Here is a 72,089-nt window from a genome sequence, read left to right as displayed (position 1 = left end):
TCCTTTCCATTAAAAGAAATCAGCTTCCAACCAGTTTTTATTAATACAGTGGAAATAACATGTAAGGAGCATATGCATTTTAATACTGCTTGCTTTCTTTCATTTGTGTTAAACAAACAAAGTAGTATAAAATAAGGTGGTACTGTACAGATATTTACAGTATATGAGATTACACTGTAATTTCCTCTATGAATTCAGAGTTTTTTGATGTGAAGAACCTCTGGAACTAAATTCCTGCACTTTACCAAATAAATGCAAATTGAAAAGCTTTGAACTAAAAAGAAATATCACTGGAGCTGTGAGTGGGAAAGTCATTAATCACATGTTTGAAATTCTGTATGCATTAGAATGGAGATACAAAACAAACCTAAGTTTTAAGTCTACTGAGAAGAGTTTCATTTTAAGGAACATCCTGTTATTCCTGAATTACATTTTCAGCATTGTGAATGTGGGACTTGCAAATGATTGGGGTGAAGTGGATCTCCCATGGCAGTGTAAATATGCATTAACGAGTCACCAGCCTAGTTTAAACAGTGCCATTTCGATTTACAAATGGAATTTCTTGATCAGATTTTGTATTGTTGTTGCACTTTTAATACGTTAATGATTGATCATACCACCAGTCACATAAAAATATTAGAAACTGCTTTTTTTTTAAATAACTGCCTTTTTAAGGCTTTTTTTTATCACAAAGTAAAGTCTTCATCAGTCAAATTTTAGGATTCTGGAAATATTATTTCCTGTTTTTCTAAGGGGAATTGTTTCCATGGACCATGTTTTGGTTGCTAATTTTTACTAGTGTATTTTCTTATAATCTGAAATTCAATATACTCAGTCTGGTCACTGGGAGCCAAGGTGGTACCTGAAGAAAAAAACAAAATACTGTAGTTAATATAAACACAAGAGATTCTGCAAATCTAGAAATTCAGAGTAACACACACAAACTGCTGGAGGAAATCAGTAGGTCAGGCAGCATCTATGAAGATAAATAAATGGCCGATGTTTCAGGCTGAGTCCCTTCTTCAGGACTGGAAAGAAAGGGGGAAGAAGCCAGATTAAAAAGGTGGGGCCAAAAAAAGCAGGTCAAGCCAGAAGGTGATAGATGAAACCAGGTAGGTGGGAAATGTGCAAAGGACGGGAAAAGAATGAATCAGATAAGGAGCACAGAATGGACCATGGGAGAAAGGGAAGAAGGAGGGATACCAGGGGAAAGAGATAGGCAGTTGAAGAGAAGAAGTAAAAATCTAAAGTGAGGAATAAAAGAAGAGGGAAAGAAAGAGAAGAGAAAAAATACCAGAAGGAGAAGTTGATGTTCATGCCATCAGGTGGGAGGCTGCCTAGATGGAATACCCAAAATCAGCAAGTTGTTTTTGTTATATCGCCCCTCTCACTGTGAAAAGTGACACCTCTCTTTCCCTTTGTTGGGTAAAGAGAGAGCCTCTGTTATGTTGAATTGTCGGGTGAATGATTAGTTTTTGTTGTTCTGCCAATCGTGGTATTTCCTGGGGGGCTTTGCTATTGCTTGCTTGGTGAGTGAAGGGTGCAGGTGCTTCTTTTGTGGAGTGGATGGAGGAGGGTCGTTGCTTTGCTGTTGCTTGTGCATGGGAGAGGGGGAGTGATGTTTGTGGATATAACATTTTTACTGTCATTTATTCTTTCTGTCAGTCTTCTGTTCTCATAGATGTTGGCAAAGAATAAAAATTTCAGCATGTATATTGTATACATTAAATGGAACTATTGATCTATCGAATATGAGGTGTTGCTTCTGCGCCCTGAGAATAGCCTCATCTTGGCAGAAGAGGAGGCCATGGACTGACATGTTGAAATGGGAATGGGGATAGGAAGTAAAATGGTTGGCCACTGGGAATTTCCACTATTGGCCGATGGAGCAGAGGTGCTCGACAAAGTGATTCCTCGACTTATGTCAGGTCTCACCAATGTAGAGGAGGGTGCATGGGAGCAGTGAATGCAATTGACGACCCAAAAGATTTGCAGGTAAAGTATTGCCTCAGCTGGAAAGACTGAATGGAGATATGAGAGGAGGTGAATGGGCAGGAGTAGGATTTCTGTTGCTTACAGAGACATGTGCCAGGAGGGAGATTAGTGGGGAGGGATGAATGGACAAGTAAATCATGGAGGGAGTGATTCCCACGTAAAGCTAAGAGAGCAGGAATAAATAGTTATTGAAAATATGAAATAAAAACAGAGCTGCTGACACCATTTAGCAGATCAGGGTAGAAAAAAGAGTTAATGCTTACAGTTAGTGACATTTTTTCAACATTAAAATTAAACTCTGTTTATCTTTTCATAAATACTAATTGAGCCGTTGAATATTTCCAGAGTTGTATGATTCTGTTCTAGAGGCATTTATTGGAGAGTAGCCTTTCAATAGTTTAGTTTGTGGTAGTTTGTAGCTTCATTCCTACTTGCTATTTGCTAATTTGTAAGTTCACTCCTCGATCTCTCGAAGAGAGATCTGGACAGAGAAATTAGCAGTAAGGAGTTCTTGGATAGTAAGCATATGCACTAATAGTCCAAACCTCTCAAATTTCTCGCATGTATTCTGCAAACAGCTCTAATTATATGGAAGGTGCACATTGTTCAATATATCGCTGCTGCACTTAGAAATTACTCCATGATATTTTGGCATCAATGGGCCAGATTTTGTCGTACAGCTAATGGTAATGCTAACAGTATTTAACATTTATTATATGTAAATTTATCTGCACTTTTTGAAAAACACACTCATTCAATTAATTTCAAAGCTTAGTATGTAACTGTTTAACTTGTGCATCTCGTCTGGTCATCTGCTCAAATGATTACTTATCCTTGCATAATGCATACAGAATAGGCTTAGTTTGGAAAATAGGACTTGTTTATTCCAGTCCATGTAAACTTATAACAACATAGTAAGTCTTAATTATTGCCTGCCAATCTTCCTGCCATTGAAAATACGTCTTTTCTTCACTTGTGTTATGAATGGGGTGGTTCATTCTTTTCTGATGGTATTGAGTTCTCTGTTTGCAAAGATCTAAACTCAAAAGCAGATTTTTAAACCCTATCCAATATAGATATCTCTGAGTACCTTCACTGTAGGGAGATAATACTGTATCCACTACTCTTCGGAAACTAAGTTACTTCCCTATCCAATCTCTATGGTGAGTTCTAGGTGCCAACATCCTTTGTTTGAGTGATGGCTCCACTCCCTACCAAAGAGGAGATATTTCCAGCTCATAAACAAACTTAAATGTAGGTTATTTTATTTTTTATGATACATGTTTAAATTTAGACAAATAGTTCTTAACACACATTTAAAACTCTCAGATGGTTTCTGATTTATAAAAAGATTTTCAAATTACAGAAGATTTATAAACTACAAAGGATTTCCAAATACAGGTGCAATTCTTACAACAGAAACATGCCAACAAATTGCAGACAAATGAGTCATTTGTCGCAGAAAGCAAAGGTTGAAGAATGAATTCTAGTTCTTTTCAATCACCCCATCTTTCTATCATTCTTCTTGTTAATCCTAACAATCCCTATGGCCTTCTGATATTTAAAGCAACACACACAAGATGCTGGATGAACTCAGCAGGCAGCATCTAGGAAGAGAATATACAGTCGAGGAAATGTTGACTGTTTACTCTTTTACATGGATGCTGCTTGACCTGCTACTAGATGACATTATCAGCATGCAGTGTTTTCCAAATATCTTTGCTGGGACAAAGTAATTCTCATAGATGGTCTAAAGCTCCTGGGGTCAGGGATTTCAGACACCTTAAATTAATGCTGTGAAGGATGACTGTTTGAGTATACAGATATCCCTACCATTGATACCAGTGACCATGTTTGTGTTAAGTTACATAAACCAATTTCTTGTGTTAGGCTAATGCAGACATGAAGTTCCATGGTCACTTTGTAAACCTCTTAGCAACCAACTCAGATGTCCTTCTAACTTCAAGCTGATTACTGCTTGCAATTTAATTTAAGAACTGAAGACTGGTTCTTGTTTACAAAAAGATACTGAGCAAGGAATATTTGTTAGAAGTTGAAATTTGTCACAAACAACTCTGTCATGCTGCCTCAGTAGAAAGCTAAGGTTAGTAGTAAGCCACTTGGGCCCTGGAAAGTAAATATTTTAATACTAGTTGACCAACAGCACATTTAAGAAATGTTTTTCCTTTTTGGTTCTTTCTCCAGATATTCTTTCCATCATTCTACGTTACTTTCAATACCGATCTGACGTTCAATTAAAAGGAAATTTCTTTGTTGACGTGCTATGTTCTTTGTTAATAATCCTTTCATTTGTTTGAATAAGTAGAATTGTATTTGCTAGCTCTGTTAACAAATGACATTCAGAGCCATTGTGCCATCCAAAGCCTTTCTAGCAGTCACTTATAAAGCAAAGTCCTGCTAAATTGCACGGGTGTTTTGAAATTGACCAAGTGGTGGTGCTATTTGTTTACCAGTTAAAGCAAAAAAAAACTGACCTATTGTGATTTATATTGCTGAAAAACATGGATGGAAAATTTCCTGTTTTCTGAAATATGATGGGCTGAATGACATTGTCAATTATTAAAGTGAAAGGAGAAGATGCTAACATTGAAGCTGAGTGCAGCAGTTTATTTCATTGCTGTAAGTAATATGAATCCTTGTTGAATAATATGTCTCAAGTGATGATTTGCCACTCAGATCAAATACACCCAGGAATGGACAGTGGACTCGAGGGCTAGTGCCAGACTTTAAAAAAATATTAATCAATACCAAAATAAAATACATACACTGTATATGTATCTATACTTATTTCCATTTAGTTTTATTTACAATACATTCCCTGAGAAATAATAAAAAGCAGCTGAGGAAATCAGAGAGAAAAAAAATGATCAAAAAAAAAAAGACTCAGGAGACCAGTGCTGATAAAGTCATCGTGAAAGTCATGGATTTGTTCCATTGTCAGCTCCAAAGGAAATTAAGCCTATTTCTGGGCCTAGAGAACATACTTACTGAAGAAAATGGCCCCAAAACAGAAAGATCAGCAAGAGGTATATGTTGTTATTCAGGAAAGTGAGTCAAAACAGGAAGACAGAAAGATGCCACGGGGAGAAAAAAAGAACAAAAAATAAACACAAAAGCCTTAATGTGTACTTGTTGACCCCAATTCAATCTTCTTTTATTTGTGTTTAATTTTTGGGAAAATTAAGTAAATGATGAAGATGTGCCTATAACTAAAATAGGGAAGTAAAATAAAGTATATTTCTTTGCTCGACTATGTTTAAAAATATGTTGAAAATTAATCTGTACTTAAAATATGCATGTAAATAAATCATAGAAAAATAAATTGGCATTTAATTCATAGCTTTCATTTGGGCAGTTGTGCTTTAAATGCTGGAGCCAATCTTTAGCACTGTTCTGTCATAGAAAATACTTGTAACAGCTAACCAAAGGATGAAGCAGTGGCTGAGTGCAGTAGCCTGCTATACAGAATTACAATGGACCTGGGACTCAACAGTGGAATGAGGTACTAGATGCCTAAATCAAGAGGCAATGGTAAATATTTAAGAAATAAATCAATTAAATTGAAAGAATTTTCTTTGAAGAAACTGATGGAATGTCGAAAACAAGACAACTATTTCTATGAAATTTCAGGGACTCCCAAGCTGGCTGATGGTGTAGTGGCATCAGCCTGGACTTCGGAGCGAAGGCTCCCGTGTTTGAATCCAGCCGGTTCTCTTGCATGCTTTCCATCCGTGCTGGGTTGAGTGTCGAGCTAGTAACTCGGCCTTGTAAAAAGAAGAAAGCCTGCTAAAAAAAAAAAATGCTGTCATGACAGCGTCCCGATGACTCCACTTGGAGTTAAGGGCTTTCTTCTTCTTGTTCAAGATGCTTCAGGTACCCTGGTGCCATCACAACTTTTGTAATTCTCCAAACTCAGTTCATGGCCCAGGGTCTCTAAGCTTGAGGAGGAATTGAAATTACTAAGGGCGCAAGAAAATCTGAGGGCATGATATAGGGTGTTATAGCAGTGCAGCCGTATAAAATTCATTAAGTTAGTAAGATGGAAGTCATAGGATAAGATAAGAAGAATTAATGCTCAGATGAAAAAGGTGAAGGTAGTTTTTAGAAGTGTGCCTTTCAGTGCTGAAGAGCTGAGCGGGTAACAACACCTTGAGGAGAAAGTAGAGTGAAGTACAAACACAACACTGTTGTAAATGAATACACAAGTGAACACAATGAAGTGGAGACACACAATGTTCATAAGGAGTTCACTAATCAGGATAGGCAGGAGTTTCTGCAACTGCTGTACTCCAATCTAATGGACACCTTTGACCAGGAAGAAGTTGTGCTTCTTGACTGTTAGTTGCACTCACCCAAGCAAGTGCATTCCACCCCATTCATGACTTATGCCTCATGCATGGTGGAAATACATTAGAGCGTTACGAGATGAGTTACTCAGTAGCTTCAGACCTCTTCATATGACTGTCATTTTTACATGACTGGTCCAGTTAAGCTATTGATGAATAGTGATCCCTTCTTTTGAGCGCTCCTCTTTGCAACATTCTAACCTAATTAATCTTAACCTTAATACATCTACCACATTCTCGCACTGTGTTTCTGTTGTCCTCGAGACCAGTCCTCTATCCTGTGCTGTCTACATAGCCTTTTTCTATAACCCTGTCAGCACTTTATGAAACTATCTACTACAAGAATTTTCACCCAAAGCTATTTTGTCGTCTTTTTATAGATGCACCATCTTGCATAACTTTTAGCTTAGAGTCACCTTAGAAAAGGGGCCCCAACCTGGGGTCCATGGACCCCTGGCTTAAAGGTATTGGTCCATGGCATAAAAAAAGCTTGGGACCTCCTGCTGTAGAACAATCTTTCTGTCAATTCCCATTCTGTCTGTTCAGTTATTGAGTTCCTCTAACACAGATGGCATCGTGGGGTTTGGTTCTTGGATCCTAAACATTTGCAATGTAAATCAAGATGTGACTGAGGGGACAAAATGTCACTTTTCCAGCTCTGATGAAACTAAACGTGGGATTATGAGTACTGTGTCCGAGCTAGAAACACCTCACACACCAGAGGGCACATCAGAAGTGATCCATTGGTGGCTTATATTTTAGCAATTATTTGGTTGCTATTGAGCAGTTATTATCCACTCCTTGTTGCCTTAGATATGGTTGTGGTGAACCATTTTTAATCATAGCTTTTCCTGGTGATGGCAGACTCATGCTATTTCGAGTCAGATTTGGTCATAAAAGAACAGCAATGCATTAACAAGTCAAAATGGTAGTGTGTTTGAACTGATAGCATTCCAATGTCCCTATTGCCTTTGTCCTTCTTTGTGTTAAGGTTTGTAGGTTTGAGAGGTGGTACTATAAATTCTAGGCAAGTAGCTACAGTGCATTTTGCCAATGGTACACAATATAGTCCTAGTGCTCTGAAGGCAGAGAGAATAAATGTTTATATCAGTGGATAAAGAACTCATTTTCATTCCAGAGCTATTCAGTTACTTGAATTTAAGTTTCCTAGTTGCTGTAGTGTAATCCAAACTCTATCACTGCTGCGAAATGCATCATAGCATGAGGAGTTTATCCCATCACTTTCGGATTTCTGCCTTGCAGTTTGTGGAAAGACTTTGGAGAATTGATGGGAGGTGAGTCATTTGATTCAAAGTTCTGAGCTTCTGTCCTGCTGTTCGTAACAGAGTATTTATGTGATATGTCTAGTTAAGCTTATGGTCAATGTTTTTCCCCACCCCCCACTCTATACAGTTTAATAGATTGCTGAGGAGTTGGTGCAGGGAAAAGGGCTTCAGATCATGTCGACTTTGGAGGACTTGGGGAAGGTACTGTTGTTAAGCATCAGGGGTATTCTGGTTGGACATGGTCGTTGCCTGACACTTGATCTTCCCATGAAACCAGATAACATTTTCTTTTCTGAGTACTTGAAATGTCAAATCACATCAAATTATCTTTCAGTTCCTTTCCCAGGAGAAAGGGAAGACAAGGTTTACATTCGAGTCAGAAGACCTTGCAATTATCTCAAGAGTTACATGTGCATAGTTGTGTTGAAAGGTAAAATAATAACCAAATTAGAACGGAATTATAAAACCAACTGCACACTCATCAATAATATGATGATCAATTACCATGCACATTCAGCTCAACAACAGAAAACAACTTCATGAAAATTGGGCTACAGATGGATTTCAGAAGTTGGGTGAGAATGAGGTGACCTCAAGACACCATCTGTTTTCCATGGGATCAATATTTTTCTAAAATTAATGTCAGTGGGGATCATGGGGATAACCTCCAGTGGTTGGAATTACATCTACAATCATGAGTATTGGATATCAGTCATCTCAGTCCCAGGAAGGTCCTGAGGATAGTGCCCTGGCTCAGTCGGAAGACCATAATGCCTTAAGACATAGGAGGAGAATTAGGCAATTTGGCCCATAGAGTCTGCTCCATCATTCAATCATGGCTGGTCATATTTCCCCTCCTCAGCGCCACTCCCCACCTTCTCCTCATAACCTTTGGTACCTTGTCCAATCAAAAACCTATTACTCTTGCCTTAACTACACCCAATGACCTGGCCTGCACAACTGTCTTTGGTAACAATTTCCAAAAATTCACCAGCCACTGGCTGAATAAATTTATCTGCATTTCTATTTTAATTTCCTCTCAAAGAATTCCAACTGGTTTGTCAGGCAATTGTTTTCCTTAAGGAAACCATGCTGACTTTGGCCTGTCTTTTCCCATGTCACTAAGTACCTCACCCTCAACAATTGACTCCAGTATCTTCCCAACTACTGAGATCAGGTTAACTAGTCTATAATTTCATTTCTGATGCCTTCCTCCTTTCTTAAAGAGTGGAGCGACATCTGCAATTTCCCAGTCCTCTGGCACCATGCCAGAGTCCAATCATACAACATTCATTAATTTATATTTCAGGTTCCTGGCATTTGCATTGTTATCATTTCCAAACACCTTCTGCTGCTTCATCAACAAGCCTTCACTAAATTGATTAAGTTTATTGGTAACTCTTCCATTTATAGCAACAAAAATAATGGAGCTGGCATTTGTCTTTCCACAATCATAACATTGTTGCCTGGCATGTCCCACACTCTCCCAATTCAGGGGACCAACCTTGGTTTAATGAGGAATGTAAGCAGACAAATCCATTGCTGGCAAATCCAAATTCTTCCACTGTTCAACCTCTGCCAATTGCAGAGCTGCCACGTATATAGGGCTTTGGTTATGGTGCCTAACTGATGTGTTTAGTGAAGGAAGGCATGATTTAGACAAGTTGTTCTCGAACTTGTACCTTGAAAATCAAAGGTAAGTAAAATTGCTGAGAGATCAAAATTCTGCAGTCCTGGAAAAGAAAATGGCTGACATGTCACAATAATTCAATAAGCTTACAGGTTTAATTCAGTCAGCAGTAGTCAAAAAGGCACCAGTGTCAGTTGTGTGGTAGGTTTCAGAGAGTCAGAGACTGACTGATAGCAGGAGAATTAAGGAACTGCAATATATATATAGTTCAGAGAATCCTTCCCTTCACCAGCATCATTAGTTGGGAAACAGGATAAAATTTCAGCCCAAGTCAGGCATAAAGACTGTCAAGAAGTTTGTAATCAACTGAGATATTTCTCAGTGCAAATAATATACTAGACGTTGAGACACATGTTGAACATGTATAAGCATAGGACACGACCATAATAGAATGCAAGAAGAAAATTCTATTAGCAGAGATTGGATGTGGAACAAATTGTACTCTTTTTCATCTGTTAGCTCAGGTAAAAGCCAAAGATGTTTCATTGACTAAAGGAACAATTTGAAATAATAATGAGTTACATTTGCAGCATAAGAACTAAAGAGCAGGATTCATTGAATATATTGTTGTGTTAAAGTATTTATCAAGGCAATACAGCTTCGCTGCATATTAAACTGCACACTTTAGGAAATGTTATCCAGTGGCTTAACTGACAGGCCCATTTTACCAAGCTTGCAAGGTTACTAATTTTATTAAAATAGGATAGAAACATGCCAAGGAATTTGACCCAAGACCAGGCATAATCATGACTGGAGTCAGAAAGCAGCAGCACGTGTAATTCTCCACCCAAAGATTGCATCATGCAGGCATACATGTGGAGAAATCTAGCTGCAGATACAATAACTGTACCAAACTCATATAGTAAACTTAGAATAAATGATGTTGAATTTGATAAGGTATCTGAAACAGAATTTTTAGGAGTGGTAATAGATAGTAAATTAAGCTGGAAACCACAAATAAATTATGTCAAAGCAAAAATGACAAAATCTATTGCAATACTGTATAAAGCACAAGATTTCTTAAAATAGGAATCTTTGTATAGATTATACTGTTCACTTATAGTCCCATACATGACTTACTGTGTAGAGGTATGGGGAAATACATACAAAATAAATACAGATTCAATTTTTCTACTCCAAAAGAAAGTTATAAGAATTGTAAATCAGACAAGTTATTATGAGCCAACCAATCCACTACTTATTCAACTAAACACTTAAAAATTCATAGATTTTGTAGATTTTAAAATAATACAAATTATGTATAAAGTAAAAATTTGGCAGCTACCACAAAGTATCCAAAGGATGTTTAAAATGAGAGAAAGTCAACATGATTTGAGAGGAACGTGTATATTTCAAAAACAAAGGATAAGAACAAAGGTAAAGAATCATTGTATTTCAGTCAGAGGGGTGAATCTTTGGACGCAAATCACCCAGTCTGGCACCAAAAATCATTCCATGGTCAAATTCATTTTGATCACCTTGCTTTCCCATTCTGATGTTTGGTTTGTACAACAACTGAACCTCTGGACCATGTTTGAAGGTTTTATGCACTGAGATGCTGCCACATGATTGGACAAATATGCACATATTTGCATTAATGAGCAGGTGTACAAGAATAACTAATAAAGCAGCCACTGAGTATATGTATATATAAATCCAAGACAATGAGTCAGCACAGCAATGCCTGCATAAGTGCTTCACAGTGGGGAAAATACAAAGAGGGAATCTGTGTAACATTAAATCAAAGCCAAAGTAAAGCTGGGTTTGTGTGACATCTGTGGCACACATAGAAGTGGTGGAAGCAGTAAGATTTAAAGATATACTGCAGAACAGCAACCAGTCAGTGGAGATAGAGCAGAACTGAGATACCACATAAAAAGGTCAGTCACTTGCCTTCAATGAAAATACAGTTAGTCTCAAAGTATAGTCGGGCGAGCTAGTACAGGTATTGAGTTTAGTGAAAAGTTAAGGCTGTTACCATAAGCAACAGTGAAATGGAAAATAGTCATGACTAATTAAACATAACAATTGATATTGCAAGATAAGGATTGGCTATGGATATATGATTACATCATCATAATGGAAACTCCCATGAAGTAAATACATTTTTATCTAACTAAAAGTTGTCTCAGTGGATTAAGGATGAATGTCAATGATTTTCAACTTGTCAAGAATAAGTGTGGGGCATGGTGGGATAGCAGTTAGCATAACACAATTATAGTGCCAGTCACCCGTGTTCAATTCTGCCACGACCACATGGATTTTGTCTGCCTACTCTGGTTTCCTTCTGTGACCCAAAGTTGAATGAGGTAGGTTAATTGGTTAAATTGCTGTAATTGGGCAGTGCAGGCTCATTGGCCTGGAAGTGTCTGCTACTGCTCTGCATCTCTAAATAATTCGATAAAATCAAAGCTACTGTTAAAGTTAAAAAGCCAGAAAAGGAACAACATAGAACATAGAATAGTACAGCAAAGTACAGGCCCTTCAGCCCACAATGTTGTGCTGACCCTTAAACCCTGCCTCCCATATAACCCCCAACCTTAAATTCCTCCTTATACCTGTCTAGTAGTCTCTTAAACTTCACTAGTGTATCTGCCTCCAGCACTGACTCAGGCAGAGCATTCCACACACCAACCACTCTCTGAATGAAAAGCCTTCCTCTAGTATCCCCCTTGAACTTCCCTCCCTTCACCTTAAAGCCATGTCCTCTTGTATTGAGCAGTGGTGCCCTGGCGAAGAGGCGCTGGCTGTCCACTCTATCTATTCCTCTTAATATCTTGTATACCTCTATCATGTCTCCTCTCATCCTCCTTCTCTCCAAAGAGTAAAGCCCTAGCTCCCTTAATCTCTGATCATAATCCATACTCTCTAAACCAGGCAACATCCTGGTAAAATTCCTCTGTACCCTTTCCAGTGCTTCGACTCCTTCCTACAGTGACGTGACAAGAACTGGACATAGTACTCCAAGTGTGGCCTAACCAGAGTTTTATAGAGCTGCATCATTACCCCGTGACACTTAAAGTCTATCCCTTGACTTATGAAAGCTAATGCTTCTTAAACCTTCTTAACTACCCTATCTAACTGTGAGGCAACTTTCAGGGACCTGTGGACATGTACCCTCAGATCCCTCTGCTCCTCCACACTATCAAGTATCCTGCCATTTACTTTGTACTCTGCCTTGCAGATTGTCCTTCCAAAGTGTACCACCTCACACTTCTCTGGGTTGAACACCATCTGCCACCTCTCAGCCCAACTCTGCATCCTATCAATGTCTCTCTGCAATCTTCAACAATCCTCTACACTATCCACAACACCACCAACCTATGTGTTGACTGAAAACATGCCAACCCTTCCTTCTACCCCCACATCCAGGTCGTTAATAAAAGTCACGAAAAGTAGAGGTCACAGAACAGATCCTTGTGGGACACCACTAATCACAACCCTCCAATCAGAATGTACTCCCTCCACCATGACCCTCTGCTTTCTGCAGGCAAGCCAATTCTGAATCCACCTGGCCAAACTTCCCTGGATCTCATGCCTTTTGACTTTCTGATTAAGCCTACCATGTGGAACCTTGTCAAATGCCTTACTAAAATCCATGTAGTTCACATCCACTTCAATACCCTCATCTATATGCCTGGTCACATCCTCAAAGAACTCTATCAGGTTTGTTAGACACAATCTGCCCTTCACAAAGCCATGCTGACTGTCCCTGATCAGACCATGATTCTCTAAATGCCCATAGATCCTATCTCCAAGAATCTTTTCCAACAGCTTTCCCACCACAGACGCAAGGCTCACTGGTCTATAATTACCCGGACTATCCCGACTACCTTTTTTGAACAAGGGGACAACATTTGCTTCCCTCCAATCCACCGGTACCATTCCCGTGGACAACAAGGACATAAGTATCCTAGCCAGAGGCTCAGCAATCTCTTCCGTCACCTCGTGGAGCAGCCTGGGGAATATTCCATCAGGCCCTGGGGACTTATCCATCCTAATGTATTTTAACAACTCCAACACCTCCTCTCCCTTAATATCAACATGCTCTAGAACATCAACCTCACTCATACTGTCCTCACCATCATCAAGCTCCCTCTCATTGGTGAATACCGAAGAGAAGTATTCATTGAGGACTTCACTCACTTCCACAGCCTCCAGGCACATCTTCCCACCTTTATCTCTAATCGGTCCTACCTTCACTCCTGTCATCCTTTTGTTCTTCACATAACTGAAGAATGCCTTGGGGTTTTCCTTTACCCTACTCGCCAAGGCCTTCTCATGCCCCCTTCATGCCCCCTGAGCTCCTTCTTAAGCTCCTTTTTTGCTATTCCTCAATAGACCTATCCGATCCTTGCTTCTTAAACCTCATGTATGCTGCCTTCTTCCACCTGACTAGATTTTCCACTTCACTTGTCACCCATGGTTCCTTCACCCTACCAATCTTTATCTTCCTCACCAGGACAAATTTATCCCTAACATCCCATAAGAGAGCCCTAAACATCGACCACATGTCCATTGTACATTTCCCTACAAAAACAGCATCCCAATTCTCACCCGCAAGTTCTAGCCTTGTAGCCTCATAATTTGCCCTTAACCAATTAAAAATGTTCCTGTCCTCTCTGATTCTTTCCTTTTCCATGATAATGCTAAAGGCCAGGGAGCAGTGATCACTGTCCCCCAGATGCTCACCCACTGAGAGATCTGTGACCTGACCCAGTTCATTACCTAATACTGGAGCTAGTATTGCATTTCCCCAAGTCGGTCTGTCAACATACTGTGACAGGAATTCATCCTGGACACACATAACAAACTCTGCCCCATCTAAACCATTGGAACTTATTAGGTGCTAATCAATATTAGGGAAGTTAAAGTCACCCATGATAACAACCCTTTTATTTTTGTACCTTTCCAAAATCTGCCTCCCAATCTGCTCCTCGGTATCCTTGCTGCTACAGGCGGCCTATAGAATGCTCCCAATAGAGTAACTGCTCCCTTCCTGTTCCTGACTTCCACCCATACTGACTCAAAAGGGGATCCTGCTACATTACCCACCCTTTCTGTAGCTGTAATAGTATCCCTGACCAGTAATGCCACCCCTCCTCCCCTTCCCCCCCCTCTCTATCCTTTTTAAAACACTGAAATCCAGGAATATTGAAAATCCATTCCTGCGCTGATGCCAGCTAAGTCTCTGTAATGGCCGTTGCATCATAGTTCCATGTATGTATCCAAGCTCTCAGTTCATCACCTTTGTTCCTGATGAGTCTTGCATTGAAGTACACACACTTTAGCCCTTCTACCTTACCACCTTTACACACTTTATTCTGCTTCTCTTTCTTTAAAGCCTCTGAGGCTTTGAAAAGGAAGTGCTTTCATTTTTCTTGTCCAGATTATTTTTGGATTTCAGCTATTTATTCAGAATTTTTAAAAAGTGGAATAAAGATTTACAACTTATACAAAAGGAGTTTAACCAACACATGTTTAAAAGAAAAAGCACAGTTTTGGCCCGAAAAACGTCGACTGCACTTTTTCCATAGATGCTGCCTGGCCTGTTGAGTTCCTCCAGCACTTTGTGTGTGTTGCACAATTAGTCATTTTCGGAATTAAGTTTTGTCCATATTTATCAAGACAATTTTTATTCTCAGTGTTGATTACAAACTCCTATTATCTATTTTAGGTTCAAAATGGATCATTTTGACCATTATACCTTCTAAAGCAAAGTGAATGATTTAATTATTCAAATATGTGATTCTGCCATGCAAGTCTTCTGAACATAAAGAAGCAATTGCAGATTCTTCATCCAATTGGCTGCACAGAAGTTCTGAAGTTTGTAGCATTCATTATAACTAGTGATGTTACAGCCTTTATAGTTATTTCTGTAGCACTCCAGCTATAGAAACTACTGAGAATCGCAAATGGGTGTTATTCTGAAATAAGTCTATGAGTACAGTTTTTAAATTTGAACTGATTAAAGTAAGTTTTCAGATACAATAGAGATATCAGACTGGCTCACTGGATAGGCAGTTTGTAGGATGGTCTACAAACACAGGACATCTGCATGCTGCTGATGCTTCCACTCATGGATTTTAATGACATCCTAACAGCTTCTCCATTCGACTGGTCACTGGTTAGGAATTCCTAGGAATCAGTGCGCGTGTAATTCTTTCAGCTAGGCTTTGAGCACATATTTGAATACTTTACACTTTCAGCTTGGTAATCTCTTTCCATGACCCAGCTTGAGGCAGAGTATCAATTTTCAGAATCTAATGTCTGGCATGTGACTCGTGTGGTCGGCCCAGTGGAGCTGGCTGAGTATAATCAGGGACTTGATGGTGGGATGAGGGCACAGGTATTGGTTGGCTTATACTTTCCATGAATTTGAAGGACTTTGAAGACCCATTATTGGTGCAGTAGGTACACAGACACATTCAAGAGGCAAGGATTAATATTGTTGAGCAGATCAAAGTTAAATTTATTATTAGAGTACATACATGTCACCCATATACAACCATGAGATTCTTTTTCCTATGGGCATACTCAGCAAATGTATAGAATAGTAACTGTAAACATGGTCAATGGAAGTGAAAGGGCATAGAAGACAGCAAACTGTGCAAACGCAAATATAAATGAGTGCATGAAATAATAAGATAAAGAGTCCTTAAAGTGTGGGACATTAGTTGTGGGAACATCTCAATAGATGAGTGCATTTATCCTCTTTTGTTCGAGAGTGTGCTGGTTGAGGGGTAGTGACTGTTCTTGAACCTGGCGCTGTGAGTCCTGAGGCACCTGTACCTTCCACCTGGTGGCAGCAGCGAGAGAAGAGCATGACCTGGGTGGTGGGGATCTTTTGATGATGGATGCACTTTTCCTAGGACAGTGCTTCATGTAGATGTGCTCAATGATTGTGAGAGCTTTACCAGTGATATATCGGTCTGAATCCACTATCTGTAGCAGGATTTTCCGTTTAAGGGCATTGGTATTTCCATACCAGACCATGATATAGCCAATGACTATACTCTCCACCACACATATATAAAAGTTTGTCAAAGTTTTAGATGTCGTGCCAAATCTCCCCAGGCTCCTAAGGAAGTAGAGCTTTCGTTGCAATTACATTTATATGATGTGTCCAGGATAGATCTTCTGAGATAGTGACACCCAGGAATTTAAAGTTACTGACCCTTTCCACCTCTGATCCTTTGATGGTTATTGGCTCATGGACCTCTGGTTTGCTCTCTTGTAGTCTGCAATCAGTTCCCTGGTCTTGCTGATATTGAGTGAGATGTTATTGTTATGACACCACTCAGCCAAATTTTAAATCTCCCTCCGGTATGCTGATTCATCACTGTCTTTGATACAGCCCACAACAGTGGTGTTATCAATGAAATGAATATGGTTTTGGAGCTGTACTTAGCCACACAGTTAAAGGTGTAAAGTGAGTAGAGCAGGGGGCTAAGTTCATAGCCATGTGGTGCACCTGTGATGATGGAAATTATGGAGGAGATGTTTTTCCAATTCTGAACTGACAGGAATCTACAAGAGAGGAAATCCAGAATCCAACTACACAAGGGGCAATTGAGGCTCAGGTCCTGGGGTTTATTGATTAGTTTTGAGGGAATGATGGTATTGAATGCTGAGCTGTAATCGATAAAGAGCATCCTGATGTATGCAACTTTGCTGCCCAGATGTTCCATTATTGAGTGAAGAGCCAATGAGATGGCATCTACCGTGGACCTGTTGCTCTGGTAGGCAAATTGGAGCAGATCCAATTCTCCAATCAGACAGGAGCTGATATGTTTCAACACCAGCCTCTCAAAACACTTCATCAATGTGCCACTGGCTGATAGTCATTTAGACAGGTTACAATGTTCTCTTTGGGCACTGGTAAGACAGAATCCTACTTGAAGCAGGCAGGTACCACATACTGTCAAAGCTAGAGGTTTAAGGTACCTGTGAAAACACCAACCAGTTGGTCAGCACAGGTCTTCTGTACTTGGCTAGGTACTCCATCAGGACTGGATGCTTTCCTTTGATTCACTCTTTTGAAGGCAGCCAGAAGTCATCTTCAGATACTGAGACTAAAGGATTATGGGGAACGCGGATGCGTATGATGGTCCCTCCCTGTTCTGGTGGTCAAAGTGAGCATAGAAGGTATTGATCTCATCTGGAAGCAAAGCTTCGCTGTTCCCCCATGTCGCTCGATTTAACTTTTTAGCAGGTTATGGCATTCAAACTCTGCCCACAGCTGTCAAGCAATCCTGTTGATTCCAGTCAAGTCTGAAATCTCCACATGGCCTGTGAGATGACTTTCCAGAGATCATACCTGGAGCTCTTGTAGCATTTTTGATCTCTGGACTTGAATTTCTCTGATCTGGCCATCATCAAATTCTGGATTTCATGGTTCACCCAGACCTTCTGATAGGGGTTGTCCCTGAAAGAATGTACTTATCTACAGTTGTTTTAAAAAAGTCTGTTACAACCCTCGTATAGTCATTTGGATCCTCAGAAGAGTGCTTGAACATGGCCCAGTCCACTGAATCATGGCAATGCTGTAAACATTCCTCTTCCTCCCATGACACCTGTCAGTTGTCTTAATCCCTGTAGTCTTGCTTTTTAGGCTCTGTTTGTATGCAGGTAACAGGAGTACAGTGTAGCAGTGGTTTAATGTGTGTTGGGACCTCTGGTGCAACAGGTTACATGCTAGCGATTATTCGGCAGGTTTTTCTTCAAACAGGCCTGGTTGAAGATCATGAATTTTGTGAGACTCAGTCTTCAAATACCAGCCAAAAGCTGAGAATCAACCTTCAAATACCAGCCAAAGACCATGGTGGTGCACTCAAGGCAATTTCATTCCTGATATCTGTCTTCACTCAGTGAGGCATTCCAAGATATGGGAAGTGGTTGACATTTTCCACGGTCTCAAAATGAACTTTTATCATTGAGGTTGGCATTGTACACCAGTGATATCTTGCAGTTCAATCTCTGCATGTGCGTGCAGGTGCAAATTTACTGCAGCTCATCTGCTGAGGCCTGGGCAACATTGGGTTCTGAGGTGTGGTTGCTATTGGTTTCCCATTAGTTCCAAAGATTATTGCAGTCCATTGGAAGCAAGGTTCAAAATGGGGATGACAAAAACTGAGAAACATTTTGGGGAAATGATGCAGTCTTATTTAACACAATTCGTCACTGAGATTAGTTATGTAGACCCAATTGTTTGCCACCTCATTGCATGAGTGCAGGGTTAACATTATTGCTGATACCCTCATTATTTAAAGTAGCTAACCCTACACTTTGGCCTTGATAACATCATAGAGTCATTTCACAGTAAGAATAACCGGCTACAAAAGTGGATTGGAAAATTATTTGACTATTTTATTTTGCATTGAAAACACTTATTTTAGAATATTTGAAACACTATCAGCCTTGAATATCTACTGCTATTAAGATACACTGTGAGATTTGTGTGGGCGTGTTGAAATGTATGATAGATGGAAGATTGTTTTATGTTGTTTCTACCTACCCTGACACATTTTTGGAGTACTGAGTGTTTGTAGCTCTAGGCTAGATCCTCTGGGTACCATTAGGTGTATTAATTGCCTTACCCACCTTTTCCCACGACCATTTCATTAATGTCTTGGTGACTCCTTGGACCACTGAGTGAGCAGTACTCCAACACAAGTGTCAATTTCCCCAAGATCTTAAGTTCAATATTAATGAAACTGGATGCTTACACCAGAGCCTGTGCTGCTATTCTTATCAATCCTTCACAGTGCTGTCTGATTATTTCCATCAGTGGCTTGATGCCATATAGCACTGGGTTGTTTCGGTAGATACCTGGGACTTTCAAAATCCCTCATGCTAAAAATGCTTTAGTGAGGAAAACATCACCATTGATGGCTCCTAAACATACAAGTCCTTCAGTTAATTGTATGCATGAAGAATGAGTGCACAGAAATGGAATCCAAGAACAAACTGAGTTGGGTCCTCTGAACGGTCGGTACTAATTTTGCAGATTTTTGATGCACAAATGATCTTCTGTGTATTTATTAGGAAAGACTCAAGAGGTTGGGTATGCTTTCTCTGGAAGGGGTTAAACGGGGACATGATTAAGATATGAAAGATTACAAGAGGTATAGATAGGATAGACTACAGGAAACTATTCTGCATATCAGAGGTAGATAAAAGCAGAAGACATACAGTCGTTTTTTGCAAAAAGATAGAAGTGATCGGACAGAATTATTTTCATCTAGAAAATGGAGAATATTTCGAGAACACTACCTAAGAAAGTGGTTCATAGCATTTAATGAGTGCCTAGCCCAAACACCTGAATCACTCGGGGATAAGAGAGCTACAGACCAACTGCTGGAAGACGGGATTAATACAGATTGGTGACAAAAGGTCGATATGGATGGATAGGGCCAGTTGAATGGCATGACTCTCTAATGCTCTCACCTTCTGTTTTATTACTGGGTTAATTAACATACGTTTTCACCAGTTTTTAAAAATGAAACTTATGCAGATTGTGATGTCATTGATAGATGATTAACTACTCAAACGGGAAAATGTTCACCAAATACTCTGAGAACTTTAGATTGAAGAGATTCTTGAGTCATGGTAAACTACAACACAGAAACAGGCCCTTTGGCCCATCTACCCCATGCCAAACCATTTAAACTGCCTACACCCATTGAGCTGTACCTGGAACATGACCCTCTATACCTCTCCCATCCACCTATCTATCCGAACTTCTCTTAAAAGTCAAAATCGAAATCGCATCCACCACTTGTGCTGGCATCTCTTTCCACACTCTTACCACCCTCTGAGTGAAGATGTATCCCCTCATATTCCCTTTAAACATTTCACCTTTCACCCTTAACCCATGACCTCTCATTATAGTCACTTCTAAGCTCAGTGGAAGAAAGCCTGCTTGCATTTACTCCATCTATAACCCTCTAATACTCCTCTAATCTCCCCTCAATCTTCTACCTTCTAGGGAAAGAAGTTCTAACCTATTCAATCTTTCTTTACAACTCAGTCCTTTACAAGCACCATCCTTGTAAATTTTCACTGTATTTTTTCTATCTTTTTGATAGCTTTCCTGGAGGTAGAGGACCAAAACTGTGCACAGTACTCCAAATCAGTCCTCACCAACATCTTAGACAACTTACACATAACATCCCAATTTCTGCACTCAATGCTTTTATCTATGAAGGCCAATGTGTCAAAAGCTTTCTTTGCAACCCTATCTACCAGTGACACCATGTCCAATGAATTACGGACCTGTATTCCCCGATCCCTTTGTTCTATGCCTGAACTCTCACTGTGTAAGGCTGACTCCAATTGGTCTTCCCAACATCCAGTGCCTCATACTTGTCTGCATCAAATTCCATCTGCCACTTTTCAGTCCATTTTTTCATCTGGTCTGGATCCTGCTGCAAGATTTGCTAGTTTTCCTCACTGTCCACTAATCCCCCATACTTGTGTCATCTGCAGATTTGCTGAACCATTATCATCAAAATCATTGATTTAGATGACAAACAACAGCAGACCCAGCACTGATCCCTGCAGCAATCCACTAGTCACAGGCCCCCAGTCAGAGAAGCAACCATCTATTACCACTCCTGCAAAGTCAATGTTTGATCCAATTTACTACCTCATCTTGAATGCCAAGCCACTGAACCTGCTTGATCAACCTCCCATGTGGAACCTTATTAAATGCTTTGCTGAAGTCCACGTATACAACATCTACTGCCTTTCCTTCATCAACTTTCCCAATATATCTTGAAAAAGATCGGTTACACATACCACATGAAAAGCTATACTGACTATCCTTAATCAATCCCTGTCTATCCAAATACTCATGTATCTGGTCTCTTAGAATATCTTTCAATAATTTTCCTGCTGCTGATGTCAATCTCCAGGTTTTATTCTTTGAGACTACCATAATTTAGTTGTTCAGTGGGAAACTGCTCTGATGCTATAATTGCCTTCAGCATTGATCTGTCAAGTCCAGGGAGAACAAATTCTTGCTTTGTGCTCTCCCCTGAAGTGATTTCCCAGTATCCAGGTATCAGAAGTGATATCCAGATGAAAACGCCAAGTAATAAGATATCCATTACTTTTGTAGAGTTTTCCATTCAGGGTGGGGGGGGGGGGTGGTCATTGTCCTAGGTCTAACCACCATCCCAAATATTGATCCCTTCATCATTGGTACTCGGTTGCTTCAATACCAGAATGTGCAGTAGTTACTCACCCCGTCTCCTTTGACAGTACCTGAGAGACTTCTATCATAAGACTTCACACCTCTTCTAGAATACAATAAGCTCCTGACCTCACAATTTATCTCATCATGACTTTGCACCATATGGTCTGTCTACATTGCACTTTCTCCAGAACTATAACACAATACTCTGCATCTGTTATTGCTTTTCTCTTGTACGATCATGATGTACTGATGTGATTAAATGGATGGTATGCAAAACATTTTTTTACTGTATCTTGATGCAGATAACATAAGCCAATCTGCCAGTTTATCAACAATGGCAGCTGGCCTGTGAGATCATAAACATGAGAAATTCTGCAGATGCTGGAAATCCAGACCAACACACACAAAATGCTAAAGGAATTCAGCAGGTCAGGTGCCGTCTGTGGAAATGAATAAACAGTTGATGTTTTGGGCCAAAGCCTGCTTCTTCAGGACTGGAAAGGAAGGGAAAAGACACCAGAATAAAAAGGTGGGGGAAGGGAAGGCGCAGTAGGTAGAGGGTGATAGTTGAAGCCAGGTGGGTTAGAAAAGGTAAACGGCTGGAGAGAAAGGAATTTGATAGGAGAGGAGAGTGGACCATAGGAGAAAGGGAAAGAGGAGGAGACCAAAGGAGAGGTGATAGACAGGTGAGAAGAGAGGAGACCTCATTGAAAACTATCAAATGGTGAAAGGCCTTGATAGAGTGGATGTGGAGAGGATGTTTCCTATGGTGGGCGAGTCTAAGACCAGAGAAACAATCTCAGAAAAGAGGGGTACCTTTTAGAATGGAAATAAGGAGGAACTTCTTTAGTCAGAGAGTGGTGAATCTGTGGAATTCTTTGCCACAGGTGGCCATGGAGGCCAAGTCCTTGTGCATATTTAATGCAGAGTTTGATAGATGCTTGATTGGTCAGGACATGAAGTGTTATAGGCAGAAGGCGGGAGTCTGGAGCTGAGAGAAAAATTGAATCAGCCACTAAGAAATGATGGAGCAGACTCGATGCGCCTAATGGTCTAATTCTGCTCTTATATCTTATGGTCCAAGAAATAAGGGGTCAGAGTGAGGAATAGATTTTTTTTTACCAGAAGGAGAAATTGATATTCGTGTCATCAGATTGGAAGCTACCCAGATGGAATATAGGTGTTGCTACTGCACTCTATGGATGTGACATAAGAGGAGGCAATGGACCGACATGGTGTAATGGGAATAGGAATCAGAATTTAAATGTTTAGCCACCAGTTAGTTCTGTTCTCACCAACGTAGAGGAGACCACATCAGGAGCACCAGACACAATAGACAACCCCAGCAGATTCACTGACGAAGTGTTGCCTCACCTGGAAGGACTGTTTGGGGCTCTGAATGGAGGTGAGGGAGAAGGTGAATGGGCTGGTGTAGCACTTTGCCCACTTACAGGGATAAGTGCTAGGAGGGAGATTAGTGGGGAGGGGTGAATGGAAAAAGGAATCACAGAGGGAGCAATCTCTGCAGAAAGTGGAGTGGTGGAGGGGTAAAGTTATATTTGGTGGTAGAATCCCTTTGGAGATGGCAGAAGTTGCAGAAAATGATGTTGTAGGGTAATCTAATTAGTGGAAACATACATAATTCAGTTGGGGTTCTCTTTAAGATGCTGGTTTGACATGAAGACATATTACATGAAGTTCTATTTCTGCATCTTTTGTGTTCAGTGTTTGGGAGTACAATAAATGAGTTGTTACCTCGAGTTGCTTTATTTGGAAAACCTGCAATATATCCGATGTGGAGGCTCATGGGATGGTAGGTGAGGACAAGAGGAACTCTATCGCTGTTAAAGTGAAAAGAAGATGGGATGAGTGCTGTGGACATTTGGGAAACGGAGGAGATGCGGGTGAGGACAGCATCAACGGTGAAGGAAGTGAAACCTGTTCTTTGAAGAAGGAGAACATAACTGATGTCCTGGAAAAGAGAGCCTCATGCTGGGAACAGATGCAGCAGAGACAAAGGAACAGAGAAAAAGGGATAGCATTTTTATAGGAGACTGGATGGGAAAAGGTATAGACAAGATAGCCATGAGAATCGAACAGTTTATAAAAGACGCTTCCTATGGTGGGAGAGTCTAAGACTCCAGAAATAACACCAGAAATAAAATGAGTGCAGTTACCTCCTTTTGTTCAAGAGCCAATGGTTGAGGACTAGTAACTGTTCTTGAACCAAGTGGTGTGAGTCCTGAGGTATCTGTTCCTTCTACCTGATGGCAGAAGAGAGAAAAGAGCATGGCCTACGTAGTGAGGATCTTCAATGATGGATGCTGCTTTTCTACAATAATGTTTCATGTAGATGTGCTCAATGGTTGGGAGGGTTTTACCCGTGATGTACTTGGCTGAATGTGCAATACCTTTTGTAGAATTTTTCACTCAAAGGCATTGGCATTCCCATACATGACCGTAATGCAGCCAATTAGCATTCTTTTCCACCACCCTTCTATAGGGATTTGCCAAGTTTTTTGATGATATGCAGAATCTCTGCAGACCCCTGAGGAAAGCTCTTGTGCTTTCTTGTTCCCTATAAGTCAGATGGTAGAATACCTCCACAAGAGGTTCCATTCAGACTACATCACAACTTAATAATATATTACTATTTTCTGTTTTTTGTTGAATCTGAATCTAGGAACTCCTTACCCAGTAACTTTATGGGAATACTTCACTAAAATGCAGCGTATGCAGCTCTCATGGATTGATTAGGCCCTAGGTTTGATTCTTTTAGACTCTTGGCATTTAATTGGTTAGGGGGCATCCTCTCTGGTGGTAGAATTGTCTTCAGTGGTCTCCCACCATTTGGCTTAGCAACAAATTTGTGAGAGTAATTATGAAAAGGTGGTAACTGCCCACCTTGCCAGCAATAACTATTATCTCAGAAATTATTTTTTACTAATCAGTTACTGGTCCATTGCCATTTAAACTAACATAAATACACCAAATAGAATTTACTGCATACCTTTCTACCACCAACTGATTTCTCCCATTCAATTGAGTATGGTTGATGTACTTGTGCCAGACTGAGAGCTAAGAAATCTGATAAAGTTATTGCTGCCCTGTTGATCTTCACGAGATATCCACTTTGCAGAGTGATTACCTTTGTTGAGCCCTTTAGTGAATTGCCCAGTTACGCCCTTATACATCACAGTTTGACACTGATCTCAACTGAATATTTGCTACATTCTTCTTATCAAATGACAAATTTCAGTGTGAGAAGATAAAGCACTTTTGGCATCTTTACTACCTATCATGTGCATTGGGCACACTCAGGTCACTTATATCACCAGGGGCAGTATTTGATAAATGTGAATTTTCTGTGCTTTGTATCTTAACTATCCTCAAAATCTCTCTGTATTTAACAGCCTTGTGCTATATTTCAGATTTCTATCATATTGACTCTGGCTTTTTACATTGTGGCTGTGGGTTTTAGTCATTTATGTAGCAACCGGCAAAAATGGGAAATTTTTACCTTAGGAGGTTAACTTCCTTTCAAATCCATATTACAGAGTTTCAATATTATAGAAGGTTAGATGCTGCCAGGAAATAGTGCCCCAATGAATTGTGATTGTGCTTAATTGACAGACTTTATAATAACCTTTACTCTTACTGATTCCCTTTGTGATGAGCTCTATCTTTTTACTTTAAATTACAAAACATTACACAGAACATAGCACAGCTCAGTACAGAAACTTCAGCCCATGATGGTGTGGTAACCCACATAAACCTACTGCACAATCAGTACAACTCTCCCCTCCTAAACAACCCATAACCCAATATTTTTCTTACATCCATGTACCTATATAAGAGGCTTTTACATGTCTCTGTTGAATCACCATCTAATATTACCCCAAGCAGTGTATTCCAGCCTCTAGTGCTCTCTGTGTATAAACTTTTCTCTAACAACTTCCTTAAATTTTCCTCCAAGCACGTTAAACTGATGTCATCTGGTATTGGCCATTGTAGTCCTGGGGAAAATGGACTGGCTGTTCACTGTGCCTCTCATAATCCGATACACCACTTTCAATTGGACTCGCATCCTCCTTTGCTCCAAAAAGAACAGGGTTAGCTTGCCTCATAAAACACGTTCTGTAATCCAGGCACCATCCTGGTAAATCTCTGCACATTCTGTAAGGTTTCCCCTTCCTACCTGTAATGAGATGACCAGACCAGACCTGAATGCAACACTCAAATTGTGGTCTAATCAGAGTTTTATAGAGCCGCAACACTACCTCGCGGTTCTTGAACTCAATCCTCCAACTGATGAAGGTTGGTACACCATGTACCTTCTTCAACTTGTGTTGACTTGGACTTGATTTCCAAGATACCCCTACTCTTCCACAATGCTGAGAATCCTGACACACTGCCTTCAGGTTTAATCTCCCAGTGTATCACTTCATGCTTTTCTGAATTGTACTCACTTCCCACTTCTCCACTTAGCCCTGTGTCTTATCTATAAACTATGACGACCTTCTATACTATCCCTATCAATCTTCCTGTTATCTGGAAATTTACTAAATGACCCTTCCACTTCCTTATCCAAGCCATTTATAAAAATCACAAAGAATAGGGTACCAAAACAGATCCCGGTGGAACACCACTGGTCACTGACCTCCAAGTAGAATCTTTCCATCTTTTAAGCCATTATGCAGCTCTATAAAACTCTAGTTAGGCCACACTTGGAGTACTGTGTCCAGTTCTGGTTGCCTCAGTATAGCAAGGATGTGGAAGCATTGGAAAGGGTACAGAGGAGATTTACCAGGATGCCTCCTGGTTTAGACAGTATGGATTATGATCAGAGATTAAGGGAGCTAGGGCTTTACTCTTTGGAGAGAAGGAAGATGAGAGGAGACATGATAGAGGTGTACAAGATATTAAAAGGAATAGACAGAATGGACAGCCAGCACCTCTTCCCCAGGGCACCACTGCTCAGTACAAGAGGACATGGCTTTAAGGTAAGGGGAGGGAAGTTCAAGGGGGATATTGGAGGAAGGTTTTTCACTCAGAAAGTGGTTGGTGCATGGAACGCACTGCCTGAGTGTGTGGTGGAGGCAGATATGCTAGTGAAATTTAAGAGACTACTAGACAGGTATATGGAGGAATTTAAGGTGGGGGGTTATATAGGAGACAGGGTTTGCGGGTCAACACAACATTGTGGGCCAAAGGGCCTGTAATGTGCTGTACTATTCTATGTTCTATGTTAACATTTGTGCTTTTGGTGGGAAAGCCAATTCCAAATCACATAGCCAAATTTCTATGGATTGTTTGATGTTAACAAACATCAACTTGACTAGTTAAATTAAACTACTGAATTTGCAGAAATTATTACCATTGTCATCATTTTGCAATAAGATTAAAGGACAACTTCTTCCGGATTCTTCTCCTCCTACATGTAATTACAGTGGTGAAGACTACATAAATTCCTTCTATTTTCAAGCTCTTTTTCCAAAGTTATGTCAAAAAAGCAAGAAACACCACAGAAACTAATTCAGTTCCCTGCAGTTGATGAGCTCTCCTGAGGTACAAACTCAAGTTCAACACTGAACAACACTGAACAAATGTAATGCTCTTGAATTTGTGGGTAGAATTACAAGGGGTGATTGATAAGTTTGTGGCCAAAGGTAGAAGGAGGAGTTATACAGCTCTCCTTAAATGCATGTGCAGTTCAATTCTTTTGAGTGATTATGCAGATAGTTTGAAGTTTCATCTCATCTCCTTCTACCTTAGGTCACAGACTTATCAATCACCCCTGATAAGTTATTAACTGATGCGTTATTAACTTCAAACGTTCCGCATAATCACTCAAAGAGTTGAACTGCTTGTGCATGTAATGACAGCTGTATAACTCATCGCCTTCTACCTTAGGCCACGTACTTATCAATCACCCCTGCTGTGGACACTTCCTGGAGGTCCAAGATCTGTATGCTTTATGACTGCTGGACTAAGTGTGTAAATGTAGGAGGGGACTACGTTGAACAATAAATGTGCTAGGTTTTCTAAAACTGACTTCTTCTATCTTAGGCCACGAACATATCAATCACTCCTCATATGATGCACAACTTATCAAACTAAATTTTACGCGGGATCGAAAAGAGAGCCTAGCTACTTTTTTTTTTATATAGGATAAAAGTAGAAAACAGTATCAGCATTGGTGAAAAATAATGAATCTGCTCTTATCATTTCAGTATTTTCTGTCTCTTTATGTTCCCATTCATTCTCCAGAGAAAGGAGATTGCACAACAGAGAGAAAAGCCTAAACTAAGTACCTCAGTCGTAATTTCCCTCCGAGGATACACTTTCAGATTTTGATTTCCCCTAAGGTTCTGGGTAAATAAGACGAGAAGCTTTATTACTTTGATCTGGTTAAGTGTTGAAGTGAATGAAGGAATAAACATGTACAATATGCATTTTATGTACTATTTTCAGAATGTATTTGAAAAAAAATTATCCAACCATTAGAGTTGCAATTTTATTAAAAATACTGTGTTTTGAAAAATACTGACTAAGCAGTAATCATGGAAATCAAGTAACCAGCAGAGGTCATCCTACTCTTAAGGCAGAGGACAAACAAATTCCATAATAAACACCTGAATTAATTTACTCAACAAATCATTTATTTGCACTAATACATGTCATGGGACAATGGGAATTTGTTTCTAAACAAGTTTTAAATCTTACTTTAAGTAATGGGAAATTTGCTGGTGCAGGGGTCAAAAATGGAGCACGGAGAAGTACTGACCTGTTCCTGTAGATTACAAATTGATACAGTCCCGGTGAGAATCACTTCTGAGGATTTACCTGCGAACCGTCACTGTTGGCTAGACAGGCCATGCATTATTTATTATTATTAAGCAAAAAAGGGGGCATATAATATAGTAAAATTAATGAGAAATTAGAGGATTGGGAAGCTTTTAAAAACCAACAGAAGACAACAAAAAAAATGCCATAATGAGAGAAAAGATGAAATATGAAGGGAAGTTAGCCAAAATATCAGAGGATACCAAAAGAATTTTCAAATATATAAAGTGTAATAGAGAGGCAAGAGTGGATATTGGACTGCTTAAAAATGCTGCAGGAGAAATCATAATGGGGGACAAAGAAATGGTAGATAAACTTAATAAGCATTTTGAGTCAGTCTTCACTGTGGAAGACACCAGCCTTAAATCAGAGAGTGTTAGGGGGAGAAGTGAGTGTAGTTGATAGTCCAAAGGAGAGGATGCATGGGAAGCTGAAAGATCTGAAGGTAGCTAAGTCACCTGGACCAGATGGATTACACCCAAAGGTTCTGAAAGAGATAGCAGAGGAGATTGTGGAGGCATTAATAATAATCTTGCAAAAATCTCTAGGTTTTGGAATGGTTCCAGAGGACTGGAAAATTGCAATTATCACTCTATTCCTTAAGAAGGAAAGGAAGCAGAAGGAAGAGAATTATAGGCCAGTTAGCATGACTTTGATGTTTGGGAAGATGGTGGAGCTAATTATTCAGGATGAGGTTCGGGGCATTTTAGATAATAGAAAATAGATAATAGACAATAGGTGCAGAAGTAGACCATTTGGCCCTTCGAGCCTGCACCGCCATTTTGAGATCATGGCTGATCAACTACTATCAATACCCAGTTCCTGCTTTGTCCCCATATCCCTTGATTCCCCTATCCGTAAGATACCTATCCAGCTCCTTCTTGAAAGCATCCAGAGAATTGGCCTCCACTGCCTTCTGAGGCAGTGCATTCCAGACCCCCACAACTCTCTGGGAGAAGGAGCTTTTCCTTTACTCTGTCCTAAATGACCTACTCCTTATTCTCAAACCATGCCCTCTGGTACTGGACTCTCCCAGCATCTGGAACATATTTCCTGCCTCTATCTTGTCCAATCCCTTAATAATCTTATAAGTTTCAATCAGATCCCCTCTCAATCTCCTTAATTCCAGCATGTACAAGCCCAATCTCTTCAATCTCTCTGCGTAAGACAGTCCAGACATCCCAGGAATTAACCTCATGAATCTACGCTGTACCTCCTCTACAGCCAGGATGTCCTTCCTTAACCCTGGAGACCAAAACTGTACACAATAATTGAGGCACATGATAAAGTAGGCCAAAGTCAGCATGGTTTCCTGAAGGGAAAATTCTGCCTGATAAGTCTTTTGGAATCTTTGAGGAAATAGCAGGCAGGATAGACAAAGGAGAGTCAGTGGATTTTGTTTATTTGGATTTTTTAGAAGGCCTTGGACAAGGTGTCACATGCGGCTACTTTACAAGATAAGAGCCCATGGTATTATAGGACAGATACTAGCATGAATAGAACATTGGCTGGCTGGCAGGAGGCAAAGAGCTAGAATAAAGGGGGCCTGTTCTGTTTGGCTGCCCGTGACAAGTGGTGTTCCATTGAGGTTGGTATTGGAACCACATCTTTACAAGTTATATGTTAATGATTTGGATGATGGAATTGATGGATTTGTGGCCAAGTTTACAGACAATACAAAGATAAGTGCAGGACCAGGTAGTATTGAGGAAGCAGGGAGTCTGCGGAAGTAGTTGGACAGATTAGGAGAACAGGCAAAGAAGTCACAGATGGACTATAGTGTTGGAAAATGTATGGGCATGCACTTTGATAGAAGGAATAAAAGCAGGGTCAATTTTCTAAGCAAGGAGAAAATTCAAAAATCAAAGGTGCAAAGGGACTTGAGAGTTCTTGTGCAGGATTCCCTAAGTGTTAACTTGCAGGTTGAGTCAATGATAAGGAAGGCAAATAAAATGTTAGCTTTCATTTTGAGAGGACTAGAATATAAGAACAAATATGTGATACTGAGGCTTTCTAAGGCATAAGTCAGATCACACTTGGAGTATAGTGAGCAGTTTTGGGCTCCTTATCTAAGAAAAGATATGTTTGCATTGGAGAGGGTCCAGAGGAGATTCACAAGGCTTATTTCAGGAATGAAAAGGTTAATGTACGAGGAGCATTTGATTGCTCTGGGCCTGTACTTGCTGGTGTTGAGAAGAATGGATGGAGATCTCATTGAAACATATTGAATAGTGAAAGGCCTAGACAGAGTGGATATGGAGAGGATGTTTCCATAAAGGGGGGGGGGGGGAGGCCTAGGACAAAAGGGTATAGCCTTAGAATAAAGGGAGATTCATTTAGAACAGAGATGAGAAGGAATTTCTTTAGCATGAAGATAGTGCATCTGTGGAATCCATTGCCATGGATGCCTGTGGATGCCAGGTCATTGAGTATATTTAAAGCAGAGGTTGATAGGTTCTTGGTTATTCAAGGCATCAAAGGTCACAGGCAGAAGGCAGGAGAATGAGGCTGAGAGGGATAATAGAGTAAATCAGCCATGCTAAGATACAGAGCAGACTCGATGGACTGAGTGGCCTAACTCTGCTCCTATTTCTTATGGTCTGTTTGCACCCACAACCCAGTATGGTCTCTTTCCACCTCTTTCAGACTGGTAGCATGCTAGTCTGATTCCTGGTGATAATGGCCCAAGTCAACTAAGAATCGTCACCAGCAGGCTCTGCCTCTGTAAGTCACCGCGAAGTGAACAGCTTGGTGGCAGAGGCTGTCCCATGCCTTTCGCACACTCACAATCAACTACATGCTTTTATATTCAACAGCACCAATTTTTGTTCATTTTGCTTAGTGGTTTCTTTTACCTGCAATTCTGTGATTGAAGTGTTGTCATCTATTCCTTCATTTATATGGTCCAGGTGTCACTGACAAGAGCAGCTTTTATTGCTACCTTTAGTAACTTTTGAGAAAAGGATGGTGATCCATTTTCTTGAACTACTGAACTCTCACAGTGATGATGAATTGTGGTTCCAGGAATTAGACATAGTGATAATGAAGGAACACTGATATATTTCCAAGGCAGGATAAGATGTGACATAGAGGGGATCTTGCAGATAGTGCTGTTACCATATGCTTGCTGCCTCAGATTGCTTTACGTCTATTTAAACTCAGTGCCCAACTAGTGCTCTTTCCATCTTTTTCAGATGGGTGATAGACATTGTGGGTTTGGGAAATTCAGTGGAAGATGCCTTTCTGTCTTACTGCAGTTACGTTTTAAATGATGCACACTTCGGTCACACTGCAGCAATGACAGTGGGTGTTGGTGTCTTAGGGTGTTGAAACAAGGTGTCAATGAAGCCAGCTGCTTTGTCCTGGATGGCATCTGTCTTTTTCAGTGTTCTGGGAATTGTACTTGACCAGGCAACTGGAAAGTATTGTAACATGCTCCTGGCATGGTTTATTTTCAGTGGAATGCCTTTATAGTTATTGTCACAGGATATATAGCATTCGACTTGTTCTTGTAGCCGCTGGTATACTGAAGAATTACCATGGTAGGTGCCTGGATTTCCTGTAGTTCCAGATGATCAATGATTGGCACGAATGTTAGTTGTCATTTCTCATCCCGTGCTTGCATGTTGTTTGGGTCTTATTTCTTGCAAGCAGTGACCTGGTTCCAGTGATCACTCCATGGAACAGGAAAACCTATTGTGAAAACATCAGCAGAATCCTCAATTTGACCCTTTCCAACATTTCCTTGTTTGAGCATTGAGAGCTTTGCAGCTTAGGTTATTGGGATAATTGATATCTCCATCCTTTAAAAAAACTTTTGGAAGTTCATTGATGAATTAATTATCACCAAGAAAGAATAACATACTTAATATTTCATCTCTTCCTGCTGATCTGCTGCCCTCACGAGGTTGAGCTCTGCAGAGTTTGTGTTGATGTGGAACTTGCCCAGCTAGACCATGAGCCATAACTTATTGCTGTTTTCCTTGGGGAATCGTTTAATATTAGAATCATAAACATAAAATGAAATTAATAAATCCAATAAGGAAATCAACAGCAATAATTTGCACTTACTATAAATAAGTAACTTTAATAGATCAAAACTTTCAACTAGCAAGGAAAATTTAATTGTGCTTTATAAGAAGGTATTAGGGAAGATGAAAAAAATACATGAGTAAATATATAGCTTCATAGACTGTCTTACAAAAAGGAATGGTAGGGAGAAGGGTAGAAAGATTTAGAGAAAAAATCCAGGGATTGGGTCTTTAATTTATGAAAGCATTGTCAGTAGGACAGGGCCAATTAAGTTTGGGAATGATGAAGAAAGCATTACAAGTATACATAACTTGGAGGTTAAAAAGCTGAGAGTGGATTACAGAGATAGAAAATGGTGAAGCAATTACAGAAAAGGATGAGACATTTCAATTTATTAGAAAGCCTTTTAAAATGAGAATGGTTAGATGATGGGAATTAATACAGTGAGAAGCAATTGAGAAAATACAACAAATACTAGATTACTTAATGAAAAAAAAAGAACAAAATGGTATAACAAATAGGATGGAAGGGTGCACACATGATTTCAAAGCACCAAACCGGATCATCTGGGCTGAATGGCCCAACTCTTTCAAAGAACCCTTGATATAGTCCTGTGAAATTTGAGATTACATATGTCCAATTTGATATTGTCACAAATGTTGTTGCATTCACATTCAAATCATTCGGTATGATGTGATAAAGATTACAAATAATTACAAGATTATGCTTATTGAGAGTATATTGTAGGTGGGAAAACCAATGCACCCTGCAGAACCTGTCCATGTAATATATGACATATTATGAAGCAATATCCTTCCTAAATGAGTTTCTGATATGGCCACCATCAAGTGAAATTCTGTGTTACCAGCACTCAATTACAAATTCTACTCCATGATAAACAAGACTATCCCAAAAGAGATTGTGGCAGAATATGCTGAGTACATAGATTCAGAGATTCATACTCCATAGAAACAGGCCCTTATGTAATGAAATCCAGTACGTCTGATATGTTTATAATATTGTAATATGTCTTGTTTTTATTTTGGATATGTTTGAATAAATCAAAAGCAACATTTAAAAATGTTGTGAATGATCAAGAAATAAAAGGTTGTGATAGTATTGAAACACTGATGAACTTAGAATCTATGGGCTGATGGTATTATTAGTAACATTAATACTAATGCATTAATTAGTGAATAACAAACTGAAGATTTTTAGATAAGTAAGAGACATTTGCTTCCCCCGCCCCTACCCCGGTACAAGATGGTGCCAAAACGATAAATTGCATAGTAAAAATCCTAATGTGCAAGTACCTTTGAGATAATTATGCTATTAATATGGCATACTTTCACCTTACAAAATACATCATTATCTTTGCACCCGTAATCTGGCCTTTGCAATGGAATGTGTTAGGTGGAAAAGATGCAGAACATGCAAAAACTAAACCAGATTTTTTTTTATCACATTGTTTAATGAAATAAAAAATGACATCATTATCTAAAAATTAAACAGGAAGATAAAGAAAATAACTTTAAAATCAGTTGCACCTAGATGGCAACTATTTCATTTTCTGCATTGCAACTGATTTTAAAGTTAAGTTTATTGTCATTTAACTATATACATGTATAAAACCATAAGACCATAAAACATAGGAGCAGAATTAGGCCATCTGACCCACTGAGTCTGCTCTGCCATTCAATCATGGCTGATCCTTTTTTTCTCCTCCTCAACCCCAGTTTCCAGCCTTGTCCCCATAACCATTGATGTCACGTCCAATCAAGAACCTATCAATCTCTACCTTAAATACACCCAATGACCTGGCCACCACAGCTGTATGTGGCAACAAATTCCACAAATTCACCACCATTAGCTAAAGAAATTTTTCCACATTTCTGTTTTGAAAGGGCTCCCTCTATCCTGAGGCTAAGCCCTCTTTTCCTAGACTCTTCCACCATGGAAAGTATCCTGTTCACATCTTCTCTGTCTAGGAATTTCAACATTTGAAAGGTTTCAATGAGATTTCCCCAGCCCCCCCCACCATCCTTCTGAATTCCAGCAAGCACAGCCCCAGAGCCATGATGTGATAACCCTTTCATTCCTGGAATCATCTTTGTGAACCTCCTCTGGACCCTCTCCAATGCCTGCAAGTCTTTTCTTATATAATGTATTCAACCATATTATACATATAGAAACAAGACAACTTTTCTCTGAACCGGGGTGTAAAGCACAGCAGTACACATAACACCCATAACACACAATAACTTATGAAGGTAAACATAAAATCTATGGATGAATCATGCTTAAAAACAAACTAAGGGGAATAAATTAAATATTGTAAGGTATGAAACAGATTAACTAGTGACAGTTCGAATGCTATGTGGCAGGGAGTTCAGAAGTCTAATGGCCTGAGGGAAGAAACTTGCTGTGCAACATATTTTGTTTTTTGACCTGGCTAGATGGATTGCATCAGTTAATTTTCATAGCTAGCTTTGTTTGATACCAAACCACTATGGGTATACAGTGTATTGAGTAACATTTAAGGATAGGGAAGGAAATGTGTTGAGAAGTTATAAGAGGATAGCAGACTAAAGGTGAGAATAAAATTTGCTTGTGCCCTACACTGATTCAAATGGAAGCACTTCTCCTGGCAATTACACCAATAAATGCAAACAAGCCAAAAACCCTTAGAATTACAGCAATGGAAGTCTCTAGCAACACGCAAAATGCTGGGAGATCTCAGCAGGTTAGGCAACATCTATGGAGGGAAATAAACAGTTGCCATTTTGGACCAAGCCCTTTAGGAACCTCTTGTTGATTCATAACGTCAGTAACGTTCCACGGCAACAGGTCTGTGTTACCCTGATATCTGGCAAATAGTTTCTGACTCACACAATTCGTTCCATTGTGACACTTGTGCTGTCTTCCAGTCCCATCACCTCAACATGCAGCATAGGGTCCATCTCAGTGCAGATAGCTCGTTGCACAAATAGAATTGATTTAATAGCTGGTCAAAGTCTGTTCCTGAGGCCCACTGGCTGCTTTAGTACTATTAGAGTCAACTGACATTCACAACATCCAGTAACATTTGCAAACTAAAAGATAAAGTTTAGTTTTACTTGTCATATGTATATTGAAACATTGAAAGTTACGGTGAGATGCATCGTTTTGCATCAATACAAATCAGTGAGGATTGTGCTGGGCAGCCTGCAAGGGTCGCCAAATTTCCAGGACCAAATAGCATGCCTTGTGAGAGGAACGTACAAAAGGATACCTGATGTACAGAGGCATTTTGGGGTCCAAGTCCATGCTTTCCTGGAAGGAGCAAGGCAAGTAGATAGGATGACAAAGAAGGTATACAACATGCTTGGCTTTGTTGCTAGGGACAAAAAGTCTAAGAGTCAGGAAGTGCCGCTATATAAAATATCGGTTAGTTGGTACTTGGAGTAACATGTATGCTATTCTGGTTGCCTCCTTACAGGAAGGATGTCAAAGACTTGGAGAGGGCTCAGAAGATGTTTACCAGTATGCTACTTGAATTAGAGGGTATCGACTATAAGGTGAGATTGGCAAGCTTAGATTGTTTTCTTTGGTGCATCAGAGGCTGAGGGGAGATGTTATAGAAAGTTATACTCAAACGTGTATCAGGTCAGAGCCCTGCAAAAGTTGGGAGAAAGGATAAAAGGAGCAGATTCGGGCAGAGCTGGTCTTTTTGGATTGTGCATGGGCATAAAATGTTGACGTCAGATGCCTAACCTCAGCTATAAAACAAAAGAGGGTAGCCTCAATTGGAGTGGCCATTACTTGAGGGTACCAGTCATAAAGTGTAAAGGCTTTGGCTTAACAGGCTTTGGTGTGAACAGGTGAAGCAGTGTTAAGAAGAGATAAGCCTTTCTCTTTTTTGCTGTACAGTAGTCAGGATGGAATGCTCCTCCTGTCAGGTGTGGGAATTCAGGATGCCTGATGGCTTCCTTGATGACTACATCTGCGGGAAGTGCATCCAACTTCAGCGCCTGTCTGAAGTTGTCAAGGGGTTAGTGCTAGAATTGGATCTACTCAGGATCATTTGGGAGACCAAAGATATTAAAGAAGGGACTTTTGATGAGGAGGTTACACCCAGAGCGCAGGCTTCGGACAGTATATGGGTGACTACCATGAGAGGTAAGGGGATTAAGAAGTCAGTACAGAGTTCTCCTGTGGCCATTCCCCTCATCAACAAGTAGACCCTTTTGGATACTGCTGGTGGGTTGACCCATCAGATTACAGCAGCAGCTGTCCGGTTAGCTGCACAGTGGACGGCGCTGAGCTTTGACAGGTTAGGGTAAAGTCAGGTGCTGTGGTAGTTATAGGGGGCTTGACAGATAGGGGACAGATAGGAGATTCTGTGGCCACAAAAGAGACACCAAGATGATGTGTTGCCTCCTGGGTGCTAAGATCCATGATGTATCAGAATAGCTGCAGGGCTATTCTCAAGGGAGAAGGGAGGCAGCCAGAGAGGTTGTGGTGCATATTGGCACCAATGACATCAGCAGAAAAGGGGGAGAGATCCTATGCAGTGAATATATAGAGTTAGGAAAGACACTGAAGAGAAGGACCTCCCAGGTTGTTATCTCCAGATTGCTCCCTGTGCCACGGGCAAGTGCAGGTAGGAATGGGGTGATAGCACTTATGAATAAGCGGCTGTGCAGATGGTGCAGGGGACAGGATTTCAAGTTCTTGGATCACTTGAACCTTTTCTGGGGAAGAGGTGACCTGTATAAGAGGGATGGGTTACATCTGAAGTGGAGAGGAACCAAAATACTAGCCAGGAGGTTTTCTGAAGCTACTTTGGAGCATTTAAACTAGTTTTGTAGAGGCTGGGAACCAGAGCCCCAGGTCAGTAAGGGAAAGAATGGACCAGAAGTTAGATGTCAAGAAAATTAATGAAAGGCAAAATTGAAATAACAAGTATGATGGGTTGGTTAGTTTGAAGTGGGTATATTTTAATGCTAGGAGTATTATGGATAAGAGTGATAAACTTAGAGCATGGATTAGTGCATGGAATACTGAAACTTGTTTGAGAGAGGAGTGGGAATGGGTGAATAATGTACCAGATTTTCAGAGTTTTAGAAAAGATACAGGAGGAGGTTAAAGAGAGGATGGAATTGCACTACTAATTGGGACAATATCACAGCTGCACTCAGAACAGACATAATGGAAGGGTCAGGCATTGAGTCCATTTGTGTGGAACTCAGAAAGAGGAAGGGTGCAGTTACACTGATAAGATTGTACCACAGACCACCAATAGCATCCAGGACATTGAGGAACAGATATGTAATCAGATTAAGAAATGTGTAAAAATAATAGGGTTGTTGTCATGGGGGAATTTCAACCTCCCTAATATAAACAAGGATCTTCTTAGTATTAGGGATTTAAATGGGGCTGAATTTGTTAAGTGTGTCCAGGAAGGTCTCTTAAATCACTATGTGGAAAGTCCAATGAGGGGAGGGGCCATACCAAACCTGGTGTTGGGTAATGACCCTGACCAGGTGACTGACCTTTCAGTGGATGAACAGTTAGGGAACAGTGACCACAGCTCCTTATCTTTCAGGATAGCTATAGTTAAGGATAGGTATGGTCCTTGTGGGAGAGTTTTAAATTGGAGTTGGGCAAATTATGAGGGTATTAGGCAGGAGCTAAGAAGCATTAATTGGGAACTCCTTTTCTCTGGCAAGTCCACATCAGACATGTCGAGTGTGTTTAAAGTTCATTTGCACAGCATACAGGAAAATTATGTTCCTGTTAGAAGGAAGGATGGAGATGGAAAGATAAGAGAACCTTGGATGTCCAGAGAGGTGATGAATTTAGTCAAGAAGGTAAAGGAAAAGTATGTAAAGCTTCGGCAGTTAGGATCAAATAAAGTACATAAGGAGTATAAAGAAGCCAGAAGAGAATTAAAGAAGGAATCGAGAAAGCTAAGAGGGGCCAGGAAAAGTCCTTGGCAAATAAGATTAAGGTGACTCCCAGGCATTCTATAAATACATCAAGAGCAAAAGGATAATTAGGGAGAGTGTGGAACCACTCAAGAATAAAGGGAGGAACATTTGCTTGGATGCAGAGAACATGAATGAGATACTTAATGAGTACTCTGCTTCAATATTTACCAAGGAAAATGATATGGAGGACCAGGAGATCGGTATGAAGTGTAAAAATATGTTAGGGCATTTAGAGGTCAAGGAGGAGGTAGTGTTGGGCCTCCTAAGGAGTATTAAGGTGGGTGAGTCCTCAGGGCCTGATGGGATTTACTCCAGGTTATTGAAGAAGACAAGAAATTAGATTGCTGAGCCCTTTGACCGGTACCTCTGGCCACAGGCAAGGTCCTGGAGGAGTGGTGAGTGGCTGTTGTTGTACCTCTATTTAAGAAAGGAACAACAGAAAATGCTGGGAACTATAGGCTGGTGAGTCTCACATTAGTTGTAGGGAAATTGCTGGAGATAATTCTAAGGGACAGGATATATGAGCATTTGAAAACCCATGGTCTAATTAGGGATAGCCAGCATGGCTTTGTGTGTGGCAGGTCATATCCTACCTACTTGATTGAGTTTTTTGACAAGGTGACGGATGAGATTGAAGAGGGTAGGGCAGTGGATGCTGTCCACCTGGATTTTAGTAAAGCGTTTGACAAAGTACATCATGGAAAGCTAATCCAGAACATTAAGATACGTGGGGTCTGTGGAGAATTGGCTGTTGGATTTAGAACTGGCTTGGGCATAGAAAACATAGGGATTTATTGGAGCTTGAGGTCTGTAATTCCACAGGGTTCATTGCTGAGACCTCTGCTGTTTGTAATGTATAAAAATGACTTGGATGGAAATGTAGATGGGTAGGTTGGTAAAGTTCCAGATAATATCAAGATTGGTTGAGTTGTGGATAGTGTATAAGACTGCCCAAGATTATGGCATGGCATATATGAGTTGCAGATACGGGCAGAGAAATTACAGCTGGAGTTTTACCCAGATAAATGTGAGGTGTCGCTCCTTGTTAGGGTAAATGCAAGGGGACAGTTCACTGTTAAGAGCTGAGCAGAGAGATCTTGAGATCTAAGTTCACAAGTCGATAAGGTGATTAAGAAGGCTTATGGACTGTTTGCTTTTATTAGTTGTGGTATTGAATGTAGGAGGTTATGTCGCAACTTTTTGAAACTCTGGCTAGACCACATCTGGTTGCAGTTCTGGTTGTGTACATTTCTGGTCACCCCCACTATAAGAAGGTGTAGAAGAGCTTCACCAGGATGCCACCTGGTTTAGAGAGCATGTGCTATCACGAGAGGGTGGATACACTTGGGTTGTTTCCTCTGAAGTGTTGGAGGCTGTGGGGAGATCTGATAGAGATTTATAAGATTATAAGAGCCATAGATAGAGTAGACAGAGAGTATCTGTTTCCCAGGGTTGAAATATCTAATACTAGAAGGCATGCATTGCAGGTGAGAGGGGGTAGATTCAATGGGTATGTGATGGGCAAGGTTTTTATTCAGAGAGTTGTGGATGCCTCAAATGCACCATCTGGTATGGTGGTAGTGGCAAATATATTAGAGATTTTAAGAGACATTTGGATAGGTACATGGATATAAGGAAGATGGAGAGATATGGACATGGTGTAGGTTGAAGGAATTGATGTTTGGGTATTTTTGATTTACTTTTTAACTGGTTGAGCAAAACATTGTGGGTCAAATGGCCTGATCTTGTTTTATACTCTTCTATGCTCTATGTTCTATGTTCTATGAAATGTATGGATGGGGTTGACAGCCGGAATCTTTCTCCCAGGAAAGAAATGTCAAATATATGGTGAGATTTTGAGGGTACAGAATCTTCTATGTTCCTGTTAGGGTGAAAGGAAAGGTTAAAAGTTTGAGAGAACCATGCTTTTCAAGGAATATTGGAAACTTGGTTCAGAAAAAGAGAGAGATCTACAATGAATATAGGCAGCATGGAGTAAATGAGGTGCTCAAGGAATATCAAGAATGTATAAAGCATCTTAAGAAAGAAATTAGAAAAGCTAAAAGAAGATACGAGGTTGCTTTGGCAAGTAAGGTGAAAATAAATCCAAAGGCTTTCTACAGTTATATTAATAGCAAAAGGATAGTGAGGGATAAAATTGGTCCTTTAGAGAATCAGAGTGGACAGCTATGTGTGGAGCCAAAAGGGATAGGGGAGATTTTGAACAATTTATTTTCTTCGGTATTCACTAAGGAGAAGGATATTGAATTGTGTAAGGTAAGGGAAACAAGTAGGGTAGTTATGAAAACTATGATGATTAAAGAAGAGGAAGTACTGGCACTTTTAAAGAATATAAAAGTGGATAAGTCTCTGGGTCCTGACTGGATATTCCCTAGGACCTTGAGGGAAGTTAGTGTAGAAATAGCAGGAGCTCTGACAGAAATATTTCAAATCTTATTAGAAACAGGGATGGTGCTGGAGGATTGGTATATTGCTCATGTGGTTCCATTGTTTAAAAAGGGTTCTAAGAGTAAACCTAGCAATTATTGGCCTGTAAGTTTGACGTCAGTGGTGGGTAAATTAATGTAAAGTATTCTTAGAGATGGTATATATAATTATCTGGATAGACAGGGTCTGATTAGGAACAGTCAACATAGATTTGTGCGTGGAAGGTCATGTTTGACAAATCTTATTAATTTTTGAAGAGGTTACTAGGAAAGTTGACAAGGGTAAAGCAGTGGATATTGTCTATATGGACTTCAGTACGGCCTTTGACAAGGTTCCACATGGAAGGTTAGTTAAGAAGGTTCAATCGTTAGGTATTAATATGGAAGTAGTAAAATGGATTCAACAGTGGCTGGATGGGAGATGCCAGAGAGTAGTAGTGGATAACTGTTTGTCAGGTTGGAGGCCAATGACTAGTGGTGTGCTTTAGGGATCTGTATTGGGGCCAATGTTGTTTGTCATATACATTAATGATCTGGATGATGAGGTGGTAAATTGGATTAGTAAGTATGCCGATGATACTAAGATAGGTGGCATTGTGGATAATGTAGTAGGTTTTCAAAGCTTGCAGAGAGATTTAGGCCAGTTAGAAGAGTGGGCTGGAAGATGGCAGATGGATTTTAATGCTGAGAAGTGTGTGGTGCTACATTTTGGTAGGACTAATCAAAATAGGACATACATGGTAAATGGTAGGGCATTGAGGAATGCAGTAGAACAGAGTGATCTAGGAATAATGGTGCATAGTTCCATGAAGGTGGAATCTCACATGGATAGGGTGGTGAAGAAAGCTTTTGGTATGCTGGCCTTTATAAATCAGAGCATTGAGTATAGGAGTTGGGATGTAATGTTAAAATTGTACAAGGCATTGGTGAGGCCAAATTTAGAGTATTGTGTACAGTTCTGGTCACTGAATTATAGGAAAGATGTCAACAAGCTAGGGAGAGTACAGAGGAGATTTGCTAGAATGTTACCTGGGTTTCAGCACCTAAGTTACAGAGAAATGTTGAACAAGTTAGGTCTTTATTCTTTGGAGCGTAGAAGGTTGAGGGGGGACTTGATAGAGGTATTTAAAATTATGAGGGGGATAGATAGAGTTGACGTGGATAGGCTTTTTCCATTGAGTGTAGGGGAGATTCAAACAAGAGGACATGAGTTGAGAGTTGGAGCAAAAGTTTAGGGGTAACACAAGGAGGAAATTCTTTACTTAGAGAGTGGTAGCTGTGTGGAATGAGCTTCCAGTAGAAGTGGTAGAGGCAGGTTCGATTTTGTCATTTAAAAAAAATTAGATAGGTATATGGACAGGAAAGGAATGGAGGGTTATGGGCTGAGTGCAGGTAGGTGGGACTAGGTGAGAGTAACTGTTCGGCACAGACTAGAGGAGCCAAGATGGCCTGTTTTTGTACTGTAATCATTATATGGTTATATGGAGATGGAAGAACTTAAAGGGAATCCATAGAGCTGAACTTTTATATAAAAAGTGGCTGGTGATGGAAGCAGATATGATAGTGGCATTCAGAAGCTTTTAGATTGACACAGGGATATATACAGGGAATAGAGGGATTTGGATCATGTGCGGGAAGAAGGAATTAGTTTAATTTGGCTTCTTGTTCAGTACAGACATTACAGGCTAAAGGGTCTGTTTCTGTGCTATACCTCTCTGATTTTTGAACGCCCACTAGGCCTTTTACATTTATCAAAATTATTCATTATATCCCGGGCCAAAGGTAATACGATAATTTTTTTAAATTCATTCAGTGCAATCTATATAAGAAATTTGTTTACAGTATGGTATCTGGGAGAGTTGAGTAACAAATTGAACTAATTGCATTCTCCAAAAACTAATTGTTGTTAAGCCATGAAGAGAAATATGTTGATGTACCCATTGAGTCAGAGTTTATAATCACTTATCAAAACTAATGAAACTAGAAAAAGAAAGAAAGGCTCATAGTAGTCAAATGAAGCTGCTGATTTGAGCATAGAAAGTCTTACAAACAAAAAAGGATAAGTTATCAGATCTTGGGGAAGGAATGGAAATGTATTGCAGATTCTTCCAATGTTTTTATTTCTTTAGAGTCTTAACACCATTCTTCAGCCTTTCCCTGTCCCTCATAAATGTATTTTTGAATTATTTATTCTCTTCTTTCCTTATAAACTCTAAAGCATTCTGATTCACTGTGATTCTCGAGAAGCATTTCATTCCCTTGCAACACACTTTGAAGCAGTAGAAAAATACTTGTCACCTGTCCCTTCATACTTCTAGTGTCAATTTTAAATTTATTACTTTGAGTTACAGGTTTGTTTTCTTTTAATTTATTTTAGCAAAATAATTTATGATCTTGAACATTTCTGATCAAGCTCAGTTAAGTGCTTTTTATTTCAAAAGGAGAAACTCTGTTCCTCTATTGCAACTTCATAATGAAACTATGTCTCTTATCATAATCTCCTCTGCAACTTCTTCGTGGCTCTCAAATACCACTCAAAAAAAGGCACTCAAAACTTACCTCTTCAGCTGTACATGCTTTCTTTCCTACAGCATGTTTCTGAAACTGTTGGATAATTGAAAGTATACTTAGTGAAAAGCAAACCTCCTATTGCATAATGTAGCTATAGTGATGGCACAGAACACTAGGAATTCAGATCAATGTGCCTGATAGAATGCATTCCAATTCATTGATCAATAATAATAACCATTAGAACAGTATGCTCTACACCTGACATGTAGCTGTTACACCAGGTATTTGGATTTCCTTGCGATTTTTTAAAGTCCCCATTTCTGACAGACAGGAGATGTCAGGATTTTAGCCTTGGTAAACTCACTTCTTAATGAACATTTATGGAAGCGTGCCCATTTTGTTTCTTTCAGTGTAGTCGGAACCAGCCTTTTTCAAAAATAGAGCTACTGACAGTACTGAAACAGGTTCTATTGTGAGTTCTGAGAAAAGTATTACATACTGAAGATGGAAGAAACAGAAACCTTGGCCAGTACCTATTGGAATGATGTAGTGACAGAAACCAACTATATCTTAATTACGGAAGTTTGCATCAAAATTGAAAGGAAAACAGAAGGTTAACTGACAACTAAAGAGATTGAGAGCCATTGCATTTTATAATTACTGTTAGCATTTCTGGCACTACTTGAGTTTGTGTGCTTGTCCAGCACAAAGGCTGCATTCTATCTGGCAATGACACATGGCAATTGGCATTTGAATATGTAAACATTTTAAATCAATTTCTGGCACACTCACTTGTCATCTCCACTGTGGTTGGTTATGAACACTGTTTCATTTGCCTGTGGGCTTGCATATTGAGCAAAACAAAACTGAAAAGTTGTAATGTTATGAATAATGAAAATGTACAAGAGACCAATTATATATCATGGAATAGACAGTAGATTTGGATGATACCGATATGTTAAGTTTGAGGAGCAACACCCTGAAGGATACATGCCAGGCTTTCTATTGAATGCCTTTAAAAAAAACTGCAAGGCTCACTTTGGTGGATTGGCATGCACTTGAAACCCTGCATTTCAAATAAATGTATCCACAAGACAAATAATATTGCTGGCAATAAACTGAAATGAGAGGAAATGCTTAGACTCCATTGTTGAGGAAGCACAATGAACAAAAGAAACTCAAAACTAAGGTAAAGCAGAGAATGGGCATGAATGTAAACTCCGAACAGTCACTATCAGAACCATTCAGCAAGAAATTGAAAAGCAAAGATAATCAATATTGGTCCAAAAGGAAGAAGAAACAGAATGTAAGTAATAAAATAATCAATGAGATAAATTATCAAAATTACAAAATGTTATGCGTTATTGCTAAATTAAGAGTGCTGCTGGACTCAATCATTTGTTTGAGTCTGGTGGCAATAGTTTAGAGGTAGGGTGAATGTTTTCTTAAACATTGACAAACATGCTTTAATCAACTTACCATTAAAGGAGTTCACTTTTATATTGTGTGTTTCTATTGAAAAATAGCATGTTCAGTTTTCACCAGTGTTGGAAATGGAACACTTTGCTAATGGCAGTTGTTTATTTTCATCTGTTCCAGACTGCCTGATCCGAAATATGAGAATTGGTGAGTACTGCAGGTCAAATGCAGAACCTTCCCAATGTTTTTATTGGTGGAGAAAGTATTGTGGGTATGCACTTTTCTCTTTGAAGTATTTACAGTTATCTAAGTTAATTGTAGGTGTAAGTGAAAACAATGGAAGTGCAAACCATAACAGTCTCAAAAGTCTTGAAGCCCATAGAAAGTGTTGGTTATTTACTTCGAGCTAGTATATATTTCTAGTTTATATAACATGCTGTATTTGCTGTACAGGAGGTAACATTTTAAATGTAGAAAAGAATACCATACCCTTAAATTAGAGAAATAATGTTATACAGTATTCTGTATACATACAGTGTATGTCTAAAATATGGAGTGAAATATATTGACACTTACATGACTAATTATTTCTTGATGAACTCTATTTCACATAAGTATTTAATTTGCTTCATACAAAGCTTGGCTGATAGACTAGTAATCTAAACAGGTTACTCATATTTGTGTCAGCCTCTTCTAGGATATTTTTTGAATCCCATAATAATGGGAATTGCCTAAGTTCAGTTCAAGATATATTTATTGTCCAAGTACTTATATGTTACCATATACTACCTTGAGGGTCATTTACTTGCAGGCATTTACAGGAAAAATAAAGAAATACGATAAAATCTATGAAAAACTACACATAAATGAAGACTGTCAAACAATCAATGTGTAATGAAGACAAACAGTACAAATAAAAATAATAATACAGAGAATATGAGTTGTAAAAGAATCATTGAAAGTGGTTCTATAGGTCTTAGCATCAGAGCAGAGTTGTGGTCAGTGAAGTTATTCACATCAGTTCAGGAGCCTGATGGATTTAGGGTAATAACTATTCCTGAACGTGAAGGTGTAGGACCTAAGGCTCCAGCCTCAATGGCTGTAGCAAGAAGAGAACATGGCCTGGATGGTAGGGATCTTTGGTGATGGATGTTGCTTTCTTGTGGCAGTGATCCACGTAAATGTACTCAGTGGTGGGGGTGGCTTTGCTTGTGATGGACTGGGCTGCATCCATCATCTTCTGTAGTCCTTTATTTTCCTAGGCATTAGTGTATCCATGCCAAGTTGTGATGCAACCAGTTAGAACACTCACCTCTATGCATCTATAGAAGTTTGTCTAAATTTTTGGTGACATGCCAAATCTATGCAAACTTCTAAGAAAGCAGAGCCACTGTTCCCTCTTTGTGATAGCATCTGATCCTGGGACTGATCCTCGGATATGTTAACATCAGGGAACTTAAAGCTACAGACACTCTCCACCGCCATTCCCTTAATGAGTTCTGTCTCACAGACCTCTAGCTTCTTCATCCTGTGGTCTATATTCAGCTCTTTGGTTTTGCTGATGTTGAGTGTGCAGTTGTTGTTGTGGCACCATTCAACCACATTTACAATCTCCCTCCTATATACTGATTCATTGCCACCTCTTATTTTGCTAACAACAGTGGAGTCATCAGCATATTTAAATACAAAATTGGAGGTGTACATAACCACACATTCATAGATAGAATGTGGCAAAAGCAGGGGTCTACATAAGCAGCCTTGTGGCGCATTTGTGCATATGGGGAGTGTGGAGGAGATGTTGTTGCCAATCCGTGTTAACAGGAGGAATTTGAGGATCCAGTTGCAGAAGGAAATATCATGGCCTAGGTCATGGAACTTAGTAACTAATTTCGAGGGAATGATAGTGTTGAATGCTGAGCTGAATTCAATGAGGTGCATCCAGACCTTATGCATCTTCACTCTTCAGGTGTTCCAGAGTTGAGTGAAGAGCCAATGAAATGGCATTTCTTTGCTGACCTAGTAGGCAAACGGAAGTGGATCCAAATCACTCCTCAGGTAGTTTAAATGCTTCATGACCACCCTCTCAAAACACTTTATTATGGTCATTGAGGCAGGATACCTTGTTCTTCTTGACACCAGTAAGAATGAAGCCTGCTTGAAGCAGATGGGTAGCCCAGACTGCTGAAGCAAGAGGTTGAGGATATCTGTAAGCACTCCAACCAGCTGATTAGCACAGGTCTTCAGTACTCAGCCAGGTACACTGCTTGAGCCAGATGCTTTTTGTGGATTAGCTCTCCTGAAGGATGCTGTTATATTGGCCTCAGAGTTTGAAATCACACGGTAATCAGGGGCTGTGTGGGTTTGTAAAGGTGCCTCCATGTTCCTTCAGTGAAATTGGGTATAAAAGGCATTGAGCTCACCTGGGAGTGAAACCTTGGTGTTAGTGATGTTGCTTGGTTTTGCTTTGTCGGAGGTGTTGGCATTCAAGTCCTGCCATAGTTGTCAAACATCCTTTTATGATTCAGGTTTAGTGCAGAGTTGCGACATGGCATGTGTGGTGGCCTTCTGGGAGTCATACCTGGACATCTTGTATTTAACTCCATCGCCAGTCCTAAACACCACTGATTTGGTCCTCAGCAGATTTTGGCTTTCTTAGTTCATCCCGATGTTCTGGTTGGGGAAGATGCTGAATGATTTTGTGGGGACTCACTCATCTACCCATGTCCTTACTAATCTGTACTAACTGTAGTATATTCATTCAGGCTCTGGTGAGCCCTTCAGCATGGCCCAGGCCACTGACTCGAAGTTGTCCAGTAGCCACTCCTCTGCCTCCCATGACCACCTCTCTCATACCTTGCTCTTTAAGAAACTGCAAGGGAAAAAGGACCCTGATGGCAGTTATATGCAGGCCTCCCAACAATAGCTGGGATTTGGACTACAGATTACAATAGGAAATAGAAAGGCGGGTCAAAAAGGAAATGTTATGGTAGTCATGGGAGATTTTAACATGCATGTCGATTAGAAGAAACAGGTTGCTAATGGATTTCAAGCGTGTGAATCTGTTGAATGCCTATGAGATGGTTTTTTAGAGCACTTTGTCATTGAGCCTCTGTCATTTCCTGACAGTGCTGTCAGGCCCATCTGGTGAATTGGGAATCCCTCAGCTGGAGCATGGTATCCAGCTGGAGTGTAGGGAGTGAACCATTTCTCAGTGAAACACAGAATGCAGCAATCACTGATTTCCATCTGATACAGCAATCTTGCTCTCCAAGACTGTACATTGGCCAGAAGGATTCTAGGGAGCAATGATTGTGCTTCCTGTTGCTTCTGTCCGTCCTGAAATACACCTGGGAAACTCTAATTCCATCTTCCTAACAGTGTATGAGTTATAACATCAGAAGAAATAGAAGCAGGAGTAGGTTATTGGCTCTTTTATATCTCTGCAATCATGGCTGAAGCTTATTTTCACACCATGTTCTTGTGCTAACTTCTCATCCCTTCAGTCCCTTAACATCCTAAAACCAAATTAGAAATGTTTTCAGTGGATTGTGCATTTGCTAAATTCCTCAGATGTTAAAAGGAATATTTTTTAATTGTTATTGCTTGTAGAATTGTTGACAGTATTGAAACTGAGGTCTTTAGTTTTCACTCTCGATGAAGCAATAACTCCAAATCCAACAAGTTTTTAAAAATGATATGAGGGACTTCTCAGAAATATTTAAAAGAAAAGATGGGCAGCATAAAGTGTAATTTTTGTAGGGTCAGATTTATTTTTGTTGTGGTAGTGGAGGAGGTGAAATGGAGTTAGAGTGATAGGACACTTATCATCTGAAAGGAGGAAGATCTTGGGTTTGTTTGAATGTGTTAGTATGGGAACTTGCACTTGCATATGCTCGTCCTGCAGCTGCACTTGCCTGCAGGAGCAGTGCAGGGTGGCTATGCTGGAGGTCTCCACTCTGTGGCCCTTCCCCAAAATGTAGCACAGTACAGGTGGCAAACCAATGAAGCACAATATAGCCCATTAGAAAAGCATGCATCAAAGCCAACTGGACGTGGGCTGTTGGCATGATTTGGTTAAATTCTCTAAGGATAGGGATAAGGAAACATGCTCATATATAAAGGTAGCAAATTTCTGGAATGTTATCAGAAATCAACAACTGATTGCAAATGGATTTCAATGAAGGAAATTAATGTTTTGCTAATTTAATGTATTCTATAGGCCCAAGAATATGTTTGCTGTGATGAATATTACTCAATGTTTGTGATAGTGAGGACTCTCTTGTGTTAGCATTTGGAAAGGAAATATCAGAACTATTAACAGAACATCCTTTACAGAAGGCTGTGAATTAGTAGAGTCTGGTACATCAGTTTATCAAAACAGCATGATATTCAGTTCAGTTTCATAATTGTGCTTGCACTTATACATAAAATATTGTTTTGAAAAATTCCCTTAAAGGGAAGATATCAATAAGACTGAAGTAGTACAGAGAAAATTTACTAGGACATTGCTGGGATTTGAGGACCTGGAATATAGGGAAAGATTGAATAGGTTAGGACTTTTTTCTCCCTGGAGGTTAAGAAAATGAGAGGGAATTTGATAGAGGTAGACAAAATTATAAGGGATATGGACAAAGTAAATGCAAATTGGATTTCCCACTGATGTTGGACAGGCTAGAACTAGAGGTCATAGGTTGAGGGTGAAAAGAAAAATATTTAAGGGAAAGCTGAGGGGAAACTTCTTCACTCAGAGGGTGGTGTGAGCATGAGACAAGCTGCCAGCGGAAATGGTGGACGAGGCTTCTGTTACAACGTTTAAGAGAAGCTTGAACAAATAAATGAATGGTGGTTATGTAGTGCTATGGTCCAGGAAGCATTCAATGGGACTAGATAGAATAATAGTTTGGCATGGATTAGATGAACTGAGGGACCGGTTTCTATGCTGTGGTACTCTATCACTCTATGACTGCAGTTATTTCATTACTAATAATACTCACTGATGTGTGGACAGTTTATTGTTGTGATTCTTTCAAAAATATTGTCCCAGTTATTCAATCCTGTCAATTGAGTTGATGAGAGTTGATGCAAACTCATAACACATATCCATGATAATAAAAATATTATCAAAAAAATAAATAAAAATTGGTTTGGGATCAGGAAACTGGAAACGGTCATTCAACAAGTTGACCCTGAATACACTGTGCTTATCGTCCACCTTGGATATAGTATAGTTATTGTCTGTGATTCTACATCAAATAGAACATATCAAAGCTGTCAACAGAATTTTCTTTATTGAGGTTAAAAGTTTTCAACCAAGCAGCACAGTATAGTACAATAATGATTTAAAGTCAAGCTATGTGCTACCTGCAATTTTTGAAAATTATTTAATTACTTAAATTTACAGAACAACAGTTGGTACTTAAGATCAGTCAGAAACTTGTTAAGGTTTACCTTTTTTAAGTATGACTAGCAATATCGAATTATTTATTTTCAATATTCTAAGAATTGAAGCCACTGGAGTCTCAGGCATAAAGGAACTTGCTACAAGGACTTCATTATATTCTCAGCAATGTGACCAATTCTCTATGAAAGTTAAAAAAAAAGACTCCACTTCATCTACTAAAATGTGAAAGCAATGTCAGTTTGAATATTAGGTGATTATTAAAGGTTGAAATAGAGTAATTCTATTGTAAGACAGATTCCTGCATTAGTGTTTGCTCTTTCGGTTTATCATCAGTAACTGATATAATTGTACCCCAAATGGTGCACAATGTCAGCCTATCAGGGATATGTAGAACAATGATAAATAACTGTGCACAACATTCCATCAATCTACTCGCAGTTTAAGATTTTTTTAACATTTCTAAGTAATTTTCTGCTTGTGATTAGATTCACTTAAACCATAAATTTCAAAGCCATCGAATTTCAATCAGCCTTAGTCCTTCTCTAGTCGCATTACACTAATAACAAGTGTTATAAAGTATTACAATTATACTAAAGCCTATCAAACCAATTATGATTAATTTTGTAAAACCTTAGTGAAATGCAAGTGGGTGCAGTCATGACCTTGAAGAGCTCACATGATACAGAATCCGTTACATCAAGACTGAAGGGTAACAAAGACTTCATTCCCAGAAATGAGGCATTGGCATTACAAATATTGTGTGATAAATCAGATGTTCCAAATGCATGATGTAGCATAGAATGCAGATTCTGATACCTGACTTCAATCAATTGGGTGGATGAACAAGGGAAAACAATGAAATTTAGGTTAGAAAGTTGCGTTTATACAGTGCTCAACAGCAGTTCTCCTTCCCCTGCTGCCAGACTCAAGACTGAGCACTGCAGAACAACTCAAGTGAGGTGCATGAAACACTTCGCCTCCAGCCCCCAGCTTCTCAGTCACCATGCCAGGCATAAGCAGCACAATCCTATTCAACTGAACTTAAAGAAGCGGTAAGTATGGTCAATTAGTTTCTTTATTTCCATTTACCTTAAAGGTTTACATTGCTTTCCAACACTGTTTCTATTTTTCATTACGTTCGTTATTACTTTTGATAGTAATTTTATTAATGATTTGAACTTTGAACTGTTTTTAAATGTCTCTGTTCTGGGGACCATAACAAGCACAGTGCAATGATCTTCAGAGCTTGTGAAGCTGATGATAGAGAGATGAGACTAGAGAGGGATGAGCAAGTAATATCCAAGTAATATAACTTACTTCTAGGCATGCACAGAAGAATTTGTGAGCAAAATTCTGATTTTAAGATGCAATAGATTGTGTTGTGTGACAAAATGGTGGATGAAGCCTGTTTTGTTAATTTAATTCTCTTTTGAGACTTGGGTGTAACTGCCAAGACTGTAAGTTATTGTCCATCCTTAATTTCCCTTGACTAGAGTGGCTTTTTGGAGACCCTTTAAGAATAGGCCACATTGTTTGGACTGGAATCACATATGGGTCATTCCAGATCCCTCCCCTCAAGGATGTTAATGAACCAGGTATGTTTTTTACAGTAATTTGTTTTTTTTTTGTTATCATTGCTATTTTTGCCTCACACTTGCACACTTAAATATCATATTAAACACAATGTCAATAAGTGTGTGTCAAGAGAAAGTATCTACAATGGTCAGATCATGAGGTCAATCGATACAGAATGCTAAATGACTCCAGCTCGTCTAGCTTTGTTAACTTTGACTAACATGCCTCCCTAGACATAACAGTCTAAGTAAGCATTTAGCAGCAGATAAAACACTGCACAACCATTATCATTACTATTTAGACCATAAGACATAGGAATAGAATTAGGTCTTTTGGTCCATTGTGTTCGCTGGGCCATTTCATCATGGCTGACCATTTCTCACTCAACCCCATTCTCCTGCCTTCTCCCCATGACCTTTCAGACCCTGAGTAACCAAGAACCTATCAACTTCTCTCTTAATTACACTCAATGACTTGGCCTCCACAGCCACTTGAGGCCACAAGTTCTTCAGATTCGCCATGCTCTAGCAAAAGAAATTCGTCCTCTTTTCTGTTCTAAAGTAGCATCCCTTTAATCTAACTCTGTGCCCTGTGATCCTAACTCTGTAACCATAGGAAACCTGTTCTCCACATCCAATCTAGATCTTTCAACATTTGATGGGTTTCAATGAGATCCCTTCATTCTGTTAAAGCCAGTGAGTACAGTTCCAAAGCCACCAAACCAAACTCATACTTTAACCCTTTCATTCCTGAGACATTGTAAGGACCTCCTCTGGACTTTTTCCAATGTCAGCATATCATTTTTTAGATAAGCTGCCCAAAACTGTTCACAAGTGAGTCCTCACCAGTGCCTTATAAAGCTTCAGTATTATATTGTGTTGTTATATTCTAGTCCCCTCTAAATGAATGCCTTCCTTATTACATTTGCCTTCCTCACCACTGACTTCCTCCACATTTAGAAAATAGTCAATGCTGTTATTCCTTCTAGCAATGTGTATGACCATACACTTCCTGCACTGATTCCATTTGCCACTTCTTTGCCCATTCTCCTAATCTGCCCATATCCTTCTTCAGCCAACTGCTTCATCAACACTACCTGGGCCTTCATCTGTTTCCATGTCATCTGCAAAGTTCACTACAAAGCCATCAATTTCATCATCCAAATCATTGACATACAATGTGAAAAGAACTGGTTCCAAGGCTATATGCTGCAGAGCACCAGTAGTCATGGCAGCCAATCAGAAAAGGCTCCCTTTATTCCCACTCTTTGCTCCCTGCCAATCAGCCATTGCTCTATCTATGTTAGTATCGTTCCTGTAAGTGCAAGGGCTCTTAACTTGCTAGGTAGCTTCATGCATGGCACCTTGTCAAAGGCCTTCTGAAAATTCAAGTACACAACATCAACTGATTCTCCTTTGTCTATCCTACTTGCTGTTTCTTCAAGGAATTTTTACAGATTTGTCAGGCAAGATTTTCCTCGAAAGAAATCATGCTAACTTTGGCCCATTTTTCCATATGCCTCCAAGTACCCCAAATCTATCTTCCCAAACACTGAGGTCAGGCTAACTGGCCTATAATTTCCTTTTTTTTTTGCCTTTCTCCTTTCTTGAAGAATGGAGTGACATTTGCAATTTTCCAGTCCATTTTAAAGGAATCATCACTAACAATTTAGTCGTATTTTTGTTTTGGCTGCTGATGTGACCTTTTTAAAGAGCTTTCTATAGGTGTATGTAAATTCAGGTGTCAAAGGAATTAGTGCAGAAGAACATTGTGTTGCTTTCAATCTGCTGCAGAAAACCGTTGTTTCCGGATATGAATCCAATAATAGTTGTTTTCCTTTGTGTCATTCCAACTGGGGAGGAAGTAGAAGCCATGCAGAACAGGGCATGCTGCTCAAAGAGTGAGGAGAGAAAAAAGGAGCAGGGTCCTCAGAAGGAGGTTGAACAAGGACTAACTCTTCTTGTCAATTGGTAACTTGATTTACTACTGTCACATTTATCAAGGTAGAGTGAAAATCTTGTTTTGCATCTAGATCATTTCATTACAACAGTGCATTGAGTAATACAAGGAAAAACAAATATAGAGTGCAGAATAAAATGTTTCATTTACAGAGAAAGTGTAGTGCAAGCAGGCAATAAGGTACAAGGCCAATATGAGGTAGATTATGAGGTCAAGAGTCCATATCATAGTAGCAGGGGACCATTGAAGTGTCTTATATCAGCAAAATAGTAGTGATTCTTGAACTTAGTGCTATGTGCTTTCAGGCTTTTGTAATTTCCTCTTGATGAAAGGAGGAAGAAGAGTGAATGTCCAGGGTGAGTGCTTTTCTGAAGCTGCGTGAAGTTTAGATAGAATCCATTGAGGAAAGTTGCTTTCCACGATGTACTGAGCTTTGTCTGTAAAGCTTTGCAGGTGTGTTATCCATTTGTTGAAAGTAGTTGAAACGTGGCATTTCTGGTTTTACTAGATTGTTTCTTGACTGTTCCAGTGTTGTTTCTCTCTCAGACATTAAGCAAGTAAATATAAAAGCTTGTATTGTGTTGTAATAGAGTATCAGAGCTGATAGATGTAATGTTTATGCTGCTGTATTCAGACTGTTTTATAGTTAATCATCATAATCACATGGAGCATATGAGCTTGTAATATTGCTTGTCATTTTTCATTGCTTTAGCATAATTAGCAACTGCAGGTACACTTAGAATTAATTCTCCTTGAGAATATTATGAGATTTGCCACCTGAAACCTTATAGTTAAATGAGATTGGTTAAATGCAAATTTCTTTTCTATATCATGACATGAAAAGAATTTGTAAATTATTATTAAAATATCCCCAAAATCAGTTACCAATTTTTGGTCTGTGCAATTTCCTAAAGGATTTGGAACATTACCTCATTCTTTTTTAATATACAGTATTACTGTTTTTTGCACATTTTAAAAAATCTATTCAATATGTGCAATTGATTTTCTTGTTTTTTTTATTTTTTTGTTTATTTTTTTCTGTCTGCTAGATTATGTATTGCATTGAACTGCTTCTACTAAGTTAACAAATTTCACATCACATGTCAGTGATAATAAACCTGATTCTGATTCTGAAATACAATCCATACTGAGCTGATTTTATTGGTGTTTCGAATGTGTTCTAAGGCCCTCTGATTGTTTGATGCAACTGAGTGTGGCAATGTTTATCAAAATAAGAAGAAACAAACCAAATCCCATGGTTAGTATTCCTATTCTATAAACATATTCCTGGAACAAAATAGATGAGTTGAAGCTACTGTTAGTATCATCTGCACCTGGAAAAAAAATCAGGAAGAATGATAGTGAAACTACAGTCTATCAAAAAGCAACAGAAGGTTGCCATCTAAAGGAGCTTCTATATGTTACTTGTTGAAGTATATATGAGTTGAGTTGAAATTTTTTCAAAAATATACGTACTTCATGATGCTTTTCAACTAACAGGTACCTATTTTTGAGGAGTTGTGTTAATCTGCTAAGTTGATTAGTAACATCATCAGAAGCATTTACCCACCATGCAAAGGTCTATGGCCCCTTCTGGCTCTCCTGATTTCTTTCTTAAGCTCCTTCCTGCTAGCCTTATAATCTTCAAGATCTCTATCATTATCTAGTTTTTTTGAACCTTTCATAAGCTCTTCTTTTCTTCTTGAGTAGATTTACAACAGCCTTTGTACACCACGGTTCCTGTATCCTACCTTCCTTTCCCTGTCTCTTTGGAACGTTCCTATGCAGAACTCCACGCAAATATCCCCTGAATATTTACCACATTTCTTCCGTACATTTCCCTGAGAACATCTATTCCCAATTTATGCTTCCAAGTTCCTGCTGATACCTCATATTTCCCCTACCCCAATTAAAAGCTGTACTAACCCATCTGTTCCTATCCCTCTCCAGTGCTATGGTAAAGGAGATAGAATTATGATCACTATCTCCAAAATGTTCTTGCATTGAGAGATCTGACACCTGACCAAATTAATTTCCCAATACCAGATCAAGTACAGCCTCTCCTCCTATATGCTTATCTACATATTGTGTCAAGGAACCTTCTTGAACACACCTTCAAACTCTACCCCATCTAAACCCCTCATTCAAGGGATATGCCAATCGATATTTGGGAAATTAAAATCTCCCACCACGACAACCCTGTTATTATTATACCTTTTGTTGTGGAAATGTAACCTTGATGATTCTTGAAATTTCCTTTCACAAGGAAATTAAGACTGACTTACAAAATACATTGAAGCACTAACAGAAGCGAAATTGTTCTTGGCGTCGTAGTTAATGGAATGGTGAAATTGTTGACAAAGGTCCAAATAGTTCAAATCTTAGACTTGGATTTATGATTAAAATTAGACACAATAAAATTGGAGCAACATCCGACACACTTAATATGAGAGGCCTATATTGAGCAGAGCCTAAGGGCCTCTTCAACACTTGGTAGTCAATGTCTGATGAATGGTGAATATCAATAACCATAAGCTTGCAAAGTTAAACTGAATATTTGTAAAGTCCAATTGATAGAGTCGACAATGAAAATGAAAAAAGAACCTGGTATATGAAAATTGAACTCCTGTATTTCATTAGAATTCCCGAGACCTCCAGTGACAAGGTGAGCCACGTAACGTGGGCATTCATAAAAATATCATGGCCACTCTGACACATATACAGAAAAGTGAAGCCCAACGTAAAGTTAAAAAGTAAAATCGGACATTTCAGGAAAAAGTACTTACTTTTAGATTTAGATCTGTTTTCCCTTCTGCTTTGTAGAATGCAACCTTTCCATGACTCTGTGATCTCTCGAAGGTAATGCTTATAGCACCTTGATTTTATTTCAATATGAGAAAAGTTTTCATCAAAATGAGAAAAATGAGAAACAAGGTGTGTATTAAGTTGAAACTCTGCAAAATAGAACACTTATGTTCTCAGTTTTCCATTTATGATGACCTTCAGAATCAGTCAGCATCAAGAAACATGGATCTGTTTCACTCTCTAGAGATTCTATCTGACTTGCTGAGTGTTTTCAACTTTTTCTATTTTCATTTCAGCTTTTCAGTACCTGCATTTTTTCTTTGCTTCTCAGTAAGAGATCTGTTGTGATCTGTAAATTTGCAAATGCCAAGTGTATCAAAAATTGAATTGTTACTACTGCATGTGTAATACTTTGCAATCCACTTATAGCAAAGTTTAATATTGGCAAAGGTACATACATCAGGATGCTCTTTATGGACTACAGCTCAACATTCAATACTAGCGTCCCCTCAAGACTAATCAGTAAACTTCAAGCCTTGGCCTCAATACCTCTTTGTGCAATTGGATCCTTAATTTCCTCACTCAGTTCAGATTGCAACAACATTTCTTCCACAGTCTCCATCAGCATAGGTACATCACAAGGCCTGTGTGCTTAGCCCTCTGCTCTACTCGCTTTGTACTTATGACTGTGTGGCTAAGCACAGTTCCAATGCCATATCCAAGTTAACTGATGACACCATTGACATAGGCCAAATCAAAGGTGGTGTTGAATCAGCATATAGGAGAGAAATTGAAAGTCTAGCTGAGTGCTGCCACTACAGCTGTAGGGAAACATACCTGGGATAAATGTACATAATTCACAACCACCAACATTGAGTTGGGATTTCACTTTACGAGGCTGGTCTGACATGATGGCATTGTTATGTAAGAATTTTTAATGTACTTTTATGTTTAGGTATTGGAGTTGAACAAAGTGTGTTACAGGTTTCATTAAACATAGAACACCTCATTTTATTTTATTTGTGAAAGCCGACATTAGTGACCCCGATGCTCTAGGACAATTCCAGAGTTATTGAATATGTCGGCCAACGCAGTCACTTTGAAACTGCTGGAGTTTTGTGAGCAAAATGTCATCGCTTGGTTTGTATGAGCTGAGGCCCAGTTTGCTCTGTAAGAAATCTCTTCAGAATACAGCAAATTCTATGACATGGTAGTATCGCTCAGCAATTCCACAGTGATGAGAGTGGTGAGTTTGCTTAAAATGAACACAATAAACACCGATCACTGAAAACTCACCTTTCAGGAACTTCTGAACAATCAGAGTCTGAGCACGCCAAATGGTTGCTGTCCTTACCCGATCTCAGCGATGGCAAGCCTTTGGAGCAAACGGACCACATGTTGTCTCTTCTGGGAAATCAACATCCTTGTATTTTTAAAGAAATTTTCATGCAGCAAATGTCTGATCAAGTTCGCATAGCCCAAGCTAATGTACCCATGAAGGACTATAGGGAGCTGAGTAAAACTAAACCAGCTAGCTAATGGTGCATTATTCTCCTCTTTTCTCTACCTCAGTAAGCCCCCAACAAAAGGACACCTGCGGCTGCGAAACAGACACTGGGCCTGTGGTTTTACTATGATCGCTTCTGTATAAATGCTAGAAAGTGCTGACATCCTTGCAGCTTCAACAGTGCCATTGCATTGGGACATCAGAGGTCTGTGCACACTGTGGTTTCCAGCTGCCAGTGTCATCTACTGTTCATTACAGACACCCTTTCAGGGCAACACTTCCTGTATGACCACCAACGGCAAAGACCCATACTATGGGACACTATGAGAGAGGCTCAGCTTCAGTAGGTGAGATGACACATGAGGCTTTGTGTTGTGCTCGGTGCAGATTTCCTGTGCGCCCAAAGACTGTTAGTCGAACTTAAGAATTGCCGGCTTGTACAGATTTATGTCTGGGTCCGACCAAATGCCGAATATTATCCTTTGCCTCTCTCCTGGCTAGACGCTTGATCCTCCTCAGATGGAGAGATGTTGCCCCGCCCTCTCATGCTCAATGGCTTAACAACATCATGGCCTGTTTGGACCTCGAAAAAATTCATTATTCAGTTCTCAATTCGGATCTAAAGTTCCATAAGGTCTGGGGACCTTTTATCGAGTACTTTCATAACCTTCCTCTAGACTAGGGTATTTTTTTCTTTTCGGTCCCTTGCTTTCAGCTCCTTTTTTTTCTGGTAGAAGGCATTATTACCCACTGTTGCTGAGTGTATTCACAGTCTGGGAGTTTGGCTGTCCTGATTTATACTCTTTATATTGTGTTGTGGTTGGTCTGGAGTTGCTGTTGTTTTTTCTTGTGTTGTGGGGCTTGGGGAGGACACTAAGCTTACTTGTCTTTAATTTAGGTGCTTTTTTTTTGCTAAATTCTCTTCCTTTGTAGCATATTGTTATTGTATGCTTAATTTTGCACTGTTTTAATGTTCCTCATTGGGATTTGGGGTTTTTAATTTGTAAAATGTTTTGAAAAACTAATAAAAAAAAATTCAAAAAAAAAATTGCTGGCTTGTGGTTATCAAGGACTTTTGTTCATTACCCTGCTCCCCCAGTAAGTTCCCCACAACAACTCACACATTTGAGTTTACTTGACTGCTGGGCGAATTCCTAAACCTCATCACCATTCTCCATGACAATCACAAAACATGGGGTTGAGCACCACATTCTCACTACTGGCTCCCCAGTCCACACAAGCATGTATAGACTGGATTCAGAAAAGCTGGCAACCGCAAAAGCTGAACATTTTACCCTGGTCGAATAGCATCTGGGCTTCATCCTTCCATATGGACCCCAAGTTTGATGGTCATTGCCGCCCATATGGTGATTACTGGCGCCTTAACAAGGTCACCACCCTGATCATTACTAGGCCCTACATTTTCAAGACTTGTTTAGCCTGAAAGTTAATTTTTTTTCCCAAAATCTATCTAGTTCGGGACTATCATCAGGTGCCTGTGTGCTCGGGGGACATTCCCAAAACAGCCATGATATCACCGTTTGGCCTTTTTGAGTTTCTGCACATGCCGTTTGGACTGAAAAATGCAGCACAGATTTTCCAATGGCTGATGGACTCTGTATTAAAAGACTCAGATTTTCTTTTAGTTTACCTGGATGACATATTTGTTGCCAGAGTGTCCAAATCTGAAGACATATCTCATCTCTGCACACTTTTCGAGCACTTAATCCAACATAATTATTAACCCTGCTAAATGCCAGTTCAGGTTGTAACCATTGACTTTCTCAGCCATCACATCTCCACAGAAGGTGTGAAACCCTGCCCATCAGAAGTAGGCACGATTATGAATTTCCCACCTCCTGAACTACTAAAAAACTACAGGAGTTTTTGGGTATGCTAAATCTCTATCACTACATCAGTCCATGAACTGTTGACCTTATGCTCCCCTTGTATAGTGCATTTAAAGGAAATATTCCTAATCAAGTGTTTGACTAGTCAGCGAACATGACCAGGGTATTTGATGATACCAAATGAGCTCTTTCTAACGCAACTCTCCTGGCACACCCACAGCCATTACTGCTGATACCTCAGACTATGCTGTGGGTGCTGTGCATGAACAATTGGTGGGAGGAGCGTGGCAGGCGCTCGCCATCTTCATTCAGTAGCTCCATCATCCACCTCCCAATCCCCGAAAGGAAGTAGAGCATGTTTGATCATGAGCTTCTCAGTCTCTATCTGGGTGTCCACCATTTTCGTTTTCTTCTAGAGGGTCGTTATTTCACAGCGTTGGTTGACCACCACAAACCCCTCATGCACACGATGGTCAAAATATCAGACCCATGCTCTGCACAGCAGCAACACCACCTTGACTACATATCTGAGCTCACAACTGATATGCAGCATACCAAGGGAAGAAATAATGCAGTGGCTGATTGCCTCTCATGGCCAGTGTTAAGGTCGTACACAGAGGGTCTGTCTACACCAGTGTGGTAGCTGACCCAGAGCTCCAGGCTTATCAAACAGCAGTTACGGACCTGTGGTTGGCTGACATTAACTTTGGGGAAGCCTGGAGCTCTGGGTTGTTTCTCTCCCGAAAAATGTCTCAAACGTTCGCCCTCATGCCCGCAAAGTGGAGGTAGACTCCATACCTGGCCTTTCACATCTGGGCTGAAATGCCTTGCAGAAACTAATTACACAAAAGTTTGTTTGGCACAGCAGAAAGAACGTGTGTGATTGGACTGCAGTCTGTGTGGAGAACCAGCGGGCTAAAATTAACCATCATGTTCGGAGCCATTGGCAACTTTTGAGGTCTTTGATCGACTATTTGAATATGTTAATGTGGACCATGTTGGTCCTTCCACCATTCCACCACCCCCATCCCCCGGGGTTTCATACACCTTTTTACCATGGTGGAGCGTACCACCAAGAGGCTGGAGGTCATCCCTCTAGCATCGATGTCAGCTGCAGTCATGCTTCAGGCATTCATCAGCACCAGGGTTGCTTGGTTTAGCACCCTATCTGCTATTTCTTCTGACCACAGTCCCCATTGTTGGGTGGAGAGTATATTAACTGGCTGCATCAGAACCAGGTATAGAAACACCAATGGAAAATCCTACAAAGGGTTGTGGATATGGCAATGCACATTACGGGAAAACCCCATCCACTATTGAGCACATCTACATGGAACATTGTCACAGGAGAACAGCAACATCAGGGAGCCTCATTACCCAGGTCATGCTCCCTTCTCACGGCTGCTATCAGGAAGACGGTACAGGAGCCTCAGGACCAACACCACCAGGTTCACAAACAGTTATTACCCCTCCATCTTCAGACTCTGAACCAGTGGGATTAACTGCACTCAATTTCACTTGCCACATCACTGAACTGTTCGCACAATGAATGGACTCACTTTCATGGGCTCTTCATTTCATGTTCTTGATATTTATTGCTTACTTATTTATTATTATTGTTGTTGTATTTTTATTTCATCTCAGCTCAAGCTGGTAAAACCTGAGATAAGGGGGCATTCATTTCGTAATTGTGAGGAACTTTTGGACTATTGTAGTACTACTTAGTATTGTGGCTTTCTGGAGATTTACATAAATATTGCTTTGCAAGCCTAATTGTTGAATGCTATTGTGTAGTGACTTTGGGATGAATACAGTTGTAGTTGAGACAATGCTCGTATACCCGGTTCATGTTCCATAGTCTTTCAATTTTCTGTTTTAATTCTGCATATTTCTGGTGTTTTTTACTTACTGATCTCTGTATACTGTGTGTGTTTGGAATGACTGTATCTATTAAGTAAGTTGCCCTTGCTTGTTTATCCTGTAGTAGTATATCCAGACAGTTATTATGGATTGTGCTGTCTGTAATAATGGATCAGTTATAATATAATTTGTAGGATTCTGACTCTAAAACTAGACCAGGCATATATTTATGGTAACGTATGGTATGTTTTATGAGTTTGTACTTTAAAGCAAGATTTTGGTGAAACGTGTTTGCTACTTGATTGTACCTGTATAAGTAATCACATTGAGTTAAACTGATGCAGGATCCTGTAAAATATTGGATTGCTTCTGGCTTCTCTTTGCATTTTCTGCATTTGTAGTCTGAATTTGTTGGTCTTTTTTATGTACTTCTGATAATTTTTTGCATTATCAACAAGGTCCTGTATTGCCACAAGAAACCATCTGTTTCTGGGAAGTGATCTCCAATTCTGAGCCAGGCTTCCAATACTTCCTTCTCGACATCTTGTCAGCTCAGATAGGGGGGATGTCTTCCACAGAGGGTCATGCTCTTCCATTGGTTAACTTTTTCTTCTATAGTGATAATTTCTTCATTTTTCTGGGTTGTGCTTTCATTTGAGTTTAGTGGTGTGTACTTCTTATCAGAATTGTATATGCTCGCATGGAGTGTTGGATACTGTTTTCATTGATGAAACTCTATCCATAGAAGTTTTATCTGACTGTTGTTTAAATTTTTAATGTCCATTATTCTCTTCCTCCTTCTGACTGATGTAGTATTAATCCAAATGTGTTCGAGTGTACATAGAGTTTTCTAAAATTTGTCATTTTTCTAATTTTTCTTTGCAAAATTTCCAGATTGTTTTCAGACCAAGATATTATGCCAAAAGAATATGTTAATATGAGTACAGTAGAAGTGTTTATTGCCTTGTTATATTATTACTATTGAGCAGATTTTTTAAAGCCCTGATTTAAATTTTATCAAAGATTTTCTCTTTATTACACTACAACCTAATTCCTTTGCTTGTTGATATCCCAGATACTTATATGTTTCATATTCATCCATCAGTTGTATTGTATCCTGCTGCTCTTTTTTATATTCCTCTAGTTCTGTTGCACTTTCTTTGTGCACTTACCTAGTCTAAAGTTCATGTTTATATTTTTAGAAAACAGTCCCACTATTTGAATTAATTGCTTTAGCTTTACTAATGAAGGAGTGTATAACTTCAAATCATCCATGTATATAAGGGGTGTCGTTTGATTGTTTCTGATTTGATACCCAACTTTTGTCTGATTAAGTAAATTAGAGAGTGCATTTCAAGCTAGGCAATACCATGATGGGCTTAGACATTCATCCTGGAAAATGCCTCAGTTTATTTTCATAACAGTGGTTGTTCTATATTGGTTGTTAACAGGTAGGATGATTATAGAATGCCAATGCTTCATCAGATGTAGGAATTTCACAAGTATAGGTGTAGTTTATACATATATATAAAGAACTTCAGTTAATCATGAGCGTCAGACAAAATCAAGTGTTATTTGGTAGTCAATATAACAACAAGAAAAATATCTGCTTTTCTGCCAGACTTGATTTAGAATGGAAGAATCTATTATCAGTTGCTCTTTGCATCCTTTCAATCCTTTCTGCTCCCCCCTAAGTACATTGTGGTTATCTAAGACAGTGGTGATTTGTTGTGAGATGCATTATGTTACAATAGTATATATAGTTTGTAAACAAGTATTAGGACAATATTTTGATGGCTCTTTTGTGATATCTCCTTCAGGTAAAAAATATTTTTTTGCCTTCTGTCAAAAATCCAGACATTTTTTCAGGATTTTGAAGAAAATTGTTAAAGGCAAGTAAATGTTTTTATACCAATAACTAAGAATATTATCACAACCAGTACTTTTCCAGTTGTGGGTATTTTTTATAACAGCTTTCAGCAGCTCCATTGTAACTTCAAGTGTTTGCATTGTGTGGATCTAGTTTGATTCGTGATTGTGTGTGTCACCCTGTTTGACCAGATATTAGACCAAAAGTTCATTGTGTGTTTTAGGAAATTCTGGGTCAGTTTGGTGACGATTTGGAGCATCAAATTTAGTTTCAAAGTCCTGAATAAACATTTTTATTATTTTTATTTTTTCTCAGCTCAAGCTAGTAAAACCTGAGGTGCAGGTATAACCAAGCACACTCATTTTGTCAATTGCTTGAAATTTAAGGACTATTCTAGTGGTGTTTAGTATTGTGACTTTCTGAAGATTTACATAGATGTTACTGTGTAGCCTTGATTGTTTAATGCTATTGTGTAGTGCCTTTGGGATGACTCCAGTTGCAGATAATACTACTGGGTCATTGTTTACCCTGTTTATGTTCCAAGGTCTTTCAATTTCCTATTTTAATTGAGTATAATTGTGTTGTTTTTCACCTATTGATTTCTGTAAGTTGTGTGTGTTTGGAATGACTATATCTATTAACAAAGCTGTCCTTACTTGTTTATCCTGTATTATTATATCTGGCCAGTTATTATGGATTGTCCTATCTGTAATAATGGATCGGTCATAATATAATTTGTAGGACTTTGACACTAAAACTGGTTCAGGCTTGTATTTAAAATAAAGTATGGTGTCTTATGAGTTTGTATTTTAAATCAAGATTTGGGTAAATGATGTTTATTATTTTATAAAATGGCATAAGTTATAGATAGTAGAGGCTTTGGTGATAACTTACCAAAACTCTCTAGACCCTGAGCAGGTCCCAGTGGATTAAAAGACAGCAAATGTCACGCCACTGTTCAAAAAAGGATGTCGGCAAAATACAGGTAACTATATACCAGTTAGTTTAATATCTGTAGCAAGGAAAATGCTTGAAGCTAACAATAAAGAAGAAATAGTGAGGCAACTGATAAGAAAAGGATTCATCAGGCAGACGCAGCATGGATTCACGAAAGGCAGGTCCTGTTTGACAAACTTACCAAAGCTCTTTGTAGCTATAATGAGCACAGTGGATAGAAGGGAACAGATGGACATTATTTACTTGAATTTCCAGAAGGCATTCAATAAGATGCCACATAAAAGACATCTATAAGATACAGATGCATAGAGTTGGGGGTGATGTATTAGCATGGCTAGAAGATTGGTTAATAATAGAAAGTGGAGAGTTGGGACACATGGGTGTTACTCTGGTTGGCAATCAGTGGTGAGTGGTGTGCCGCAGGGGTCGGTGCTGGGCCCGCAACTGTTCACGATATACATTAATGATCTGGAAGAGGGGACCGAATGTGTGTGTCTCAGTTTGCTGATGATATTAAATTGAGTGGAAGAGCAAATTATGCAGAAGATACAGAGAGTCTGCAGAGAGATATAGATAGGTTAAGTGAATGGGCAAGGGTCTGGCAGATGGAGTACAATGTCGGTAAATACAAGGTCATTCACTTTGGAAGGGAAAGTGGTAGATCAGATTATTATTTAAATGGTAAAAAAAAATGCAGTATGCTGCTATATAGAGAGGCTTGGGTGTGCTTGTGCATGAATCACAAAAGATTGGTTTGCAGGTGCAGCAGGCTATCAAGAAGGCAAGTGGAATGTTGGCCTTCATTGCTAGAGGTTTGAATTCAAGAGTAGGGAGGTTATGCTTCAACTGTACAGTGTACTGGTGAGGCCACATCTGGAGAACTGGAGTTCTGGTCTCCTTACTTGAGGAAGGATATACTGGCTTTAGAGGTGGGCAGAGGAGGTCCACCAGGTTGATTCCAGAGCTGAGGGTGTTAGACTATGAGGAGAGATTGAGTCGCCTGGGTCTGTACTTGCAGGAATTCAGAAGAATGAGAGGAGATCTTATGAAAGGGATAGATAAGATAGAGGCAGGAAAGTTGTTTCCACGATTAGGTGAGACTAGAACTAGGGGACATAGCCTCAAGATTCAGGGAAGGAGATTTAGGATGGAGATGAGGAGGAACTGCTTTTCCCAGAAAGTGATGAACCTGTGGAATTTTCTGCCCAATGAAGCAAAGGAAGTTATCTCAGTAGATATATTTAAGACAAAGTTGGTTAGATTTTTGCATAGTAGGGGAATTAAGTGCTATGGGGAAAAAGCAGGTAGGTGGAGATGAGTCCGTGGCTAGATCAGCCATGATGTTATTGTATGGTGGAGCAGGCTCGACAGGCTAGATGACCTACTCTTGCTCCTATTGCTTATGTTCTTATGTTCTTCTTCTTATTCTTCTCTTTCTCCTTCTCCTCCTCCTCCTCCTCCTTCTTCTTCTTCTTCTTTTTCTTCTTCTTCTTATTATTATGTCTTTCTTCTCAGTTACACAGGTTATTGTCTTTTACACACTGGTTGCAGGCCCAGTTGATGCAGTCTTACATTGATTCTATTATAGTAATTGGATGTATTCAGTAAACTCGCAACTAAATGAATCTCAGTGTTGTATGTGGTGACTTTGAACTTTAGCATCATTTTAACTGTATGTTAGACTTCCAAAATGGCAAAATATTACTGTACTACAAATATCCATTATAGCATTACCTGTGAAACATGTTGAAACATCCTGAAAATATAAAAGAGATTATATAATTTCACATACTTACTTCATCTTTTCAGTCCTGCTGAGTTATTATCAGGGCTCACTATATGACTGATATACAAGGGGTGATTCAAAAGTTCATGGCCTAAGGTAGAAGGAGTCAATTTTAGAAAACCTAGCACATTTATTTTTCAACGTAGACCCCTCCTACATTTACACACTTAGTCCTGCGGTCGTGAAGCATACGGATTCCTCTTTGTAGAATTCAGCATCTTGGACCACCAGAGGTGGTCCACAGCAGGGGTGATTGATAAGTTCATGGCCTAAGGTAGAAGGAGATGAGTTATACAGCTCTCGTTAGATACACATGCAGGTCAACTCTTTGAGTGATTATACAGAAAGTTTGAAGTTAATAACTCATCTCCTTCTACCTTAGGCCATGAACTTATCAATCACCCCAATGTTATTAACTTCAAACATTCTACATAATCACTCAACGAGTTGAACTGCATGTGTATCTAACGAGAGCTGTATAACTCATCTCCTTCTACCTTAGGCCATGAACTTATCAATCAGCCCTGCTATGGACAGTTTCTGGAGGTCCAAGATCCGTATGCTTCATGACCACAGGTCTAAGTGTGTAAATGTAGGAAGGGACTATGTTGAAAAATAAATGTGCTAGGTTTTCTAAAATTGACTCCTTTTACCTTAGGCCACAAACTTATCAATCACCCCTCGTATTTTATGGTCAGTGTATTATTGATGTTTTTTTTTTGTGTACCAATCACCAGAATACCACTCTTCCACTATCTACTAACTCTCCACATCTCCACTTTATCACTTTCCTCTAAACATTTTCCAATAAAGGAATGATTCCTTTTCATCTGCTATCAACCTTGAAGAGCTGGAGTTACCTCTTTTTGTTTACTGCCTGCCTTCTCCAGTTCAACAAACCTCAAGTCACATTGACAATGTTCAGTAGCTCCATAAAAGGAACTAAATTTGCCAGTCATTAATGGCTGACAAATCCAGATGACCCCAGTGTTATGGGAGTGTTGTGTTCCTAGAAAATAGACAATAGACAATAGACAATAGGTGCAGAAGTAGACCATTCGGCACCTCGAGTCTGCACCGCCATCCTGAGATCATGGCTGATCATTCACTATCAATACCCAGTCCCTGCCTTGTCCCCATATCCCTTGATTCCCCTATCCATCAGATATCTATCCAGCTCCTTCTTGAAAGCATCCAGAGAATTGGCCTCCACCGTCTTCCGAGGCAGTGCATTCCACACCTCCACAACTCTGGGAGAAGAAGCTCTTCCTCAACTCTGTTTTAAATAACTGACCTCTTATTCTCAATCCATGCCCTATGGTACTGGACTCTCCCAACATCTGGAACATATTTCCTACCTCAATCCTATCAAATCCTTTAATTATCTTAAACGTTTCAATCAGATCCCCTCTCAATCTCCTCAATTCCAGCGTGTACAAGCCCAATCTCTCCAATCTCTCTGCGTAAGACAGCCCTGCCATCCCAGGAATCAACCTAGTGAATCTACGCTGCACTTCCTCAATTGCCAGAATGTCCTTCCTTAAACCTGGAGACCAAAACTGTACACAATATTCCAGGTGTGGTCTCACAAATGCAAAAGAACATCCTTGCTCTTGTATTCAATTCCCCTTGTAACAAAGGCCAACATTCCATTTGCCCTCTTCACTGCCTGTTGCACTTGCTCATTCACCTTCATTGACTGGTGAACTAGGACTCCTAGGTCTCTTTGCATTTCTCCCTTACCTAACTCGACACCGTTCAGACAATACTCTGCCCTCTTGTTCCTGCTTCCAAAGTGGATAACTTCACATTTATTCACATTGAATGACATCTGCCAAGTATCTGCCCACTCACTCAGCCTATCCAAGTCTCCCTGTATTCTCCTAGCATCCTCTTCGCATGTCACACTGCCACCCAGTTTAGTATCGTCAGCAAACTTGCTGATATAGTTTTCAATGCCCTCATCTAAATCATTGACATAAATCGTAAAGAGCTGTGGTCCCAATACAGAGCCCTGTGGTACACCACTAGTCGCCTCCAGCCAGTCTGAGAAACACCCATTCACTGCTACCCTTTGCTTTCTATCTGCCAACCAGTTTTCTATCCATGTTGAAACCCTGCCCCCAATGCCATGAGCTCTGATTTTACTCACCAATCTCCTATGTGGCACCTTATCGAATGCCTTCTGAAAATCTAGGTACACAACATCTACTGGCTTACCCTCATCTAACATCCTTGTTACACCCTCAAAAAACTCCAACAGATTAGTCAAGCATGATTTGCCCTTGGTAAATCCATGCTGGCTCGGCCTAATCCTATTTCTGCCATCTAGATGTGCCACTATTTCGTCCTTAATAATGGACTCAAGCATCTTCCCCACGACTGATGTTAGGCTAACAGGGCAATAGTTCTCCGTTTTCTCCTTCCCTCATTTCTTGAAAAGTGGGACAACATTAGCCACTCTCCAATCTTCAGGAACTGATCCTGAATCTAAGGAACATTGGAAAATGATTACCAATGCATCCACAATTTCCTGAGCCACCTCTTTTAGAACCCTCGGATGCAGACCATCTGGACCTGGGGATTTATTAGCCTTCAGTCACAGTTTCTTTCCTAATGTCAATCTGTCTCAATTCCTCTGATATCTTATGACCCTGGCCCATCCATACATCTGGGAGATTGCTTGTGTCCTCCCTGGTGAAGACAGATCTAAAGTATGCATTATATTCTGTTGCCATTTCCCTGTTTCCCATAACAATTTCTCCCAATTCATTCTTCAAGGGGCCAACATTGTTCTTAACTATCTTCTTTCTCTTCACATAGCTAAAAAAGCTTTTGCTATCCCCTTTTATATTCCTGGCTAGACTGAGCTCATACCTGATTTTTTCTCTCCGTGTTGCTTTTTTAGTTAAGATCTGCTGTTCCTTAAAACTTTCCCAATCATCTGTATTCCCACTCATCTTAGCCCTGTCATACTTCTTTTTCTTAAATGCTATACAATCTCTGACATCCTTTGTCAACCACTGTGGCCCCTTCCCCCTCTTTGAATCCTTCCTTCTCATTGGAATGAACTGCTTTTGCATCTTTTGTATTATGCCCAAGAATATCTGCCACTGCTGATCCACTGTCTTTCCTGCCAGGGCATCTGCCCATTTAACTTTGGCCAGCTCATCCCTCATGGCTCCGTAGTCTCCTTTATTTAATTGCAACACTGACACCTCTGATCTGCCCCTATCCCTCTCAAATTGTAGATAAAAACTTATTATGTTATGATCACTACTTCCTAATGGCTCCTTTACTTCAAGATCACTTATCAATTCCTGTTCATTACACATCACCAAGTCCAAAATAGCCTCGTTCCTGGTTGACTCAAGCACAAGCTGTTCCAAAAATACATCCCTTAGACACTCCACAAACTCCCTATCCTGGGGTCCAGCACCTATCTGATTCTCCCAGTCCACCTGCATGTTGAAATCTCCCATAACGACTGCATTACCTTTAGCACATGCCAATGTTAACTCCCTAATCAACTTGTACCCAATATCCACGCTACTGTTTGGGGGCCTGTACACAACACCTATTAGGGTCTTTTTACCCTTACTGTTCCTCAGCTCAATCCACACAGACTCTACTTCCCCTGTTCCCAAGTCACCTCTTGCTAAGGACTGAATCTCATTCCTCACCAACAGGGCCACCCCACCCCCTCTTCCCATATTTCTGTCTCTACGATAGCACGTATACCCTGGTACACTCAATTCCCAGGCCTGATCCCCTTGGAGCCATGTCTCCGTTATCCAAACAATATCGTAGTTCCCCATTTTCATCTGAGCTTCAAGCTCATCTGTCTTATTTCTGACACTACGCGCATTCAAGTATAGAATTCTTAGCCCATTCCTCCTCTCTTTGCTTAAAACACTGTCTACTGTACCTAACCCAGCTCCTTGAACTTCCATCGGGCAAATTGCACCCTGAATTTTGATGACCTTCTCAAGATCACCCAAACCTTGTACACATTTAACCCCATGCACCTTCTGACCAACCCTCTGGATCTGGATCCCTGCCCCCTGCACATCTAGTTTAAACCCCCCCGAGCAGCACTGGCAAATACTCCTGCAAGAATGTTAGTACCCCTCCGGTTCAGATGTAGACCATCCCTTCGAAACAGATCCCAATGTCCCTGGAACAAAGACCAATTATCCAAAAACCTGAACCCTTCCTTCCTGCACCATGCTCTCAGCCTGGCTGTGTTGTAATTTTCTATAAGGTGAAGCTGCATCATCTACAGATCTGCCAAGAAATGCGAGTGGAGAAATATGTTGCATTGATGGATTTGCTTCTTTTTCACTTAAGTTCCACAGAAGTGAATTTTTCAATATTGATTTTTAAATTTTTTATGGACAGCCATATTATTGTGGTTGCCTGTATTTTTCCCCTGGATGCTGGTTTTAGGAATAAAGAAGAAAAAACATAGAAATACTAAACAGAAAGTATTTATCTTTCCTTTTAATTTTATTTGAATACTTAATTTGCCATGAGAATTATGGAGATAGAGTAACAGCTACCTGAATGAATCAAGGATCATTTAATCAAGTAGTGATAGGTCATTTTGTTTTCCAAAAGCAGTGCATTCTAAGACTGAACAAGATAGGAGTGAAGGTCATGATACATGGAGCAGTTCTGGTAGTTCCTTGAAAAATTGCAACAACACCCCCAATGGCAAATAGAAATCTCTGGCCCATGACGGTTCAAAATGGAGAAAGAATAACATTGAGGATAGAAATAGAAACCTCATATCCATTTGGCTTTACTTAACAGGAGACATTATAAATAGTGGAAAGTCTTCATCAACCCCCAAACTTTTCAGACACCTATTATGTCAAATATATCCTGTCTGCTTGCTACAGTCTAATTTTGAGTTTAATCACTTTATTAGACATTAAGATCTACAGAACTGAGGTGGGAATATTTATTTATTTAGCTGTACGTGTGGAGTAGGCCCTTCAAGATGCACTGCTTATCAACCCCCATCAACTCCAATTTAACTCTAACCTAATCACAGAGCCATTTACAATGACTGATTAGCCCACCAAGTACATTGTTGAACTGTGGGAGGAAACCCGAGCACCTGTAGAAAACCAATGCATTCCACAGGGAGGACATGTAGAGACAACTTACAGATGGTGCCAGTATTGAACTCTGAACTGTATTGCCCCAAGCTGTAATAGCATCACAAGATATCACTAATCTGAAGGAACTGCCTTAGTGGAAGAAGATGTTGGAAAAGGGAAGTCTGTGAAGCCAAATGTACAGGAATATGAACAAATTTGTTAAATTAAAGATAGATAAATCACAGGCATTCAGAAAATCTTAAGGTTGTGCACACTAAAACATCAATTCAAGAAAAAAAGGAAAAGTCAATTCACAAAATTTTAGTTTTGGATGCTCAAAAACTCCTTAGTGTACTTCAAAGAAATAATGTCTACTAAGAAGTGAATGAAGCTAACACACTATAGTTTGTATCTTCCACTCCAATCTCAGAGCTGCCCAAATTAATGAAGATTCATTAACTGTACCTCATGTATCTGATAACATTTACAAGGATGTTGCTGGGACTTGAGGACCTAAACTATAGGGAAAGATTGAATAGGTTAGGAATTTATTCCCTTGAGCATGGGAGAATGAGGGGAGATTTGATAGAAGTATACAAAATTATGAGAGGTATAGACAGGGTAAATGTAAGTCAGCGTCTTCC

The sequence above is a fragment of the Hypanus sabinus genome, chromosome 1 (genome assembly GCF_030144855.1).
Source record: "Hypanus sabinus isolate sHypSab1 chromosome 1, sHypSab1.hap1, whole genome shotgun sequence".
NCBI classification, from domain to species: domain Eukaryota; kingdom Metazoa; phylum Chordata; class Chondrichthyes; order Myliobatiformes; family Dasyatidae; genus Hypanus; species Hypanus sabinus.
The sequence above is the reverse complement of the archived record's forward strand: the minus strand, read 5'-3'. Positions refer to the sequence as shown.